At 32.6% G+C, this 72,089-nt stretch overlaps 4 protein-coding genes and 1 long non-coding RNA gene across 13 annotated transcripts in view; 2 read left to right on the forward strand and 3 right to left on the reverse strand.

Annotated features, from left to right (window-relative positions):
• Nucleotides 1-23,639: 23,639 nt before the first annotated feature.
• LOC25486615 (uncharacterized) lies at nt 23,640-26,907 on the reverse strand. 2 transcript variants are annotated; one of them, XM_039830524.1, is made up of 6 exons: nt 26,655-26,907; nt 26,478-26,546; nt 26,218-26,293; nt 26,072-26,136; nt 24,106-24,194; nt 23,640-24,068 (listed from the first exon to the last, which is right to left on the reverse strand). In XM_039830524.1, exons 1-5 carry the CDS (start codon nt 26,799-26,801, stop codon nt 24,114-24,116), a joined length of 438 nt encoding a protein of 145 aa, XP_039686458.1. In that variant the 5' UTR covers nt 26,802-26,907; the 3' UTR covers nt 23,640-24,068; nt 24,106-24,113. The 2 variants fall into 2 exon arrangements, with proteins under 2 accessions (XP_039686458.1, XP_013463686.1); XM_013608232.3 differs by having other exon boundaries at nt 23,640-24,194.
• Nucleotides 26,908-41,215: 14,308 nt separating this feature from the next.
• On the forward strand, nt 41,216-47,132 carry LOC25486616 (probable receptor-like protein kinase At5g18500). The gene is made up of 8 exons (XM_013608233.2): nt 41,216-41,741; nt 42,440-43,112; nt 43,263-43,367; nt 43,633-43,755; nt 43,873-44,043; nt 44,697-44,826; nt 45,483-45,695; nt 46,657-47,132. Exons 2-8 carry the CDS (start codon nt 42,460-42,462, stop codon nt 46,780-46,782), a joined length of 1,521 nt encoding a protein of 506 aa, XP_013463687.1. The 5' UTR covers nt 41,216-41,741; nt 42,440-42,459; the 3' UTR covers nt 46,783-47,132.
• A 12,526-nt stretch (nt 47,133-59,658) lies between these two features.
• LOC25486617 (uncharacterized) lies at nt 59,659-60,562 on the reverse strand. Its single transcript, XM_013608234.3, has one exon. It carries the CDS (start codon nt 60,353-60,355, stop codon nt 59,861-59,863), a length of 495 nt encoding a protein of 164 aa, XP_013463688.1. The 5' UTR covers nt 60,356-60,562; the 3' UTR covers nt 59,659-59,860.
• A 1,004-nt stretch (nt 60,563-61,566) lies between these two features.
• LOC25486618 (polyubiquitin 9) lies at nt 61,567-64,749 on the reverse strand. The gene is made up of 4 exons (XM_013608235.3): nt 64,582-64,749; nt 62,925-63,110; nt 62,677-62,716; nt 61,567-61,936 (listed from the first exon to the last, which is right to left on the reverse strand). Exons 1-4 carry the CDS (start codon nt 64,582-64,584, stop codon nt 61,854-61,856), a joined length of 312 nt encoding a protein of 103 aa, XP_013463689.1. The 5' UTR covers nt 64,585-64,749; the 3' UTR covers nt 61,567-61,853.
• A 3,717-nt stretch (nt 64,750-68,466) lies between these two features.
• The window catches only part of LOC120578182 (uncharacterized), an 11,155-nt gene continuing 7,532 nt past the window's right edge, over nt 68,467-72,089 (forward strand). For 3 of the 8 annotated variants that reach the window (XR_005644107.1, XR_005644106.1, XR_005644112.1), the window contains exons 1-2: nt 68,474-68,558; nt 68,686-68,752. This is a non-coding gene — a long non-coding RNA (uncharacterized lncRNA). Of the gene's footprint in view, nt 68,559-68,685; nt 68,753-72,089 lie in introns of all 8 variants that reach the window. The other 5 variants (XR_005644109.1, XR_005644113.1, XR_005644110.1 and 2 more) reach the window with 5 other exon arrangements.

The raw sequence follows: 72,089 nt of genomic DNA on the forward strand, positions 1-72,089 counted from the left end.
TTTATAGACTATGTTTTTGTCTTTTTGTATTTTGTCTTAGTTATCATGTGTAACAAGATATTTATAGGTTCTAAGATGAACCTCTATTTGTTGTTGGATAATTATTTAATTTAATGTGTTTATTTGAGTATATTTTATGTTCGCTGTTAAGTTTTATTAGGATTAGTTTATTCCGGCGAAGTGCAACCCTAGACTTCATACTTAGGTTGTGATAGGACCTAATATTGATGCTTATATCTTGATATTTATATCTACCGCTTTAGGAAGTAAGTAGTTAATAACTAGAGAAAAGATATCAAAAGCGAGTTGGCCCTAGTAGTAAGTACATAGAAGGTGACATTAGTAATATTGAGTAAAATCTACTAAACTTAGGATGTAACTAGTTATTAATTAGGGAAACAAGTATCAAGGGGAGTGAACCAATTAGTAAGACCATTCTCCTCGACCTGTTGGTAAGGTAGACGCTGATGACGGTTGTCCGTTTGTAGAACTACCAAGGGGAGAAGGATAGTGTGTTATGAATGTCCTCGGATTCATAGATGGGTCGACCTTCAGAAACATTGGCCTTCATTGCCTTTGGAAATCTAGGAACACAAATTTAATTCTATGTTTCAATTACCTTTGAATTAGCAAGACCCCACACGTAAGGCTCATTGTGCGATCGGCATGTGCAGATAGCCATCGGAGGGATAGACCTAGATCAACCGAGATAGTATAGACCTTACACGTAAGGATCACTGTGCAATCAGCAGGTACAACTTGACAACCGACTAGGTTAAAATGTCCCAAGGGCCTCATCACATGTATAGTCTACTTAAGATACTAATTGCGACATGAATGTTATTTAATTCCAAAAAAAAAAATAGAGGGATTCGAAGAGTGCTAACCGCTGCTTACTTTTCTTTTACCAAACAGGTAATTTGCTCTGTTGCAAACAGATAAAAATTCCAATCTCTAACCCTTAACTATTTTATTTTATATCATCAACTTAAAATAAGTAACATGAATTGTTTGGACGAAACGACAATCCATGTGGAAATGATACTCTACTTATCACTTTATTACTTGGTAAACGATTTGGTACACTTTCCTAATCTGACCATTAGAAGTTCATAGCACACTCTTCCTCTCGGTAGTTCTAGAAACAGGCATCCCTATCATCGTGTACCTTACAAGGGTTTAAGGATAATTGTTTTACTATGCTTGATTTATGTCTTGAAGTCACTTGTTTCCTTAATTGCTAACTAGTTAAATCCTAGGTTCAACATATTTTACATAAAATTAGTAATGTCACCTCTTAAGTACTTACTACTAGGGTCAACTAGCTTTCGATATCTTTCGTCTAGTTAATAACTAATTACTTCCTAGATAGACAGATATAAATATCAATATTAGGCTATGTCACTACCGAAGTGCCTAAAGTAATGTTGTGCTCCAAAGGAAATAAATCTAACATAATAAAACTAAATAGTGAACATAAAATAACTAAATAAACGACATTAAATTAAACAATTATCAAACAAAATAAATAGACGTTCATCTTAGAACCCTAGCCTAAAAAGATTTAGCTACACATGGTAACTAAAGACAAATTACAAAAAGAAATGAACATACCCTAGAAAAACAAGGAAGAGAGAGAAACTCCTCCTGAAGCTCCTATAATCGCTTTCATCTTGAACTGATCCAGTTTTGAATGAGAAGACCGTGAATGAGGAATGCGGTATTTATAGGGAAAATTTCCACTTGGAGTTGGGCCCAAAAATCGGGCTTTTACCCACATAAAGTAGGAAAAGTATGTTTTTTCCCCGTACTTTTTAAGTGTTGAGGGTAAACACTCCATGCCCTAAGCGAATGGCTCATGCCCTAGATGCATGTGAGTGCATTTCGTGGACCTTTTTCTTTGTTTCTTCGTCCTTTTGGGTGTTTGCTTCCATATAAGTTGTCTTAGGACCTAGGAACTGAATTCGTCCCTATGTAAAGTCTTATGAGGCCTCTTGAATCATCATTCTTGATCTTCCTAAGGTCTTTACTAATCTTCGGATGTTCTTACTTTCCCTTCATTCAGATTTCATATGATAAGGTCCTTTAGTTGATCCTTTTGAATACTAATATATGGACCTTTATTGACTTGTACTTCATTGGAGTCTGACTCAATGTTGGACTCAATGTCTGAGACATCTTCTGGAGAATCAAGTTGTTGAAAGGATGTTCCAGCTTCGTCTTCGACATCCTTAGCCTTTTCAACCGTAGAATCATCAACAACAACATTTATGGACTCCATCATAGTATTGGTTTTGGAATTGATCACCTTATAGGCTCTATTGTTCGTGGAGTAACCAGGAATATTCTTTCATCACTTTTGGGATCCATCTTTCTTCTTTGTTCACTATCTGCCTAGATGTAGCACTTACTCCCAAAAACATGAAAATATTTCACAGTTGGCTTTCTACCTTTCCATAGTTCATAGAGAGTATAAGAAGTACTAGACCTTAGAGTAACATGATTCTGAATGTAACAAGTAGTGTTCATGATGTCAGCCTAGAAATTATATGGTAACTTTTTAGCATGTAACATAACCCTTGCGGACTCTTGCAAAGTTCTATTTTTGCGTTCAACAACTTCATTTTGCTGAGGTGTAATGGGAGATGAGAACTCATGAGTAATTCCCTTGCCATGATCACTTCTAATTTTGACAATAACACTTTCTTTTTCCCTTTGGAGACGTTGACAGAAATTCTTGAAGACTTCGAAGGTTTATGATATTTCTTTAATGAAATTCACCCATGTAAACTTTGAGAAATCATCAACACACACAAATACATACTTCCTTACACCCAAACTTGCACAGGGCCTATGAGATCCGTGGTAGTAATTTGAGAACCTTGGTAGTGACCTGATGTTGAAGCTTCTTCTGGGACATCTTGGTTGGCTTTCGAATTTGGCACTCACCATAGATCTTACCTTCATCAATTTTTTGTTTAGGCAACCCCCTGATGGCTTCCTCATATATGACCTTCTACATGCCTTTGAGATTAAGATGCCAAAAATTTTGGTGTCATAGTTTGACTTCATCTTCTTTAGACATCAAACAAGTGGAAGAATAAACTTTATCTTGAGGAACCCACGTGTAACAATTATCTTTGGATCCCGCACCTTTCATCAGAACATCATCTTTGTCGTTTGTAACCAAGCATCCAAACTTAGTGAAGTTGACTTTCAGACCTTGATCACATAATTGACTAATGCTTATTAAATTAGCAGTTAGTTTTTTCACTAATAAGACATCATCAAGTCTAGGGACCCCATTGCAAACTAGCTTTCCTACTCCTTTGATTTCACCCATAGCTCCATCACCAAAAGTGACCAAATTGGTGGATTAAGATATAATGTCAACTAAATACTTCTTGACCCTTGTCAGATGTCTGGAATATCCACTATCAAAGTATCAGTCTTCACTTGAGGAAGCTCTAAGAGATGTATGAGCTATAAGACTAGTATTAACAACCTTAGGTTTCCATTCTATTTTAGTTTGAATCTTCACAATACATGGTTAGCTTCAGGTTAAGTTGGATGTTTAGGATAGCCATACAATCTATAACAATAAGGTTTTATATCACAGTAATGATATTTCCAAGGTACAAATTTGGCTTAAGTTTGGGTTTTCTGAAGTTGGACAGGATGTTGTGACATTTGGTTCGACATTACAAATTCAGTGTTACTTTCAGGAGACACAAATTTCGCCATGGAGATTCCACCTTATTTATTTATGTAGTAGTAATTAAAACCTACCCCTGTTAAATTTCCAGAACCCTTCCCAACTTGAACAATATCATCTAACATATCAGAACCAGTGTTCAGCATTATAACATATTTTATCATATTATCATCAACTTTGGAAGTTAACAAGGTTACCTCATCTTGTAAGCCTAAGATAGTGGATATAGGTTTTTCTTTTTCAATATGCATTCTTACTATGATTTTCTTCTGTTTTTCTCCTTGCAGACAAATCTCCTCATTGTAATCTTCATCAGATTCGCACCTACCAGTAAAAACAGTGACATGTTTATAAAATGAACCTATCATACCTCTATATTCTTTTTCAGAAATAGATTTTCCACTCTCATCCTTATCTAAACTTGAAGATGGAATCATCATCTGACCAAGAGACAGACATCCCCTTTTTCTGTTTCTTGAGATACGTAGGACATTCTGATTTGATGTGGCCAAAACCTTCACATCCATGACACATAATTCATTTCCCTTGGTTTTGCTTCTCATTAATCTTTTCTTTGCGTTGGAACCCACTGTTTTTACTGACGTCGAATGTAACACCCTAATCCCAACAAGTATTTTCTAAATTAAAATACAAATAATAATTCAACACACAGGGGTGTCACACATTCTCATCATTCAACAATCACTTCAAATTAATTTAAAATATCGCAGCGGAAAATAAGTTCGAACATCGTCACATTTTCTTAATAAAATAAACTGAGTTCTAATAATGAATTAACAAAGTATAATAATTGAAAATAACCTCAATCCCTAGTGTTGCAAAATCAGAGCTTGACCCAAAATAAAATAAAAGACTCCAAGCAGTGAAAGAAAATGACGAGGAAGGCTCCTTGTCGTCCTCCAAGACTCGCTGCTACTAAGTTTCTTCTTCCTATGTATATGTACCAAGCGAGGGCACAGTCCAAATATAAGGTGAGAATATATCCAACACAAGAGATGCATAAACACGTGTATATATTCAGATAAAAGAACTCGTCAATTGTATTTAGACATGTATACATCATAGTTAGAAAATATTCACATTTAAACATATACATTCATTTACTAAAATCAATAGGCATCAATCAACATCTTAAAATGACAGGTAAGCATCAACAACATTTAAGAATATTGAATAAACCTTTAGCAAAATACAAAACCTTTTTACATAACCATATAGAAGCACATCATTGAATAGCACATCTTTAAATAGTTACACATCTTTTAATCACACATCTTCAAATTGACATGCAATTATGTATGCAATGTCCCTAACTCGACTCTATATGCATGCCATTACTGTTTTCTAATCAACATTTGTATGTCAGATTTGTGTTGCCGGACATACATACATCCTAATCAATGTTTGTATGTCAACGTTGTGTTACTGAACATACATGCATCATTTGTCATTCAACATGGTCCTAAAGATGGTATGATGCATGAGATAAGACTCTCTAAATACAACATATTAGCACATCATTAATAACACACAGATACAACATAATTCATCTATCAGATCATGATTTACGTCATCATTAATCAACATTATACAACATCATCATTTCGTCATTAATCAACATCATATGGCAGTATTATCTTACTATTTTCATCGTTATATATATATATATATATATATATATATATATATATATATATCTTCGGTGTGTGTGTGTGTGTGTAACACCCAAGGTTGACGAGGACGGGGAGTGGTCATCGGTGCATAAGGCACGAAAATGAAAAGTCTCATGTTGGTTTGTAGGGTTAGTCGGCAACGCTTAAAGTCGTATGGTATGTTATAATATACATATCGTTTCATCATTATTCTGCATCATCATTAATTCATATACTCAACATTAGTTACTCTCATTTACGGCGTACTTTATTCTATTATCAATACTCCAGTCTTCTTTCATAGTTTAAAGTTTTACCTCACCATTATCGCCACTTATAATGTCTTCCAATATTACAACCAAGACTTTTTACATTTTAAGATACTTTCTTCCTATCATCAATCAACTTTAGTAATTCGTATCTTGCTTCACCACTGCTATTATCCTTAATATTATTTGGTACATAACACACACATCTTCCTATTTTTAATTACATTTCATCTCATCAATCCATTCACCATCGTGATTCATCCTATTCGACCACACTCTATTCTTTATTCATTTTTTAACCTTTTACATTCCTACCTAACAATTATTTTAGGCTCTTTTATTACCTTAAAGAAATTACTTTGTCTATCATCAACTACTTCATCCCACCACTCTATAAATCATCTTATACTTCTTTAATTAATCTGTGATTTTAGACTCATCATGTAATCACATTATTTGCTATATTATGGGCTTCTCTCATTAACCTCAAGTTACTTGATATTTTCCTTCACGGTTATTACTATCTCTAACTTTATCGCTTTTCTTTAAGTCACATCTTCAAATATCACATGCACATCTTTGTATAACACATTTTATATCAACACATATTTGTATAACACATCTTTATATCAACACATCTTCAAATAACATCTTTATATAACACATCTTCAAACAACACATCAATTCAATTCATCATCTAACACATAAGTAAAGTAAACTCGACACACAGGTCATATTTAAATAAAAGTAAAATAAAATTGTCGAACATGCTAAGGTCATATCTATAAACCTCTAATAAATTAATTAATTAAATTACTCGCGGAAATATAAGGAATTTATAGACCAACATATATATTTCATTTAAAATATCACACGTGTATATATTCCAATTAGAGCATGATACTTAGTTAATTTCCAAAACCAATAATAATAACTCTTTATCATTATTGTTTATTAAGATATTAGATTTATAAAACTAATCACATATAGTATACGATCATTTTACCGACAAGTAAGGCTTGTAAAATATTAATTTTAAAGCAATACAACCATACCAATATAACCAATTGATCTAATGTAAGGCATGTCGTCACGATGTACAAAGTAAATATGATCGAATCAAATCAAATCAAACATGTTTCAATTTTATTTTATTTTATTGTTGAGTGAATCACATTCAAAATAGTTTACAATTTGCCTATCATATTGTCGCATAGTGTAAAATCTTATGAACAATATAGAAAGTTTTTTTTTTTGCTGAATATTCAACATAACCACCATAGGTTGTGCAAAATTAACTATGCGAGAATTTTAAAATCAAATAAGCATGCTTCCACGAAGATCATACATCATATGCATCGAACTCCAAATTGAAACGATACCGAATACGAATCACATTAAGACATCAGTTATAACTCTTATTTTTATGGTTTTTTACTCACTTTTGCATATTTATTTCAAAACACAACATCACCATGTTTCAATCATGAATTTAGCACATAAAAATAATGAACTCAAAGACAAGAAAATACCCAAAATCACAACAGAAAAGTAGATCACGAATTTAACATGAATTCATTAAAAATCATGAAACCCAATAGAAAACAAAAGCTCTTCACTACCCATGTGTTCATACAGCCCTCATGGTGAACAGACACTCCCCTTACCTTAAAAATCAGCAAAACCAACAACTTATATGGGTTAGTCTCTCTCTAAGTTCCTCTCATTGCTTCCTTACATTTTCTCTTCTCAACCCTAGTTTCTCCTTTGCCTCTTCTTTCAATTTTGATATTTGTGTATTGTAACCTAATTCTCTTATGATCTTCCTCTATTTATAACCAATCATTGGACTTGGTTTTTTCATAACTTCTTAACAGTTTACTCTCCACACCCAAAGATTGGTTACTAATTCTATTATAACTATTCAGCTCCACTATTTACACCTCTTTCTATTTATTTAATTAAAATATTACTCAACTTACTTACTTAAACCTCTGTTTTACTAATAAGCCTTCATTCTCTCATATTTGCTAAAAATATCCATTTCCTCTTAATCTTTCATAATATCCTATTTTTCAACAATTAACTAATTCATCTATTTTCTCAATACCGGCAACTTTTATCAAAAAAAAAAAATCAAACAGACAATTACCTAATAATAATAATAATAATACTAATAAATTAATATTAAAAATCGGGGTGTTACATCGAACAACATGTTCTTGACATTAGGTCTAGACTTCCGTCCATTCTTTTCAAAACCTTCTTAAATTGCCATCCAAGAATCACAATTACATCTGAAAAACTTTCACTAGTATCCACATTAGATTGCACATCTTCCTCCAACCGCGTTGAATAAAGCATTGAAAGTTTCAGAGTTTCCAATAGCTAGTTCATCTTCATCTTTGGACCAGTCTTCTTCTGGCTTTAAAGCAGTTGTGGTTTTTCCATCGTTGTCTATAACAACAGGATGTTCTCAACCTTTAATGATCGCCTTCCAAGTTTTGATATCCATAGATTTAAGGAAAGCCACCATATGAGTCTTTTAATAGTCATAGTTGGTACCATCTAAAACAGGTGGTCTATTAATGAATCCTCCTTCCTTAGCGTTGTTCATATGACAAGAATTTATCTTCCCTGGAGCTTACCCAAAAACAGAACAGGGTGCCTGCTCTAATGCCAATTGAAATTCTGGCACGTAGGGGACAGATGTTGTAACGCCCCAAATTTCTAGTTATTTTATATTAGTGATGTGTTGAAAAATTATTAGACTTTGTTTGCTATGGAATGATAGTTTTTTTTAAGCGTTTGCCTCTTTTTTTTTACATTGGTAATTAATTTTAGACAGTTTCTACTTGAAGCCTAATATTTTATTGCTATTACTATCTTAATTACTCCTTTGACGAATGAACTTATTTTCAATTTATTTAAATACTAGTTAATTTAATTGTTAAAAATAATAGGGTTAATAGGTTTTTATCCCCTGTAATATAGGTCATTTTCGATTTTCCCCCTGTAAATTTTTTTTTATTTACCCCTATAAAAAAAAATTGTTTTGATTTACCCCCCTAATAGGCCAAACAAAAACGAAAATTTCTTGAAAAAAAAATAAAATTGGTTTTTGTTTGGCCTATTAGAGGGGTAAATCAAAACTTTTTTTTTTTACAGGGGGTTAAATTAAAAAAAAAAAATTTACAGGAGGGAAACCCGGAAATGACCTATATTACGGGGGGTAAAGACCTATTAACCCAAAATATTATAATAGTAATTAGTTTAAATTATAGATAAAGTAAAAGAGTAAGGAGGATGTAAGCATATGTAGTGTGTGTGTATATATATTTATATGTGTGGCCCAATTACTTTTGGTGACAAAAACATGATCAAAACCTAATTAGCCTAGTCTATAATATTTATTCAATAACATAATACACATACACCATACAGAAGCAAGAAACTGGTGTCGTCACTTCATAAGAGAAGAAAGGTGATATAGATTAAGAAGTCGAGTCATCGCGTATAGAAAATCATGATAGGTTTTAGTTATTGATCATTAGTCTATAGAAAACAATAAGAAAAGCCACTGTAACCCTAAAAGTAAAAAAGCCACGAGAAAGAAGAAGAAACGGCAATCAGTACTTTGAAGAGAAACAAAACTCGGTCAATGTATCAATCAGCTGTGCAATAAACTTTCTCCAACTTTAACTAGATTTTAGTATGATGCTTCTAGTTTTGAGTCATTATTGGAAACAAGGAGTTAATGGAACGGAAGCTTGGACTTGGATTAGATTCTAAAAGCCTCTAAATAAGGTATGGGGTGAGAGAGAAGAGTTCAAGATCATGAGTGTAATTTAAATGGGATGAACGGGAAAATTGTATTTCCCACAAGTGATAGTTGTAGCCCTTGAGAGAAGAATAAACTAATGTGCAAATATAGAAGTGTGAGGTTAATATATATCTCAATATATTAGAATGAGACTATGTTTAAAGTCTCTTAAGCTATGTCATATTTTATAGTGTGCACAAGAGTATATGGCAATGACGAGAATAATATTGTGTACACATTTCTCTTGATCTCACATATATATAAACAAGAGTGAGATTTCTCATTTGAGCTCATAATATATAGTGTTGTGTACACACTCCCACTGATCCCACATATATATAAACAATAGTAAGTGGGATTCTCATTAGTGATCACTGATATAAAATATTATAATATTGTAATATTCAACGGTGAGATATACTTAATTGCTAGTGCAAAATTATTAATATAAGTGGTTATATATAATTTTAACTAAGAGAGTTTCATGAACTCAACCACATATTTTGCACATGAGCATAGCAAAATTATTAACACAAGTGGTAACTCAAGGATAGTATGAAACTTCCATAAATACATATTTTATTAATTGCAGATATTATCAAGAATTGGGTTTCGTAGTTAACCACATATTCTGCATTTAGAATTAAGGAGAATGTAAATTTTCATTTAAAAATTTTATAACACAAGACTCCTTTTCACAATTAAAATTCCAAAGAATTTTATAAATATAGTAAACTTTATATGACAAATTATGATGATTATTTAAAAGGTTTATCATCATAAGAGTGAGATAAGTCTCTATTATTATAAAATAGGATATGAGACTCTATTCTCAATTTTAATAACTCGCTCAAAACTCAAATGCTACAATTATACTTTCAAACATTTGAGAAAATATCAGGTTACATGCAATAGAAATATACGAGACTTATAATTTATTACTATTGAGGATATAAGAGAAAATTGTCATAAACTTCCATAAGTATTAAAGAATAGCAATAATATAAAATATGTCAAAATATAGTGAAAATGGTAAAATTAAATATCTCAAATATCCCATTTTTAATTATTTAAAATAATGGTATAAACAATTTTATTTTTTTTCAATAGAGTTGTTAAGAACTTTGAGATTTCAACATATTGCTATTACAAAATAAGTTTACAATAATATAAAAGGATATGGAAGTGTATAATAATTTATGAGAATAATAATTTATGAGAAAAGACTATAATTAATATCCTCAATATAAGTCTCTACAATAATTTTATATCTGGAGTTTATGAAACAAATAATATATTTGTTTATAAGATATACTTAATTGACATGTAGAATTTTCCTCGCTTATTGAAGAATTATATGATCTCCACTTGATGAGAATAATAGTTAAACTAATAAGGTATTTTTCTTACCCATAAAAGGATGATTATGTTACATAATACATAGCAAGGATTCTCCCACTTGATAGAGAATAGATAATGATAGTTGATTAAAAAGTTTGAAAGATATTTTAAATAAAATATTCAACTATTTCTCTATCATATAATGATATGTTAAGTAACGTCACACCGATAGGGTATGTCCGTCACTCACATAACAAAGGGATAATAGCAATCCGAAATATTTATATATATACACGAATAACATTTAAGTAGAAATTTAATTCAAAAAATTAGAATAATATTAGATTCCAAAATTTATATAGTTTGCTACATGTCTTTTAATAGAGTAACTTACTTATTGTAATCTCATTCGAGATCTTAAGAATAATAAGTAAGAACTATATCATCACAATGTACAATTCTTATGTCTTAAAAAATTTAAATATTGATATGGTACTCTAATTATATTTGACATAAGTATAAAAATTAAGGTATAGAATAAATCAAATCTTCAAAAGGAATTATAAAATATTCAACTATTTCTCTATCACATAATTATTCCAACAAGTTGTTGTGCTGATATTGAAATGTGTGCTTATTTGGCTCGTTGGACTCTTGTTGATTGAAAATTATGTGTGTTGTTGTGTATTTTATAATGGTTGTATACTTATGTGAAATTTAGTCAATATGTTGAATATGTGGTGTTGTAAGATGAAATATTGTATTGCGATTAATATGTGAGATTGAAATTATGTCGTATTAATTCGAAAGTGTTAAGAATCATATTGAGACGAAAATTTGGAACGAAAGACAATTGATATATTTGAAATTGATATTACCGAAAAGATTGGAATAACAATAGCTTCGACCCGGCTTAAGATGGGACCCCGAAGGGGTGTCCTAGGCCAACGAGGGGAGGAACTAGTTGTCAAATGTTTAAAAGTGAAAATCATTTTGGCATAAGTGTCTTGGATTGAGGAGAGGGTCTATGAGGTCAAACTTCACCTTGCTTATCAATAATGATAAGACCACCACGATTTCCCCCGACTTATCAAGAATGATATGACCACCATGATATTCCCCCTCCCGAGCTTATCGATGATAAGACCACCATGATATCCCCTCTTCCGGCTTATCAATAAAGATAAGACCAACATGATATGGTGAATTGTTTGTCCGTTCACGTGATGGCATTGTATTATCGATCTCCTAACCAAGTACTTCAACATATAATGGTACAATAGAAAATGAAGATTCTATAGTTTGAGAGAATGCATATTAAAGTTTGAATTGTGGCTGAACTGGTTGAGTTAGATTGTTGTTTTAAATATCTTTATAATTTGTTAAAGATGATTGATGTAACATTGTTTCTATTTGGTGATTTGATATGGTGACGTTTATACTTGATGATTGGATTGTGTTGATGTTTGATGATTTGTTCTAAATGTGATTTGGTTTGATACGATATTTAAACTTGATTTTTTGCATGTTCTTTTCATTTATTTTATACTATTACATGTTCTTGAAACTCACTCATTCATTGTTTGTGTTTGCTGACTTGGCCCTGCGATAGCAAAATCGTAGTTTTATAGGTTACAAGTCTTGGAGTCAAGTACATGTCTTCCATGAAGACTTATCTTGTGTGTCCCTGTTATTTTAGGGAAAAGTACCGCTCTGATAGTGACACGGGAAAAGGGATATGCTTACTTATTTAGTTTTGTACCGTCTATGATGCAAAAGAATTATTTTCAAAAGCAAAATACTTGATGTTAATATTATTATAATTTTCAAGGAAGTGAAATCTGAATTATATTTGTTATGATTCAATGTGATATCCTACATCTTGTGGAAGAATTTTTATATTATTAAGAAATTTTTTATTTAACACTTTCCGCTGCGAATCAAACTCCATTTTTAATTAAATAATAGTAATAATTATTTTTGGATTTAGGGTGTCACAGATGTCGTATATGATGTCCAGGACATCAGGAATGTTGAATTCAATGTCCAAGACACTTATAAACAAATACTTCAAAAAGATAAACAATACACAACTATAAAATAAAGTGCAGGAAGGAAATAACACAGGATAATTGTTAACCTGGTTCGGTGCAGCGTCACCTACATCTGGGGGCATTAAAGTCAGGAATGAAATCCACTATAATAGTATTATTTTGATTACCTCCGGTTCACAACCTTCTCACTTAATCACTACGCGTGATATTTCTATCTAAGTTTCTCATAGATATGAGATCACATCTCACTTCCTCTCAATAACACAACCTGTGATTACAATGATTACAATCAAGAAGGAGACATACTCCAATAAACAAAACATACTCTTTGCTTAAAATCTTTAGAGAGATTGACAAATACAACTCAACTTTCAGTCTAGCTCAATGCATCAAATTGACACAAGAGTGGATCACAAATAACAAGGACAGTCTAAAACCCTAAATGACACATTTCTCACTTGCGGCTTCAATAGTCTTATTTAGGTTTGAGTCTTCCTTTATAGAGCCAGAGAATGCATGAGCTTGATGGACAATCGGGATAAATAATATAGTTGATCCAATAGCGCCTTCAGCTACAATCTTCTAGAAGCATATATAATGTTTCCTAAAATGTTTAGCACATATAATACAAATAACACGGCATAGACAAATCTTCATAAGCAGCTTCTAGAAACACACGCCTCTTGGAGCACAAGCTATGTAAATCATATCTTCAATCAAATCTTCCGTGATCTCACGCATAAACCAAATCTTCCAAGATTGTGAAACAAAATGCTTCACCTTAGGCTAAGATGTCATATTAACATGTCTAAGACATTTGGTCTTACAACTTGCTAGAACATTTTGTTTTAACAAATGCGGCCAACACAATATAAAAACCCAACAAAAAATTTATTTTGACCTATAAAAACCACATATACTGATATATTATCTGTTTTTCTATAATGTTAAACGATTTTGGTTTTTACATTAAAATTTATTTATAAAAATAAAAATAAAATCATGGTTGTCTTAAAATAACTAAATACAATAATTTAAATTAAAAAATTTATTCTTGAGGGGGTAATTTATACAATTTATTGTTTCCCACAAAAAACACGATATGATATGGCAAATTTGACATAAATGTTTATCCGTTTTGAAAAATTTATTCAAACTATTATTTTTCTTTGGTACATTGTATCAAACTATTATTTTTTTGGGTACATTGATTCAAATTATTAAAAAAATTACTCTATTATATATGTAAAAGAAACTATTATATTTAACTTTTGTATATATAAGTAATATTTTAAAAAAAAAATTGTACATGCACATACTGAATTTTAAGTAATTGCAATATATCTTTAAAATATAACTTATACTTTTTTTGACCAAAAAAATTAATTTATACTTAAACAATTGTAATACATCTTTGAATCATTAAAACATTATTTTAACTAATACTATATAGTTTTAATAAATTAATAACGAGATTACAGTTGTACGGTTTATTGGTTATTTGCATGTCTCTCAAAGCTCAACTTTAAAGGATAGATCCTACTTGTGACCATATTGTCTAACAAGTGTAAGTTTAATGGTAACGAGTTTGTAAACTCATGAGATAAAATTTAACTCTCACTTAAGATAGTTGTGAAAAATAATCTCTAGTGTTACCGTTATTGACAATAATTTTTCTATCTTAAATTTATTATATATATATATATATATATATCTATAGTGTCAAAAATTAAATTTTTTAATTAGCTATTGAACAGATAAGCAATACCATACTTCTAAAAAAAACAAGGCTAAAATGCACTTTTTGCCCCCTAAATTTGGCCCCGTAGCAATTTTGGCCCCCTATTAAAAAAAAATAACTTTCCAGCCCCCCAACTTCACCCCCTTTTGCAACTCAGTGGCCCCCTTCTATTTTGACTAGGTCAATGCCCATGTGGCGTCCATATGAGATAAGTGAGAGGCCGCGTGGATTATAATTAATTAATAATAAAATAAAAAAACAAAAAAAAATGAATTAAAAAAGAAAATGGCACATGAGGAGAGAGGAGAGGGATAACAGTATGATTTTAGGGTTTTTAAACCCCAAAATCCATCGTTCTTCTCCAATCCACCCTTCTTCTCCAAATCGCTGCTCCTCCATCATTCTTGTTCCTTCATCTTCTTCATTGATCAGTTTCGTTTTCCTTCACCATACTTTCCTTCTTCCTTAATCGTGTCCAGAAAAACGAAAATGGATAGTGAATATGAATATTCTTCTTCGTCTGGTACCATAACTCCATTGAAACGCAGAGCAAGGTTGGTATGCCACTGTGGTTGTGAAGCTCCATTAGTAACTGCTTGGACTTATGATAACCCAGGTAGAAGATTCTATGGTTGTGGGAGGTATTTTCAGAGAAGAAAATGTAACTTTTTCAGTGGTATGACTCTGAAAGACAAAAGAAGCTTATTCGAGCTTTGTTGAAGAAGAATGATGAATTGCAGGACAAAGAAAGAAGGCTTGCAATTGTGAAGGTTGCCATAGTTGTTTTAGGAGTTATGTTGTTGATCTCTGTTTGTTGTAATGTGTTTTAAGATGGTTTGATGTAGTGATGAACACAAAAAAGTGTAATGCCAGAAGTTATGTTGTGGATCTCTGTTTGTTGTGATGTGTTTTAAGCCTTATTTTAATGTGTAAGGATCTACCATATGTAATAATCTGTGTGTTGAAAAATGAATGGATTAATTTTGGTTTAATTGTGTTGTTTGACCTTTGTTTTTCGGTTGTAAATCTATACCAGAAGAATATCATAGCATAATGTCCAAGAGTTCATATAAAGCAAGCAAAATAATATAGCACCATAATATAAGTCACTAAAGTGGGCTTAATCATAACATAATAAGTCACCATAACAGGTTAAGAAGTAACCATAGTGTACTTAAGCATGCATGATTATAACCAAAACAAAAGATGTAGCAATAGTGTACTTAATGATACAAACTTAATACCAAACCAAAAGAAGTAACCAAATCGTATTATTAAAGGTTACAATCCAAAATCAAAAAATGCATAAGAATACTTCTTCATCACACTTTGTTAACTGACTGCTGAGTCCCAATTGATTCCACATCATCAAGCTTCCTCTTCACACCATCTGTCCTAACTTTCCTAGGCACAAGAAGTGTAGCATCTCCCACAATGTGTTTTGCAGCCTCTATTGATATGCTTGCAGAAGGTACAGAAAATGCAGAAATGTGAGCAAGAGCATGTGCAGGAATGTGAGCATTTACAGGTGCAGGAATGTGAACATTTGCAGGTGCAGGTGCTTGCTGAGATGTTTGTGCAGTTGTTGTTGATGCAGGTTGAGATGTATGTCCATTAGCAGCTTGTGAGGTTGAAGCAGCCTTGAATTTTTTCTTTGCAACTGGCTTCTTTTTGGGCCTCTGAATATTGTTAACTCCAGCATGTGCATCAGGTTGCTCAAACTGGGTATTGTCCTATAAACATACAAACATATATTTATACCTATACAACCAATATCAGATAACAAATATACACCATAAACATGTAGTTGATATTTTTACCTTATTTCTCCCTGGTGGTATCATCCTCTCAGCAGCAGTTTTCGCTTTGCAAGTTCTCTGATTATGCCCAAGCTCTTTACATCTTTTACATCTAAAAGTATCCTGGTTCCTCTTTGCCAACCTAGTACCTAAAGCTGATGGCACCTCATCAGTGTTCTTCCTCCTCAGTTTTTTGGGTCTGCCAGCAGACCTTCTCACACAAGGGGGTAAAATAGGCTCACTGTCAACTATTGGCCATAATTTTGGACCATTTGAATGAAGGATGAGATTGTCATAGGTATCTAAGAAAGTTGATTTTATGTTCCAACAATGAGAAATATTAGATAAACAACATAACATAATCAAAAAAGAATTGCTAACATATAACATAACATAACATTATACTTACTTATACTAGTGTGCAACATAGTCATCAGGATTTTGATTGTTATACCACATACAAGCAATGGCATGAGGGCATGGTATCCCTTGCTAAGCTCAACTACAAGCACATGCCTTCTTGTAGTTGAGCACAGGCATTCTTGCTAAGCTCAACTACATAACTATCAATACCATTGGACACAGTGAAATGTGAATAATCTCTATCTCCACACCAATGTAGGGACTATCCATCAGCCTTTTTTTTCAACACATCCAGTCTCTTCAGTATCATTGGACAAATAACACCCTGATACCTAAGCATATAGTCTCTATGTTTGACTATCCTATTACTAGGTAGAACTTCAGACCCTCAACTAAAGAAATGATGGGCATCTCTCTATACTCTAAGATTGAACTATTGAAAGCCTCACACATGTTGTTAACTTGTAAGTCACAAAATGCATATTTACTATACCCTGCCCTTGACCACATACCTGGAGCATACTGATTCATTTCTGCCCAAGCAGGTTCACTAAGCTTCTTCAAATTTTCCATAGCTCTCTTGAACTCAGTCATAGTTGTTGACCTAGCACATTTCCATAATGCTTCCTTTAATTGCTCACCAGCATGTCTTTTCTTAAAATTCCAATACAAGTGTTTAACACAAACCCTGTGCTCCACATGTTCAAAAAATCCAGCAATTGTATTCACCAACCCCTTCAACATTAATAAACAACAATCAATCTATAACTAAAAGTAAACAACATATAACTTAAGCATAAAACTTAATTAACATTGCAACATAAAACACATACCTTTTGCTGATCAGAAATGAAAGACCATCTCTTGTACTCAATTCTATTCAAGTCAGAAAGTAGCAGATCAAGGAACCAGTCCCAAGAGTCTTTTGTTTCAGCTTCAACAATAGCAAAGGCAATTGGCATCATCTGATTATTACCATCCTTCCCAACAGCTGTTAGAAACTGACCCCCATATCTTCCCTTTAGGAAACATCCATCAAGGCCTATCAGAGGCCTACAACTTGTCACAAAAGCCTTCTTGCAAGCATTAAAACACACATACATTCTTTCAAAGACATGCCCTTTGGCTCCAGGTTTGCACTTAATTGAGACTGTTCTATTTGGGTTACTTCTTAGCAACTCTTCAGCATAGCTCCTCAAATGAGCATATTGCTCTTCAATTGCACCTTGTATCATCTCTAAAGCCTTAACCTTTGCTCTATATATCTTAAACCTTGTCAAGATTACCCCCCACTGGTTTTTACAAATTGTACCAAGACTCTTAAGGGTTGCATTTGGTGTGTGCTTCAAAATTGGAACAAACTTCTCAGCCAATAACTTAGTTTTGAATAGCCTAATCTTAGAATTCCTACAACACTTGTGAGCAGATTTGAAACTAGAAAGCATAAAATATGCCTTTGTGTCTGACCTACTAAATCTCATATGAAATGGACAAGTAGGAGTACACTTCACAATAATCCTTTTCTTCTCATTTTTTTCAGGTATATGTTTTTCCTAACTTGGAGAGCATGCTCTTTAATAGATTTCCTAATTATCTCAGCATTAGCAAAAGTCTGACCTAATTGGTACTTCACAACATCACCTTCAGAATACTTAAAATTCCTAGATCTATTCTTACCTCTTTCACTGTCAGATGAGTTTAGGCTATCAAGATCTGATGAATCTCCATTTTCATCTTCAAAGTCAGAAATAGTTGTTTCAGCAGGGTTCCTTGATGACTCAACAACAATCAATATATTATCTGCACACACTTCAGAAACAGTTTGTTCAGGCAAGACATTGGTCCATTCCCAACCTTCATCATACTCACTCATTGATGAAACTAACAATATCTCTATTTGTCTTCAGTACCCTAAGACCATCCTTCAACTCTGCACCAGGACTGATATACCACAACTGATATGAACCCTTCAAACCTATCTCTCTAACAAGCTTATCCAAATCTACTATATTGACTTCATCTAGGCACCATTCACCCCCAAACTCGTATATCTCACCTTTCTTATAGGCAACAACAGGATCAGATATAAAATAACATTTGCGGTGAAACCTTATCTTCAATGAGTGGTTCTCAGCAACCCTAGCAGAAATGAAATTCAATTTTCATTAAAAATGGCACATGCAATATTGTTGTATTCAATACACTACACCAACCCCTTTTTTGAGACATAAATAGGAACAAATGTATAAAAGATAAAAAATTACCCCATTTAACCTAGCAAACATAAACAAACAAAAATATACATAAACAAACAAAAATAAACTTACTGAGACATTGTTGTCAGGAATCTTGTCTTTTCCGGACCCAGATGCCTTTTCACCAACCTTTTTCTGCGAACCACCTTTCTTCTTCTTCGAACCGTCATTCGAACCAGCTTTCTTCTTTGAACCATAATGAGAACCACCATTTTCTTGCGAATCTTCGAACCACTTCATCGTTCTCACCAAACTTCGCAAAACCCTAACTGCAAATGCTCTTCGTTTGAGAGAGAGAGGAAGACTGGAAGATAAGATGAAGATAGGGGGGAAATGTGTAACCCTAACTTTCCACCTTCTATTTTTATCTCTCTTCACTCACATGCCATCTTATTTTTTTAATTTCTGCTTTTTTTATTTTAATTAATTAATTGCCACGTAGGACAAGTAAGTGATCACATGGGAATTGACCAAGTCAAAATAGAAGGGGGGCGCTGAGTTGCAAAAGGGGGTGAAGTTGGGGGCTGGAAAGTTTTTTTTTTTAATAGGGGGCCAAAATTGCTACGGGGCCAAACTTAGGGGACCAAAAGTGCATTTTAGCCAAAAAAAAACAAAGTATCAATGCTACTCTAAAAAAAACAGTCATTCATAAATATATATTTTTTAATGTATTTAATCTTAGGGGTATTAATGATCATATAACAAATGTCCGATCTGAGATTCAAACTACGTCTCTTAATGTTACAAAGTCAATCTCTAACCTCTAAGTCAACACCTTTTAGACTTATATTTAGAAGTATGTTCATCTCAAAATCTCATATTTGAATCCTCCATGAGATAACACTTTTTATGTTGGGACGGTCCGTACAAGACTTTGTTCAAACTTTAATTCAACATTCACGAGTGGAAGGTGATATTGATCCCCCTGATTAGTCGGTTCTTAAGCCGAACACCGAATTTAAAACAGTATATATATTATTATGAGTAAATTTATGAAATTAATACAATTACCTTTTTTTTGCATGACTTTTCCCTTAAGCGAGTCCTTCTAGAAATTCTAGAAGTCTGAGTTGACCATATTCTATTCTAACAATTTTTAATATATTTATTAAATTTACTATAATTATTTATATATTAAATACAAGCAAACCTGCTTTAAAGGGACATTGAGAAAATACGACATATCAAAATAAATTGCTCGGTAATAATAGTTGTCATTCGTGAGAATCTCGTCTGAAATAGGGCGTGGTTATGATGCATAAGGATTTCCAGCATTTTGCATAAAATTATGTCAAAACCATTTTACTGTGAAAATGATTTCTGTGAGTTGTACTCCAAAACCATTTCTAGATTTATGTAGGGTGCATAAGAATTTCCTTATGCACCATAACCGCACCCGTCTGAAACATACTGGGCAAAGTAAAAATTTGGTATCTCGCGGGCAACGATGGCTACTTCAAAGAACGCGACAATATCTTCAAAGATACAACCACCAGTAACACGATCTGCGTAAGTTCTTTCATAATTATTTGTTATAAATTTAAGAGTTATACATATTTTACCGGTAATGGAATAAACGTGATGAGTTTAAATCATTGTTCATTATTATAATATTTTTTTAGGGGTATTATAAACCAAACCAAAATAAAACCATATATAAATTCATCCAAAAAAATCAAAAACTTCACAAAACCAAATATTATTAAATTTGTTTGTATGTTGTGAAAACAGGTTAGATCGGATTTCAGATCACTTTTATAATTGCATAAGTATATTTTTATTTTTTATTAGTATAATATGTTACATTAATGTATTGTTTTGTGGTTTTAAATTTTATTTTTAATATGTGATTAATTTTGATGGATTTTTGTTTAAATTACCGACAATTATTCAAAGTAGCACATGTCTAAAAATATTAATCTCAAAGCGGTACTAGACAATTAAAAGTTTGTGATGAATTGCTCCAACATCTATGGCTACACACATCCAAATTAAATTCATTCGGAATGAACAATTCCTACTTACAAGGCATAATTATTCTTAAAAAAAAAAAAAAAAAAAAAAAAAAAAGGCATAGTTATAATTTACTTATAGTAGTATCATGTTGCAATATATTTTTGTTAAATTTCTTTTGAGTTTTATAATGTTTCAAATGGTATCTTACGAATCCATTTTGCATTGATACATGTATTAAAATATTCTCCATTACAATTGAAGAGATATCATGCCCAAAAAAATAACAATGAGAATGAATAAAATAAAATATGAAAAATTGCAAGAAAGGGAAAAAGAAAACAAGAAATTTGTTTACATGGTTGATTAAAAAATGTAAAGAAAAAAAAAACACTCACAGTTCCTCTAATGTTTTCATAGATGATTTTCTTTTTGCACTGATGGAGGTTTGTGCCAAGAAAAATCCATTCATGAAGGCATTAGAAGAACTATGAATGTTGTTATCTTTTTTTGCATTTTCCAATCAACCATGTAAACAAACTTCTTGTCTTCTTTTTCCCTTTCTTGCAATTTTTCATATTTTATTGTATTCATTCTTATTGTTATTTTCTCGGACATGCTATCTCTTCAATTTTAATGGAGAATCTTTAAATATACTTCCTCCGTTTTAAAATATAAGTAAATTTTACTTTTTAGATTCATTCAATTAATGATGTATGTGATTCATAATATGGACCACATACATCATTAATTGAATGAACCTAAAAACTAAAATTTGCTTATATTTTAAAATGGATGGAGTATGTATCAATGCAAAATTGATTCGTAAGATACCATCTGAAACATTATAAAACTCAAAAGAAGTTTAACAAAAATATATTGCAACATGATACTACATAAAGTAAATGATAACTATGTCTTATTTTATTTTTTTGGAAAGAATAATTATAAATAAGGATTGTTCATTTCGAATGAATTTAATTTGGATGTGTGTAGCCATAGGTGTTGGAGCAATTCGTCACAAACTTTTAATTGTCTAGTACCTCTTTGAGATTAATATTTTTAGACATTGGTTACTTTGAATAATTGTCGGTAATTTAAACAAAAATCCATCAAAATTAATCACAGAAGTTAATTTTAAAGCGGTTTTCTCAAACTAACTTTCACTTTACCTGCAAAATTGCTTAGGTGACTAATTTTGATTGGATGATAGGTAAATTATCTACACAATTCTTGAAAGTAATCTATAAAAAATCCAAAAACAATAGGTCAAATCAATCCGAAATCATTTATTTTAATAAAAATCAATTGGTCAAATCAAGCCAAACCATTTTCTTTTAGATATAACTTTTCTCCAAAAACAATTTTTTTTGACACATTAAAAACTCAATAGTGAAAAATTGTAAGAAAAAAATAATCTTTTAAAAATTTGAATACCTAGCAATATTAAAAGAAAACTGTCTCTTACAATTTATTAAAAGAAAACTACAAACTATATTTCAACAAACTCAAACTGAAACATGATTTTTCGTAAATAGAAAATAAAAGTTAAAAAATTTCACTTACGCTATTCTTGAATCGTAATTTTTTTTGTCTATCTGAATGTGTAGTAAAATGTTGTGTACTTTTATTTACTGTATAGGGCAAGGAGAAAGAACAATGTTGTATTTGGAGATAATTTAGAATCTGGTGCTGCTGCTGCAGGTACTTTTTCAACTATCATATACCATTGTACTTATTAATTCTATAATGCACTATGAAATTGTTGTACTTTTTCAAAATCAAAGTTTATGTTATTTATTTTATTTAAAAACCAATAGCATATAGCCATGTTTGCGTTCTTCCATTTCACGTTGCTCGTTGTTTCGACGGTATATATTTATTCCATATAAGTCTGTAACTTTCCGCGTTGGAACTGTCCACCATCCCGCGTGTTTCTTCACTTTGATGATTTGCAGCTTCATAATTATTCGCGTGGAACGAGTGTTATGATGCTAGAAAAATGTTGCAAATTCGTTACTAAACGAGCACTTAATGTGTATATGTTTGGTAAACACATGAGAAACTTTAACCTTATGTTTGGATCGAAGCGTATGTTGTTGTATATGCTGAATAGCTGAGTCCAACCCTTTCATTTCGCGACACTTTTGATGAAACTCTCATTTTCGCGGTAGTTATCCATCAAATATCAAATGGATGAGAATTAGTCTTATAGTCATTTACCACAAGTTACATTCATATAATGAATGTCAAATATGTCTCATCATTCAGAGTTGATAGATTTTGAATTGTGTATGATGTGAGCAAGGAGAAAGACTTGAACAAACATCTGGCACAAAGATTTGTATAATAATGTATCATTTGTTGATTGGTTTAGTTCACTCATGTAAACAAGAGCTAGCTTTGGTAAGACATACACGGATTTCCCTTTATACGATAAAGTGAACTTGTTTCTTTGAGCTTTGTTTTCGAGTTTGGAGGAAAACGAAGGGGATGGCTTTGGAAAAAAAGGAATATGTTATTGTTCTATAATTTACAGTTAAGATTAGAGCGTTATTCCAGTGTTTATAGACCTTCAAACACTGCCAATGATATCATATATAATTAATAGCAGTTACCATGTTTTCCATAATGAATTAGAATAAAAGCATAATTTCTCAGCTTCAAAGAAAGCAGCATCGATATCGTCATGTGTTTTTGCAACAAAAAATATAAAATAGCTTATCATGGTCAAACCGCACGTTCCTATTGAAGCTCCAATTTCTAGCTTCTAAAGTTCACAATTAAATTTATGGGGAAGCGAGAAAATGGAGATGAACACGTAACAAAAAATGAAAATTACTATCAAAAGGTTCAAAAAGCAAGCAGGAACTCCGAAAAATCAAGCATACAAGAAAATTTCTATTTCTCTGTGAACCTTGAACATTTGGAACATCAATGGTGATCTCGTTCGCATGCACCAGATATCGACAAGGGATTCACGCGTCAAAGGACTTTGTAATTGTTGTGTACAATAACAAAGCTAAATGTCTTCAATAGCTACCAATAGCTACCATGATTTCAAAATTAGGTAACGACAATGGGATATACATTTCCGCATGCATAAAAAGTCCCCTCAGCCAAAATGCTATAAAGACGTTCCTTCCAATCTTGACTTGGTATAGCCCAAACTAATAAGTTTTTGTATCAGTATTTTCTCGGCTTCTATCTGCAATCCATAAAAGTTGGAAATCAATATTGAAATTAAAAATGATGCTGAAAACCAATATTGAATTTAAAAATCAACATGTGTGAATACTGATGTAAAATAAGGCAGTTCGGCGAGCAAAGCTCTCTAATGTGATATTTGGGTAGGAAGTCAAATCAACTTTACAACTATTAATTAAAAGAGGTAATTTAAAAATTACATTAACTGGAAAAATTAAGAATTAACCATCAATTATAGGTGGCTAATTGCAGTTTTCTGCCATATTATCTAATTCTAGTGCCTGATACTAAGTAACTGCAGGTGCCGAGCTACTATGAGGTGATTCTCGCAACTATGGTAGTGATGAGTAGGGCAAATGCTATCTGAAAGAATCATGGTGAAATTTCTATACAGAGCAATGCTAGCAACACTCACTTGTAATACTTTCTCTCCAATTTCAAAAGCCAGTTTTAGCATGGAACACAATTTCAAATTTGAAAACTGGTTTTCAGCATAGAATCTCAGGCTTAGAAAAAAAAAACTATACTCCACATTAACCCTGACTTGTTTATTAAACAAATTTAGCCAAGATCTTTATAAAATAAGTGATTAAAAAGATCATTCCTTATATAAATTATACAAACGGAAAAGCTCTGTAAAGAGAATGTTCAAGTCAGATAGTGAGAATTATACAAACTGAAAGTTTAAATTTTGTAATTTTATATCCAAAGAACAATGTTTGTGTCAAGTAATATCATAGTAATAATAAAACCAATGCAGTAGAATGAGAAATCAACTCAGAGTAATGAAATGTCACTACAAATTCAGAATAGAGTATAACTACTTGGGATAAAAGAGATATCATATCATAATATCAAAAAGTTATAAGAAACCAAGCATGATTCGAAGCAATATGCCAATGATTTACTACTTGTAGAGGTAGAAAAACAGAGGCAGAGTTCCAATTCTGAAGCCACCTGACCCGAGCTGTTGCATGAACAGCAGAGAGAGCACAGAAGAGGTTGGCCGACCAAACGTGCCTCATACAACCAGAATCATGTAAAGTGGAAAAGGATAGATGGGTGGCCACAGTGCCAGAGGTTGACCTCTAGGGCCCGGCCCAAATGTAAGGAACAGTTTCAGGAAATTAAAAGATAATATCATGGAGTCAGAATCACAACTCCCGAGGGGCTGTTTCAAACAGTGGGCCGAGTTGTGACATTAATCAGTAAGACCCATATCACTGTGAAGGTGCACAAGCTGGAAAACTTGGTGTTGGCTTATTTCTACTTAATTGACGGCTCTGTTGAACTATTATAAAGGAACAACATGTTCATCAAGTTTCAAGGGAATGCCATTGCCATCAAATGCCACCGCAAAATAGGTCCAATTTGTTTGGCTCCTTATTCTTTGAAAAATGGGACCCACGGGATCCAACATTAGTAAGAGGAGGTAAGGTAACTCTGCAGCAAGTGAAATTTAAATTTTGGAATAAAAATATTGCCAATGTTTTGTCATAGTACTTCACTAGTATTTGTATATTCATTTAGATAGCTGGTTACGGGGTTAATTGGGTAGTTAGGGAAAATAAGGCATATTGCCTATAAATAAGAAGCTGAGGAGAAGGGAGTTCATTTGGTGAATCAGTCTTGGATAAGGGAGAGATCGAGTTCTCTCAAATAACCTGAAAGTGTAACATTCATTCATTCATTTCATTGCAGAATTATTTCTTTCCTTCTTCGATACCAGCTGGTTCCTATCAGTATCACAGAACATATAATGTCTACACGCACGAAAAACCTAGAACATAAAGCAGCGAGAAAACCACTCACAAGGAGCAGAGACACCTTCCTTAAACTATATGCAGAAAATGAGTGAATGAGAGTGAGAGAACACACCTCAACCATAGGACTATTTTTTGGAATATTGCAAGCCATAATTATATTGAGACCAGTCTTCAACACTACGAAAAACAAACAAAGAATCTTAAACCATGACCCAAAGTAATAATTTTTCAAAACACCTAACAACGTAACAAAGTTACCTAATCGACGAGCAATGCCAGAACCTGTATTATCAGAATTCCCACCAAGTATAGAAGTTACAGAAACCACATTATTCTGCAAGTTTTAACACAAATCAAATCAATAACCATCTATGTAATTACACTTCTGATTGAAGCGTGTCCGGTGTCCGTGTCAGTGTCAACGTGTCAGTGTTGTTGGTACTTCATATATAACCATACATAATCTTCAATCATATTAATCAATGAATAACTAGCTCAAAAAGAATATGAAAACTTACAGGACGAGTTGAAGCTGCTGCATAAAGTTGTCCCAATTTTGCAGAGTTGTAACCAATCCACACATATATCTATCTATCACAAAAACTCATATTTTTAAATGGAATGATTAAAAAGATAATAACTTTGATTAAAAATCCTAATTTGCAAGTGACCCAATTGAAGAAACAAGGGAAAACCTGTTTGGGAAAGCGAATAATCTGAAAATGGAGGTTAACATCGTTGACAAGTTCAGTGAAGCATGTGAATTGCAATTGAGTCTGTTCGTTATCTTTATGATTCAGTTTCAATTCTTGAATCCCTTTTCCTAATTCTTCAGAATTCATTGAACCCTAAACCCTAAATTCTTCAGCTCAAGCGAGAAAAAATAAGGTTTTGACTCTCTCGACGTAGGTTGTTTTGTTTGTGCTTCGGAGGTGTCAGGTGGGTCGGGTTTACCCGGTCTATAGACCAATGCGCCAGATTACATAAGCTACTAAGCTGCAAATCATCAAAGCTTAATTAATTTGATCAAAAAAATCAAAGCTTAATTAAGAAAATTATTATTTTAATTCTCTCATTAACAAAAGTAGTTTCATTTGTCCCCGTGAGCTTACTCAATTAGTATGAACAATGCATAATATATGCAAGGTCCAGGGTTCAAACCCCGGCCACCACAAAAAAAAAAAAAAAAGTAGTTTCCTTTTTCGCATTAATAATTCGCTTTAGCTGCTACTGATCTGAAGTTCGGCGGTAAGGTAAGTAAAATGTAATTGAGAATTATTTTATTTATGAATCGAATTCTCTCGAATGATTTGATTAACAAAAATTGCAATAGCGTTCTTTTTTTTTATCATGATATTGGTACGAATACGAAGTTTCTTTCGACGCTTAACAGCAATTAATCTTCGTTGTAGAACATATGGGATATTCAAGGTGGATTCTCCCCTCCCAACTATATTTTCTTTCGAATGCAATAGTCATAAATCGAATCTTTGACCATGTGCTAGCTTAAAGGGTACAAGTCCCTTACTTTTTTTATTTAGAAAACAAAATGAAAGCATGTAATAACTACGCAGTTTCCCAGGCATAAAGAGTGCTCAAATAGAAAACAAAAATTCGAATACAATGTACAATCCAAAACACACCAAAACTGAAACTAAGCGCATATTATCCTTTACAAGACAATAGGTTAATCCATTGATTATGAATATCAAAATCAAAACCTGGTTTTTCGGCTTTCATTCACCCAAAAGTAATAACCTTAATGGGATTACAAAGCTTAGGCAAAAGTTCTTCCTTTTGATGGAAACAACGGTGATTACACTCACCCCAAATTATCCAAATTGTAGCTAGCCAAATCATATACATAAACAATCTCATTTTTCTTGGAAAGCTGTAAAGCGAGTTGAAACTAATAACATGATCAACCAAAAGTGTGGGCTTCATGGATTAAACATCAAGCCATTGTAAAACAAGCTCCCACAACCCTCCAAAATGCGAGCATCCCAAAAACAAATGGTCAATTGTTTCTTCTTTACTACATCTAGAAACACAAATGTTTAGGTTGGATTGTAAAACTCTATGTCTCACCAAATTATTTTTAACAGCAAGACAATTTTGAAACAGTCGTTAAGCAAAGATAAACACTATAAAAGGAACAAATTTATTTCAGATGATTACCTAGTACACGTTCTAATGAATAGGTTCTGCAGTCGTCAACAAATGATACACCTCTTTGACATTGTATATTTTACCAACAGACAACCGCCAACTCCAAAAATCATATTCATGTGTTTGCAAAACAACATTATTTATCACCGTACAACAATCCCCCCACATTTCCTCCTTCCATGCAAACAGACTATGACGCCACCTCCACCTACCACTCCCAAAATCCACCCTAAAGAATGCATTTCAACCACCATTACTTCCTTATTTAAACCAACTCCTAACCGCCAAACCATCCCCACGCCTGACTGCACCCATATGCTTCCCCCAAACAGATGCAAGTCGTCCACCATCACCCACCGTACTTCCTACAATCCCATATGTAGCTGTCAAAACTCTAAACTACATTCTATCCTACTCCACATGCATTCTCCAACACCATTTTCCTAAAAGTGTCAGATTAAACTCACTTACACTGTGCACCCCCAACCCTCCATTCTTCTTAGTCAAGCAAATGGTATCCCAAAAAATCCAAGGTATTTTTCTAATTTCCTCACTCCCCCGCCCTCCAAAAGAAAAACATTCAAATAAAGATTTATCAGAGAAGACGATACATGTGGGAGCCTTGAAGAATGAGAGAAAGTGAATCGGAAGAGAAGACAAAACATATTTCAACAAAACCAGTCAAGGACCACCCACGTTAAAGTGTCCCAAATTTTCATCTAGACCAATAGGTAATCGTCTAAAAAAGTCATGTCCTAAACTAAAGTGTTCGTCCCAATTTTCATCCAACGTTTGATGAAAAAAATCAATATATTTTTAGATGGATTTCAAACCGTTCTCATACGAACTCTGAAATATAATTTTATACATTATATATGGGATAGGATCAAATGACACCGTGGTGTCAAATTAAATTTGACACCAAATCATAACCATTAATTCAACTTTAATCCGACGTCTCTCATCAATTCATTAAATGCTCACATGCTTATCAAATTATCTAATTTTTAATTTTAGAAACAATTTATTCTTTCTTTTTTTGATTAATTATTTACCATTTGATTTCTCCCTACAATTTCTTTTTTTTACTAATCTTTGTTCAATCATCTTTGTATTGACTACTCTTTCATTTGTTGGATAGTAGTATTCTTGAGTTCATGCTGCTAATATTCTTGTATCGGATGTTCTAACATTTGTGTTTTGCTTTCGTTTAGTAGCATAAGTTCTTTTTTATTTTTTGGTGCAATGTGCTCTTTATAAATCAATTTCCTTTGGTTCTTCTAGGAAAAAAAAAAAAAAGGTTAATAGGAATAAAAAAAATAAGGATGATAAGCCCTAAAAAAAAGAATGACAGTGAATAATTTTTGGCAAACAAACTATAATAATACCAATAGAGAATTTTTGGTAAATAATTAATCAAAAAAAGAAAGAATAAATTGTTTCTAAAATTAAAATTTATATAATTTGTTAAGCATGTGAGCATTCAATGAATTGATGAAAAACGTCGGATTAAAGTTGAATTAATGGTTATGATTTGGTGTCAAATTTAAATTTGACACCATGGTGTCATTTGATCCTATCCCATTATATATATATATATATATAGTGTACGAGATTAATAATCAAATATATTTTTAATCCCTTTTCACATGTTTGAAATAATAATTTTTGAGAAGAAAAAAAGTATAAATACAATTAATTTACGACAAATTAAATTGAGATTCCTAAAAAAGCAAATTAAATTGAGATGAATTTACAATTTTGTTTGGTGATATAAGGTGCATAAAATGTGGGCACAAGTTTAGAAGTCAAATGTAGGAATAATGTATTGGAATGCGTACATTAAATTTAATCTTTAATGTTTTAATGAATTGAATACAGAAAGTTTAAAATAATATTTCTTTTTTTGGATTTCTTAACACGTGTCCTAAGAGCACAAGTAGGGCTAGCAATTAACCGAACCAACTCGATTAAAGTTCGTAATTCGATTCAACAATTGATTCGTTGAACTTGGTTCATGAACCAAATGAGTCAAACCTGAGCTGAAAATTATCGTCAACTAATTGAGCTGAATGTAGTTCGACTCGTTTGGTTCACGAGTTGACTCGATTATATATATATATATATATATATATATATATATATAACACTTAAAAAAATATTTTAAAATTTATAGATAATTGATCATATATATAATACTTAAAAAACTAAGACAAACACTTAGCAATAATAGGATAAAAATATGCTACATAAAAATTGATAGACAACGTCATGCACAATGTTGTCGTAGTTTTTAAGTATTTCAAAACTAAAATAGTCCTGCATAGGAATATGCAAGAAATATGAAGGATATGATTATCTATAATAAGATAAACATATGACACAAGAAGGCAAAATTGAATTTGGTGGTTGCATACCACTGTTAATTACTATGTGCAATAATAGCTTCGTCCAGTTCATTAAAAATTGGTATAAATTTCAATATATTTTATGGGTCAAAAATTTAAATTATTTGACTTTTGTGTTACGTGGTTCAAGTGGCTTTACTTATTTCCATACCTAAAGTTATGTGCGAACAAACGAATTGAATCTAATGAGTCGAACCAAACTGTTCGTGAACTTTAAACGAGCCGAACTCGAACTGAAAAAAAAATTTGTGTAAAGCTCGAACCGAGGTTCGGACCAAGCCAATTCTTAACGAGACGAATCGGGCTCAGACATGTTTGATTCGACTCGACTCATTTACAGCCCTAAACACAAGTTAACACTACCCATAAAACATTAAAACATAAATAAACTTGAACAAGAGACAAATCTTTGGATAGTAACTGTTGCAAAAATGAATCTAGACTACTATTTTAGGACTAACATTTCTATACAAAGAATCACACACACGTTTACATTTAAAATTACAATCATACTTAAAAAAATGGATGAATTGAAGCTACCTTGATGCTACCAAACTAACTACCTTATGTAAGTATCACCTCAATAGACAAAGCAATTTCAACAACTAGCAGCACAAATGGACAATTCCCAGAATGTTACACATATAATAAAAAATGCAAGTGTCATTAAAACTGTAAAGTCAAATTCAGATTTTGATATCCCACCATCCAGAAAATTTCAGCCTATAATTTGGTTTTAGAACTGAGATTTGTTTTGGTGATACAACAAAAAAAAGTTGAGTAAAAACCTTATCAGTTTCTATTAAAACTTCTTTTGGACCTCACTTCCAAGACCTAATAAGATTCTTGTCCATTTACTAAGAACAAATCTTTTGAATGAGTCCTAAGATGGAGACTTTTTAATTGGTATAAAATCTATGGTGGTAGACCATGTAATCCAATTATAGTTGTTCTTTCTACAATATTTTAGTCTCATTTTGAATTTTGTTCTGTTGGATATAATTAATTAAGGATTTTGCTTTTGTGACCAGGTCTAAAGCAATGTTTTTTTTAAGGAAGGTCTAACGCAATGTTGGAAACCTTCCCTTAATTTTATTAACATTTTTTATTATTATTTTAAAGCTTTTGTTTTTTTTATTCTTTTGGCATCAAATATTCACTATTATTCATTACTGTGGTAATTAATATTTGTCTAGAAGACCCTTCAAAAAAAAATATTTGTCTAGAAGATAAAACCATTTGCTATACAAAGCCATAGATTTTGATTAGTGGGTCCAGAATGATTAAAGTTCAAAATTGTTATATCGGATACAATGATTAAAGTTCGAAATCTGACACCTCTATTTATGTGTGTGAGAGTTTATAATGAATTTATCATCTTTCGTCTATACACAAAAAAAAAAATGATTAGTGGAGTAACATCATATACTATATAATCCATATTAAAAAAATATATTAATGTTTGTACCAAATATATATATATATATATATATATATATATATATATATATATATATATATATTAATGCATACAGGAGAAAATAATTTCATAGTTATTGCTAAGAAAAAAAAATTAGAGATTGCAAAAACTATGTGTATTCATATTTTAAAATTGTTATATTTATTTTAAACATTGTTAAATTAATATTTAATTTTCTGTATATGATAAAACAATTATTCAGCAATTGATCTATCCTAATTAGGGGTGGAAAAACGGGTCCGGTCCATCGGACCAGCTCCTTAACCTGCCATTTTAGGCGGGTTGGGTGAGATTTTGAGCTCATCTCTCAAGTTGGCTTGCCCCTGTTAAGCACGCTGAAAAAGCGGGTCATAGCGGTGTGGGGCGAGCTGGCCCGCGAGCTTATTAAACTTTTTTTTTTACTACTAGTGACCGAATTTTTAATTCACACACCCCCGTAAACAATTGGGCTAAATGATACCCAACCCAACCTCAATTTGCACACTCTCTCTAATAAGTGATAAATGATTCACCACTAGTCCCCTACCTCTAGAACAAAAACTGATTCACCACTACATTATAAAACTTTCATCCCGGAGCATCATATGTCTATGACCTAGACAATGATTAACTTAGGGACGTTGAAAAAATTATGTAAACTTTTTATGGTTGATATTTGTTAATAACAATCGACAAAGAAATATTTTAAAATTTAGTCGGGCCAACCCTCTAGTCTGCCTTTAGGCGGGGGTAGGTTGTGAGTTTGAGTCCACCCCATCAAGTTGGCCCGCCCCGCCCCCACCCCGTTTTTAGCGGGCTAATAGAGGGTTGAGCCTAAACGGGACGGACTGGCCCGTATTGCCATCCCTAATCATAGTGTGTATTTGATTTTTGACAAATAAATTTTTTTGACAAAAATAAATTGTCCAATATATTTTTTATGGTATATCATTTAATTTTTAGTAGAAACAAAAATAAATTATTTAATAACTTTCAGTAAGATAAATAAGTAGTGGGGCAGCAGGCAGCAGCTCCCAATGAATCAATATGTGGATTTTTCCATGTTAGACACACAAGATAAAATTTTCTCTTCCAATCAAGATTTCTCCATGTACAAAAATCAGATGTGAAACTTATAACTAAATTATTCAAAGGGTTAAAATCTTTTACCATTTACACAAACTAAATGTTGCACCACTCAAAAAAAAAAACTAAATGCTAAGCTTTAGTTTTGTTGTGGGGAAACTTTGTTAACCATCAAATCAAATAAAACATATATTAATTTTAGAATGGGTCCAAATAACTGTGGTGCAATGAATATTTAGGACATGAAGGACCCTTTAAGAGGGTCAAGTAGTACTCGAGATAAGCCAAGAGACGTAATTGAATGGTACTTTTTTCCTTTTTGGGTGAAAATTGAGTAAATAGGTAATTATCTTTTGAAATTGTAAGTTTTACCAATTACTCTCTGATGTTAACAAAACTTCAATTCTCTCTTGAAATTGCACAACGTTAATCAATTTACCCTCTCTGTCAAATTCTTATGTTAGTCAACATCACGTTTTGCAAATATTCTCCTGAAGTTTTGCACTTACGTGCAAAATGTCCCTCAAACTTAAAAATTTATATTTTTTTCTTATACTTGACTCAAAAGATATTAAAGTATAAGAAAAAATTATCGGTTCGAAGGTAATTGAACTATTAGTATCTTAGCCTCTTGTAAAAAAGTAATATTAAAGCCTCTTTGACACAAAATTTGTCCATAGCATAGCATATATCTATAACTAAAACATAAGGGTCTCATTAAAATTCTCCCAGGCACGTATAGAAGAGAATTTTGTTTTAAGCTTCAAAATTGAAAACTACAACAATGTTAATGAAATTTGTTTCGTCTATTATAAATACCACAAAATTCTTGAGTATAAGCACCACTCATCTATCTCACATTTTAACTGCTTACTCCTCAAAGTAGTTATTTGTTCTCATTGTTGTCACATTTCACTAGCTACCATGGCTACTAATAATCAATTATATCATATATCATTGGCATTGATTTTTTTAGTCAAGTATAAGAAAAAAAATATAAATTTTCAAGTTCAGGGGTATTTTGCACATAAGTGCAAAATTTTAGGGGGTATTTTTAAAACGTGATGTTGACTAACAGAAGAATTTGACAGAGGGGATAAATTGATTAACGTTGTGCAATTTCAGAGGGGTAATTGAAATTTTGTTAACGTTAGGAGGTAATTGATGAAACTTACAATTTCAGATGATAATTGCATATTTACTAGGTGAAAATTATTGTGCATTGTATTAAAGAAGAGAACAAATCCTTACGTAAACCATTTATTGGTTTATCAAAGTACAAATTAAGCTCACATTGTTTATTAATTGTAATTTTTTTTCTTTTTTTGGCAGCATGTCAGATTTTGGCTTGGTTTTTCAAGTGTTGATCACAACGTCCCAAACACCCACTTCTCTCAGTTTATAAATTACTTGGGTGGTAGGAGGAGTGGTAGATCATTTCTTTAGCTTTTGTGACTTCTTTGTGTGTGGCTCGTATGGAAATAACGTAATAATAGAATTTTTAATAATGTTAATTCTTCCATTATGGAGCTTTCGGAAAAAGTTAAGTTCCACGCTTATTGGTGGTTAAAGGTGAATAATACCTCTTTTGTGTACGGATGCAGGCAGTGGCGGTTGAACCCGTTGTGTTGTTTGGGTATCGACCATTGCTAATCCTTATAAATATTTGTCAGACATCTTGTTATTGTTGAACGTCTTTTAAATACACCTTATATTTAAAAGGCGTTTCAGTTATTATTAATATATTCCATTTTACTTTCTTAAAAAAAAAATCTAACCATAGAAGGCAAATGAGATTGTCAGGTTGACTCTAATTTACTTTCTTGTGTAAAAATGTACTTGAAAATTGTCGGCAGAAGACAAGCCTTAACTTTGTTTTTTTATCTGTTAAAATATATGATGTGGGTGGCATGCACCTCCCTTTTTGGTCAACCATAATAAGGTATAGAATATAAAAGATAGAAAAAGTTTTATTTAAATTTAACTAAATGACTTTGAAAAAGTTGTATCAACTATCATTTGTTGCATTTCAAAACGTGGAAAATCAAATTTCCTATGTTTTAGAAAGAAGAGGTGTGACAAATTTTTGTAAAAAATATAAATTGACTAATTAAATTAGAGTTTGATTCTCCCTGTAAGCATAGTAAAATACTATATTTAGTGTCTTGACATAGCTCAGTTGGTAAGACAATGCATTATTATATACAGAGGTTGAGGTTCGAACCCCAGACCCCCACTTATTCACCTTATAATGTGAATTTTAGCTACTAGGCTACCTGATCCAAAAAAAATATTATATTTAGTAGAGACGTTGCAATGTTCAAAAATTGAGGTTCAAATACAAAATTTCACACTTGGGTTTGATTAGTCCGACAAATTTGTGGTCTAAAATTGTGTTTTCAAACGCAAGTTAAAACGAATAGTTGTCCATAAAATTTAGCACAATATTTATATTGTTAGATTAGATTTCTTCATTTGGGTTTGAATACAACACTTCACAATTATTCGTGTGAGTTTTAACGGACATTTATCACTATCTCCGAAAAGACAAAAATGAATAGTTAAATTCTTTTCAAGGAAAAAAAAACTAGCTGTAACATTGTGATGATGACTATAGGTATAACAATTATCAGGATATATACATGCATTTTCTTGAATTTGAGTTAGCAAAACAAAACATGCTGCCAATCATATATTAGATTGTATATTATTGGAATACAAATGCAATTGCAACATATATAGGATGAGAACAACATAGTCGTGCGACCAAGTAACACAAATAATCGAATATTGTTCCATAATAGGATTGTTGGATTTGGATGTAGTTCTTATTCTTGTTAATTAAGTAAATTAAAACGGCTGTGGTCCAGCCAGCTAGTCTATCTACATGGAATTTGTCTAGTCAAATAAGACAATTTCTTAATTATTTTTTCATCTTATTATATATATTAGGTTTATGCTTAATCATTCACACATAGATGTAACAACAAAAAAAAATTCACACATATGTTGGAACTCATGTATGGAATTGGGTGAAAAGTTGGAAGACTAAACTCCAAGTCTCGAGACTTAGAACTAGTGTTATGTGAATTAAAAAATATGGTAGTCCCATGTCGAAAAGAGCACACATATTGATTGTATTTATACAAAAGAAGAGGGACTTCGAAGGATCTATCTTAAGAGTAACCACCTTGTGAATGGACTAAGCACTCACGAAAATATATATACATTTTGACTATTTTGATTTATGAGCTCACAAAAATCATTTACAAGTTAATAGAACACATACATTATATAAAATAAATACACAAAATTAGAGCTAGAGTAACAAATAGATAGATGCTACAAGAAAAGTCATGAGATTATTAATTAGGGAACTGCACAATTTCATAAAGGGACATAAGTCCATATTCTTAAACATACTATAGCTTTATAATGACTAAGACCAAAGAATAATATCCTCTTGTAGCTGATACGTGAAGCAATACATATGCACCCTTTTATGCCTTTGAAAATTTGCAATTGAATATCTAGGGTACCCTCCAAATGCTGAGTCACTAAGATGTCTACTTTAGGTGGATCTATGGAAGTAAAAACAAAAAAGGGTTTTGCTTGATAAAGCATTTAGTTTGGACCACAATAATTTTACCTAAAGTAGAATTATGGGACCATAGAAACAAATCACAAACCTTGCTCATGTGTCATATGAATGTATGCAAACTTAGGCCTTTCAAACCAATCATTGCTTTCCATAGTGTAGTGTAGCCTTCTGCTAAAATTGTCTAATGGATGACACACATTTAATTATTTGATAGCAAATGTGGGACTTTCTTTCCCTTTCTCTATTCACATACTTCTATAGTGACATCAATATAGTGGAGGGCCTTCTTCATATCTCTTATTGGCTAATTAGTTAAGTGATGCCTTCAACAAACAGTTTTGTTACCTCAAGGGTTCTAGCATTCATAGTGTTTTTCCCTTTCCTTTCCCTTTCTTTTGTGTGTTTGGAATTGATGTAGAAGGGTTTGGGATGTTACTTCCTTTGATTTATATTGACAATTGTCTAACCAAGTGGTTGGAGCGTTGGACTTACGTGATTAATGACGAATCGTTGTAAGAACTCAATTCTAAATTCTAATAAACGGAAATGTTGTTTACAGCGAATTTTTTCTTCGAGAAAGCATCACGACCATTATACCATTTATCTCTCTCTGTCTCCTGATTGCAGTCTCACTCCTCCTTTTATTCTGCCAAAGCAAGAATTTAATTGGCTAATTTTCAGTCGGGATCATTTCGGGATGATTTCTTTTCCTTAAAATAGCACTGCTCTTCTAACAAATACAATCATTGATCAAGTTTATTTGCCTCAAACACTGAATTATCATAACATTTTTTATCTTCAAAATCGAAAGGTTAAAATTAAAACATAACAAAAAAATTGAAAAATTGTTTAAAACTTTGCACATCAATTAAGAAATTAAAAATTTCAAATCAACTCTATGTTAAAGTGCCCCCTAAACGTGAGAGCAAAACAAATTATCAGTTTTCCTCCACTTTGGATGAGGATTGATGCATTCACACAAAAAAAAAAAAAAAAAGGAGATTTTTTGACAGAAAAAATGATATGATTCTAGAAAACTTTTTTTTTTTGACAAATGGTTTTAGGAAGGTTAAAAAGTGAACTAGAATTGAATTTTTGTATCACTGGTTCTATGGTTTTGGCCAGCATCTTCCATATATATGATTATGATTAGGGAAATGTTCCTAGGGCACTCTTTAAAAATCATTAATAATATATTTTCATAAAAAATTGTGTAATTAATGTATTGAAATTTGTAACATTTGATTTATTTAAAGAATATTTTTTAAATTTGGAATTCTTAAAAAATAACCCGTAGGCATTCGTTAAGAAGACCCTAGAAGGAACATAGTTTAATAATCAATATCTGCAGGGATATTATGAACTATGAGATACATCCTGTCCATTTCTTTAACTATATCTAGTATATGGATGTCAATGGATATCAAGAGGCATAAATATTTCTACACGTGTAATCAATCAAAATGGTCATATTAATCATATACTTTTTTTTTTAGAACATTTGATTTAATAATAAGTTTTTAAGTCACATATATAAAATTGGGATTCATTGATATTGTATTTTTTTATTACATTAAAAGTGAATCAAAATTAAACTTATTATCTATATAAATTTGATAATGTTGATTATTTTCTTTTTTAAATATCCACTTTAGAATTTCTTCATGATGACACATCACTTGTCTCTTGTAATGATTATTATCTCAATATATGTTTTGTTTATAATATTATAAAAAGTTGTTAGGATTTCATTTCTCGATATAGACCTATGATATGAATATAAACAAGAATTTATTTTTGAAAGGACAAACTTTGACAAAACTGAATTTGTGCAATATTTTTTTTTAAGGACCTCCTTAACTTCTACCGTACACCCGTAAACTAAGGTGTACCGGTACTCCTACTTCAAAAATCTTTAAATTAACTATTATTTTTATGGAATAAAGAGCTATTTGTTGATATTTATATTTTAGAAAACGTCATTTCATAAGAAAAAAACGTCATTTCATTGTTTATAAAAATCATACTATTTTTTTTTTTACATTTTATTGTAAAAGTAATCAAAATTCTCTATTATGAGTACTAAAAAGTCAGAAAAATTAAATTTTATTTCGTCGACGTTTTTGGTTAATAAGATTTAATTATTATAATTATAGGTGATGTAAAACAATTTTTCTCTTCAAAAAATAACACATTTAACTATTAATTTGTTGATTGGTGTACCAATACACTTAAATTTTTGAGTGTACCATAGAATTTGCCTTTTATAATAGAAATAATTTTTTTTCTCCTCTTTTTCATATATTTTATTTACTTTATAATAATAATAATGTCTTTTGTGCTTTTTCGATCATATGTCTCGGGAAAAATAAATATTTATCTGTGTTGTATGCAATCTTTACATTGTCTTTTATTAAAGATGTTCAAATTATATTTCTATAAAAGAAATGATCAAATTTTTATTTAATGGGCTCATAAATAAATTACCGAGTTATACTCTCTTCACTCCAAATTGTATGTAGCTTTGAAAAAAAATTATATATCGATTTATAATATCAATGAAACGTTTTTTTAACAAATTAAAATGAGATATATTACCCACTCTTTTTTTAATTCTTTTATTTATCTTTTTCATACCAATTATTAATGACAATTTTGTAAACAACTCATAATATCTCTTTCCCACATAATATTAATTACATTTTTTTTTTGAACAAATCAAAATGAGATTGACATTAAAAACGGTGACTCGCACCACACAAGGTGTGAAAGGGAGAAAACACCAAAGAATATTTACAATGTCAAGATGCTACAACAAAAGCATCAACCGAACAAATAAACTAAATTACAAAATAATGCCCATACAAGGGAGCGGATATTTCCCCCAGTCATGATAGTTGTAACCGAAGGAAACATGCTTGGATTTTAACCATAAAAACGAATGTAACTTAACCTTTTCAATAAGCGTAAAAGGGGTAGCAACAGTGTGTTGGAAGACATGATTGTTCATTTCCCTTCAGATAACCCAAACATCAGCACACCAAATAATTTTTAGAAACATATTAGAGGTTCGTGGCATGCCGGCCATTTTGGTGAATTGATGAAAATGATTTCGAAGGTCACCTGGGGTGACGTCGTAAATACCGAGCCACAACCACACATCAGTCCACAACCTGCTAGAAAAATCATAATTTATAAATAAATGCCTAGCTGTTTCAAAAACATCACACCCAGTTACAAATGTCGCTGCATCATAATGAATTACACCCCGTCGTAACAAATTATCTCTAGTCAGTAGTCTATTGCGAAGGAGTCTCCACACCATTAGAGAAACCTTTAAAGGAATATGCTTTAGCCACACATCATCCACGAGATCCCTATCCAAAGTGATGCCGTAGAGTGTTAGATAACGGTAAGATTCCCGCACTATATAGCCCCGTGAAGGATCTAATAACCATCTCCAAGCATCCTAAATATTAACCTGCAACACAATGTTATGTAACAAAGCAGAACACTCCCTCAGACTCTCCTCCTCCCAAGCTAACAAATGGCGTCTCCACACCCACGCCGACCCTCCTCCTCCCACCCTAACCTCGACATATCCTCTACCGTCCTCTCCTTGCTCTCCGCTAAATCAAACAACCTGAAAAATATTAATTACATTTCTTAATATGTGTGGAATGTCCAAAACGTCATACAAATAAGGACGGAGGGAGTATTAGGTAAGTTTAACTCCGTTGGTAGTTCCACATACATTGATATGCATGGGCGGAGAATTTGATATTACACTAGTTGTAAGATTTAATTTAATCCTTCGTAATTTTCTCACGATTTGATTTAGTTTTTGATCAACATAATATAAAAACAATCTCAAACATCTTCATTCAAAGAACAAACTGGTCTCTCTATTATAATGAGTCATGGACAATTTTTATATTATTTTTTGTCACGAATTAAGTTGGAATATAGGAAAATTATGTGATTATATTAGGATTTCATTTTGTATCTCTACTATTATTTTGAATGAAATGCAATAAGTTTCTTCTTGTAAAAAAAATAAAAAAATTATGTGACATCAAATTGAATCTTCAATATCTTTTAAATAAGGCTTCATAATTTTCAACAAAGAATAATGTGATTTCGAAAGAGTTTCATAAGTTGTTAAAAATATGCAAAAACATTTGATATGTTTAAAACCATAATAAAAATAAAAAAGTTATATTATAAGGATAAAAAATACAATTTATGCAACAACAATTATATGAAAAATTAAAGAATATTATGCAAAATAAAAATGTGATATGTTGGAACATTCTTTTTCTCAAAAAAGAAAGAAAGAATGATGCTAATTTCTCTTAGAAAAATATATAAAAGAATTGAAAATTCCAGCATTTTTTTTTTTTGAGGTAATTGAAAATTCCAGCATACTAACTGCTAAGCAACAAACATTAATGAATAATAAAAAGAATTAAAAATACAAAGTACAAGTAGAATGAAACATAGAAAAAAGTAGAGAGAGAGAGAGATAGAGACATTGATGAGAGAGAAGAAGAAGAAAGAGATTGAAGACTAACCAAAACAACAAAACCAAACAAAGAGATTAGTATTATGTAAATGTAATGTAATGTGAAGATTTGAAGAAACAAAAGAAAAATTAGTATTTTAGTATTGTTTTTGAAACCTTCTCTTTTACTGTATGTAATGTGAGTCATGTCACTGCCCATCACCTACCACTGATAATTCAATACCTTCTTCTTCTTCTTAGCCCCACCACCCCATTTGCTTCTCCTCAGATTTTCATGTGCTTCTTGTGTTCTTCTCCATTTCCCTCCAACTACTTACATAAGGGTCAAATAACTGCTTTTTTGTTGGGTTTTTAGAATTTTCATTTTTTGAGATTGGAATTAGATACCCTTTTGAGCATTTTAGAAAACCCAGATAGCAAAATTTGATTTTTTTGAGGTTTTTTATGATGGGTCTGAATTTGGGTTGTTACATGAATGAGGTTTTTGGGAGGTGATTAGATCTAGTTTTGTGGAGGATTTTGTGTTGTGGAAAGGTATTCATTCAACATTTTATGTTTCAAATAATTGTTGTTGTCTTTGGTTTTTTCTTGGTCAAATTAACATGTCTATGTAATTTTAAGTCTTTGCTTTACATTGTTGTTAAAAACAAATGTTTGTTCTTTGTGTTTTGTTTTGTTGCATTGGTTGTTTAGTCACTTGGCTCAGTTTGTTGCTTAATTTTGAAACTTTACTAGGATGTTTTTTTTCCTATGTTAGTCTTTGTTGCTTATTTGTTTTTCAATTGTTACATGAAAACCAATTTTCTTTGTTATTAAGTTTCCTAATTTTGTATTTTTCAATGTCTTTGGTTGTTAGACATTTCCTTTCATTTGTTTTGTAATTTTATATGATTCATTTATGCTTAATTAGTTGGAATGTGAATTTCTGACCATAATGCAGTTTTTGTTCAAACCATTTATCTTCTGTTGGTATGTAACCATCATATTTTACATACTTTTTATATAGCATCATTGATAATATATTTTGTTACTGAGATTTTGAATGGCCAGATGTATGATTAAGTTTCTCAAACCTCCGCGTGTGCAAAATCGCAAAAATCTTAATGTATACTTATAAATTGTATTTTGATCTGATCTTTTGCGTAAATTTGCCTGGTTTAGAAGTTTGGTGTCATAACTTTTTGTTGTATGTATCAAAGTGCCTTCTAATATTTCAACTCTGATATTTGCAGGTTTATTTGACAAGAACAAAATGGCATCTGATCTAAATTCAGGGTTGTCAAAGAAAACAAATGTTTTTGGATTGAAAGCATGGGTATTAATGGGAATAGTGGTTGGTTTGTTCATTATAATCATTCTTGTGGTGCTATCGATATGTCTTACTTTAAGAAAGAAGTCTAGAAGAGGCAAGAGTGGCATGCTTCCTCTTGGCCATATTCTATCTATTTCAGAAGAGATCAAAGAAATTAGTGTCGATCAAGTTTCATCCAATAATCACCCGCATAATGGTTCTTTTATGAGCTTGAATGATAAGTTTAGTGACGGCGATTCTGGAAAGGTTTTGATCCAAACCAAGAATGGAGATAATAGTAGTCAATCAGGCTCATTTAATCGTTTAGAGAAAGATCTGAATGGCTCTCAGTCAGGTGAAGATAGCGGCGGTTTTAGGAGCATTTCGGCTTATAGGTCATCGTCGCATCCTATATCCGCGCCATCGCCGTGTTCTGGTCTGCCTGAATTCTCTCACCTTGGTTGGGGCCACTGGTTTACGTTAAGGGACCTTGAACTTGCAACAAATAGGTTTGCAAAAGACAATATTATTGGTGAAGGTGGTTATGGAGTTGTCTATCGAGGTCAACTTATCAACGGGAATCCTGTGGCCGTTAAGAAACTCCTCAATAATTTGTAAGTTATTTCCTTAATAGTTTCTCTGTAGCCTTTAAGTTTTTAGTTTTGAAATATGAACAAGGTTTTATAATGTTGTGATTTTGTGTTTTATTAGCATGTCTCGAATGCTGTTACTTTATCAAATAACTGTTAATGTTCGTCATGCAGAGGACAAGCTGAAAAGGAATTTAGGGTGGAAGTTGAGGCTATTGGTCATGTGCGGCATAAGAACTTGGTTCGGCTTTTGGGTTTTTGCATCGAAGGCACTCACAGGTAGCAAATTGTTTATTGTCTGGGTTATGCATGTGTTTGACTATAATTTAGCGTCCATAAAAGCTTATAATGTGTTTAATGGTTGCATCATCATTGTCTTCATCTTAAAAATCTATTAAATGCTTGAAAAATCAAGTATCTATGTCTTTCTAGCATCGGTGAATAACATGGATTTATGTCACAATTGCATTTTCTTACTAATCTATCAGTACTGGTTTATATTATTTGTAGATTTCATTTTTATTGAACTTGCTATTAATTTCAGGTTATTGATTTACGAGTATGTTAACAATGGAAATTTAGAGCAATGGCTTCATGGAGCCATGCGGCAGCATGGCTATCTTACTTGGGAAGCTCGGATGAAAATTCTTCTTGGAACAGCCAAAGCGTATGCTCATTACTTATTGAATAAAAAACAGCCGATCCACTAGTTTCCAGAGTTTATTTTGTTGAATGAGTTTCCTTTTTATCTATGATTAATTTGATTGATTATTGTATCTTGTAGGCTGGCTTACTTGCACGAGGCAATTGAGCCAAAAGTTGTACATCGAGATATTAAGTCGAGCAATATTCTAATTGACGATAGCTTTAATGCTAAAATATCTGACTTTGGGCTTGCTAAATTACTTGGTGCTGGAAAAAGTCACATTACAACTAGAGTAATGGGTACTTTTGGGTAAGCTTCATTTCTCATATTTAGAACTTGTTTGTTTTATAGTTTCTTTATTAATACTTATTTTATTAGACATGGTGACATATGCACTTTTAATACTACAAATTAAGAAATTATATTTAGACAATTTTTATTTTCCTTAGTGATGTCATTCCTATAGTCTAGTCGTAATTACAATATATTCATATTAAGTGGTCTACTTTACCATGCTCCTCCTCAAGGTCTTAGGTTCGATTCTTCCATGTGCCAATTTGAGTGGGCTATTTAGCTTCTTAAAAAAAAAGTAGTATACTTTACCTTAACAATCTGTAATGTTTTAGCCAAAACATGGCAGATATTCATTTGAACTAAAAAATTAACATAATCAAACTTTTTTTTGCTTAAATTAATTATATATGCGAAGTAATAGCTGTCTGTAATTAGCTAATTCTTTTCATGTTTGTGTTGCATTTGTTAAGATATGAAGCTCTAGAGTATGTCCATTCTGTTTTACTAATGAAAGCAATGACTGCGTCAAAAATTAACGATTAATTAGTCGGCATTCGTTAAAATCACAATGTTGGCTTTTTTGTTCTTTACTTGTAATGTTATAGAAATTAAATCTGCTTCTATAGTTAGCTCATTCTTTTTTGCATTCTTGTGCTGCATTTGTACAGATATGTAGCTCCAGAATATGCCAATTCTGGCTTGTTAAATGAGAAGAGTGATGTTTATAGCTTTGGTGTATTGCTTCTTGAAGCAATTACAGGAAGAGATCCGGTCGATTATAGCCGACCAGCAGCCGAGGTGTGTGTCATTGGTTTTCTGTAGAAAATCATAAATACTTTAATATTCTTATATTAACGTATACTTCATACTCTTAGTTCTTTACTATTCTCTAGTTTCTACTCCCTCCAGTCACTATTATAAGCAAAAAAACACTTTTTAGTTTCATTGAATAACCGATGTATGCAGTCAGTATTATAGACTGGATACATCAATTATTCAATGAATCTAAAAAGTGATTTCTTGCTTATAATAGTGACAGGAGGGAGTATCTTAAAATGACATAAAAATTTGAAGAATGAAACATATTGGTGTGTAATGGCAACTTAAGGGCCCATTTACTTTCTAACAGCACTTTCAATTTTTACTTTGTATGTAGCTTTCTGGTATGACATGTGGTTATATAGATTTTCATTTTAAATTGTATTAGAGAGAAGTTGGAAGGTAACTAAAGTGAATGCATTTTTGGAAACACCGGAGAATATTTTGAAATTTTTCAGAATTTTCAAAAATATTCAATCTATTTTCAAAATGCATTTTCCAAAATTACCATAATGTTGGCTTTAAGTTATTTCCAGAAGTACACGAGTTCTTTTTATTCATAATTTTCTTCCTATTATTACTACAGTATTGACTCGTTAGACTTTCCTTGATACAATTTTGGTTGTTTCTTAAAGGTAAATTTGGTTGATTGGCTCAAGATGATGGTTGGGTGTAGGCGCTCAGAAGAGGTGGTGGACCCCATGATTGAGACTAGGCCATCAACAAGTGCTCTAAAGCGATCCCTCTTAACTGCTTTGAGATGTGTTGATCCAGATTCTGAAAAAAGACCAAAGATGACCCAAGTTGTTCGCATGCTTGAATCGGAGGAATATCCCATACCTCGAGAGGTTTGACATTTTATTGTTATATTTTCCAATGCAGTATGCCTATCTGTGCTTTGTGAAATTACGTTTGTCTCTTTATAACATTTAGAAAAGAATGCAAAACAAAAGGGCAGGGGGCACGGAAGAAAAAGGGAATGAGAAAAACTACAAAATTGTTCTGTTTTTTACTTTTAATTACAAAATTGTCCCGTGTTTTTCTTAAAATTTGGGTTGAGCCAAACTCAACTTTACAAAAATGGCTTGTAAGTTAGAGATGCCTCCCACTTCTAAACACATTTTTAGCCATATTCCGTACAATCCGTTGTAGCACTCTCAATACATCCCCTCAAATTAAGGATTGGACATCCGGTGCGTGGGTGGCTCAACAGGTCTTAGATAAGCTCTAATACCAGTTGGTAGGTATCTAAGAACTTGGAGAACCCTCGCTAAAAGCTAGCTATCGACAGGGAAGAACCAAACCACTTAGGTACTTTACCGAGCATCCCATACTACTACTCAATATGGGATTTCGGCACCTCATAATACCAAAGTTCCTATCATAGGACTGCCCTTGATAGTCAACGTCCCAATGGCTTCACTCTACAACATTTTACTCATCCTTTCCTGTCAGCCCCTCCATAGGTAGCCGTGGCCCTTTCTGAGCTATCAACAACTAGCTCTGATACCTTCTTAAAATTTGGGTTGACTTAACCCTACAAGAAGGGTTGACTTAACCCTTCTCCAACTTACAACACACATTTTCATGTCATATCTCATTTGATGCAGGACTCTCAATAATTTTCCCTTCGTTTCAAATTTTCATAAATTTGTATCGAAAACAATGAAAACGACTTCTAAGCAACATTTTTTGAGATAAACGCTATGACACATCTATTTTGAGACCACCTTTCTAAGAAACTTAATTGATTTTAGGTTTGTATATTTGTAACGTGTTGTTTCTCAAATATTTTGGCCGACATTTCAGGACCGAAGACGGAGAAGGAGTCAAGCAGGAAACACGGAGGTAGAGAGCCAGAGGGAGACTTCTGATACCGACAAAAGTGACAATCCAGATCATAAATCAAATGGAAGAAGGAACCAAAACCTTTAGAGATGGTGATCTCAAAAGTATTTCCAAGAAAAGGAACACAAGTGAACTTGCAAGTTTTGCATTCTTTTGAGATTCTGTAAGTTCGTATGCCGAGCACGAACCAGCTACTTTTGAATGAATGGTTTATAATATATTCCTATTATTTGTTGTTATAGCTTTAGGTGTAGATGTTAGAATGTAGATTGTTGTGTATGAATATGGACTGTGCTCTTTTACACTAATTGTGGTGTGTGTACAGTTGATTACTATTCTTTCCTATTGTATTTTCATTTATATCATCTTCCAGAAGGAACTGGCCTTACTCTCTGGAAGACCAGAAGAAAAAAAAATTACTTTATTTTTGCTGTGAAGAATTTGTTTTCTTCATTCTTGGACATGCTCTAAAGGTAGTAGAGAGTAAAATGAATCAATGAGTAATGTTTTGAACACACTAATATTTTTGAGATAAAATGCTCTAAAAGAAATGCTCATTTCTCAAATTTCTGGAATCAGTTTTGTTAAACCTTTATCTAAAAACTGAAAATTTTAGGCATGTATAGCATTTTAATCTGGTATTAAAACAGACTATATGGTGTCCCTAGCAATAATTATAAATGAACACTTTGAAGGTGAAAAACACAAGAAGGGGGGGGGGTTGAATTGTGTTTTTTTTTTCTCTTAAAAAATACTTCTTCTGATAAAACTTCAGAAGCAGTTTGAGTGCTTCTGATGAAATGATCAGAGTCAGATTGCAGCGGAAAAGAACAGAGCAGAGAAAAGAAAGACAAAGACACAAGCAGTTATCCTGGTTCCTTCCACAACACGGAAGTAGTCTAGTCCCCCTTGCACTTCCAAGGAGATTTCACTATAATCACAAAGATTACAACTGCTCAATACTTTCTAAGTATGAGACTTCACAAAAATGCTCAAGCACACACGCAAGAGTCTTCCAATGCTCAAGCACTAAGCAAGAGACTTCTAATGCTCAAGCACGCAGGCAAGAGACTTCTGATCAAACAAAAATACAGAGAATTGAGTTTGACTTGAACACTTGATATACAATCAGTGGTGTTCACAATACAATACAATAAAGATTCTAGACTTTGAATTTCTAAGATGTATCAAATCGGTGCAGAAATTCAGTGTGCTTTGTAGAATCAATTTGACAGAGTTTTGGCGCTTTTGAATTTGTGTATCTCTATCTTTTATCTTCAAGTCTTCACTCCTTTATATAGAGGTGTGAAAGAGACGTTGAGATAATCAGCACGTCTAAAGAGTCGTTTGAAATCCTTTGATCATCCACCAGTAATCCTTTGCCTGATTTGGGTGTAGTCCTTTGAAGAATAAGCTTCAAATTCATTCCCATCTTGAACGTACAACTTCTGCAGGCATGGCTGTTGTCTTGTCTTGTAGCGTAGACAGAAAACAGAGTAGTGGAGGTAGTGGTTGTACACTTGTACTTTGTCAACTCTTTTAACGAGAGACAAGTGCTCAGTGCTATCCATATATCCGTTGATACCTCCCTTTCAATTCTTCGTTCTTCTTGGATAAGACTGAATTGAGAATCAGCTACTTTGAATCTTCAGTTTGATTAAAGGATCAAACGTAGCTTCTGGTGAAGATATTGCTTCTGATGAAAACTTTTGCTTCTGATGACCTTCTGCTTCTGATGACGTCATCACTTCAGAAGCACTTCAGCTTCAGGAGCAGTTTTCTTCAGATGCTCAGAATTTCTTTTTCTTTCCATTGTTCTTCCAAGACCTATTGAAATAACTTGAGTAGCCTTTGGTCCTGTACACTTGAACAATTATTAGTAATAACCAATTGACAATTTTTAATACCTTGTTATCATCAAAACTCAATAAGGTTCATTGTGAAACACATTTTGTTCCAACAATCTCCCCCTTTTTGATGATGACAAACAATAGTATTTAAAATGTTCAATTGTTGTTGATCTAATTAATAAGTTGACCACTGGGATAGAGGTTTGTAAGCTCCCCCTGAGTCTAATAGATCTCTAAGGTGAGGTTTGTAAGCTCCCCCTGAGTTCTATTCTTATTAATTAAATTTCAATAAAATACTCATAAAAATAAATAATATCAGAAGTATTTAAAAAAATTTAGAAGTGGTTATAGTGGGGCTCGGTGCCTTAAAATACTATACATTTACTTCCCCTTTTGTCATCAACAAAAAGAATAAAAACAAAAGAAAGAGTATCAGAGCAATAAACATATAACCCTTAAAATACAGAATATCAGAACAAACAGCATTAAAAACAGTAAATATCATCAGAGTTAAAGCTCGTAAAACATATGATCCAGAAACAATGATAATATTTATATATAGAAAAGTTAAGATACAAATGCAAGGCAACTAAAGTACTTAGAACAAAGATTAAAACAAGCAAAGAAAATTGGGTGTGCAACTAAGGTTGGGCTTGCTTATACATCTGTTTCAAGAGATACTTAATTTGCTCATCCTTCTTCTTAAGTAGCTCATCCTTTTCTCTCATTCTTCTTTTAAACCCAGCATGAATTCTTGCAGCCCTTGCAATGTACTCTTCTTCTGGATAGAAAGGAGTGATGTCCAGCAGAGGCACATAATTTAGCTCTTTCACTTTAGCTGCTTCATGCATATCATCCAACATCTTTTTCAGCATGGCAGAGTGAGATGAGACACACTTAGTGCTTAGCTGATCCAGCAGCTCATCAAAACTCTTCTTCAGATCCATCCACTGATCAAGATAGTGAATAAGAGGTGCAAGAACTGTTCTGCGAAGAATCAGTGTCTGAATCTCATCACTAAGCCTGATTAGCTGTTCATCTATATACTCAGATTCTAGGATGGTGTCTGGGATTGGTGTTTGAGATGTAGAAGGTTTATTTGAGGCTGTTTGATGGTCAGAAGAGGTTAGGTCAATTATTTGTGGTTCTGGTTGTTGTTGTTGTTCTGTTGTTTGATGGTCAGAAGCAACTTGTTCAGAAGCAGCTTGTTCAGGAACAGTTTGCTCAGGGATGGTTGCTGTTTGTTGGTTTTTCTAAAACAGTCTTTTCAGGGACTGTCTTAGAGGCCTTTGTAGGTGTAGGTTGCATTTCACCACCTAAATGTTTTTCTAGATTGTGAAGGGTTGATGATTCTTGTTGTTGGAGGATTTCTGAAGTAGTTGCTTCTGAAACTACTTCAGAGGCTCTTTGTGGAGTTTGGTCATTTTGTGGGTTTGTTTGGTTTGATTCTTGGTTGGGTTCAGGGTGTTGTACACTAACAGGTTCTGGAATTTCTGGATAAAGAGGACGAGTAGCAGGCAAATTGAATTTCTCACAGAGTTTAATCCTATTCTTAGAAAATTCTATTTGAGTTTGCTCATAGTCAAATGTTCCAAAGTCTGTTAGTTTGGTAGGTTTGGTTTTTAGAAGTTTGTCTATGTGTTGACTAAGGGGTTGGTCATCTGATTCAGTTGATGATGATGAGGGTGAAGAGGGTAGAGTAGGAATCTGAGTATAGATATTAGTTTTTGATGAAATACCTGAAGATTGAGCTTCTGGATGAACTGCTTCTGGAGCTTTTGAAACAGGTTCTGAAGAAGTGGCTCCTGAAGCTTGCTTATTCTTCAAGGCTTGTGATAGCAGAGTTGCTCCATACTGAACAGTTTCTTGCTTTAACTCAGATGCTAAAGCAGCAATGTCAGGAGTAGGCACATACCCTGCAGCCTTGAGACGCTCATCCCTTTGCTTCTCATACAGTTCCTTCATCCGTTTCCTCTCTGCTATCTTGGATGCAGAATACTCCCTAGCATATTGCTTTTGTTCCTCAGAAGCTTCAAAACTGGGCATGACTATAGTCTCAGTATGAATAGTTCTCTTTGCTTTCTTAGGACTTGACTCTTCTTCCCAGTTATCTTGAAGCTCTTCCATCATTTCCTCCCTGCGTCATTCAGCTGTCTTCAGATTTCTTGAAATTGAAGATCTCTTCCTTTTAATGGTTTGAAGAGCAGCTTCTCTTTTCTTCTTAGGACTCTGAGGTTTTTCAGAATCAGCTTGTTCAGAAGCAGGCTGTTCTGCTGTTTCTTGAGCACTCCTTGTCCTTTTCTTGATCAGTGGGACTTCATCCAAGTCCTCCACTTCCTCTTGAATAGTGGACAATGCTGATTTTTCCTTCTTAGCTTTCTGATGCTTCTGAGCACCCTTCTCAGTAGCATCATCAGCAAGATACTATTCCTTGGTGATTTGCTTCTTCTTTGACTTTCTGCCTTTGGCCACAGGCAAATCACCACCATACATCTCCTCAGGAACATCTTTCAAGCTTATCTTCTTCTTGTAAGTTTTGTAGAAGTCCAAGATGTAAGCCCTTTGCACATCCAGGGGATCCTTCTTGCAGATAGGGATGTGATGAGTGACTAGATCAGATATGGCATCAGATTCATGCATATCAGAATCTAGTTTCTTGTAAGCATTTGTTGGAATCAATTTCATCTTCACAAGAGTTGATCCATTGATTATCTTACTAGTGACTGCTCCCAGCTTCTGGTTATCATAAATGCCAACATCCTTCAAGGCACTTAGTATTCCTCCTTCTTGAAAAATTACAGAGAGCAGCCTTCCATAAGGAACAAACTTCCTGTTCTCCATCTGACTCTTCTTTAGTTCCTTGATCATGTACTTGAACATGTACTTAGGAACATTCATCGTGGTCTCTTGAGTGATGGTGTGATGCAGGAAAACCTTGTGTCCAAGTGAAGGTTGATCACTTCCTCCACCTTTGGGAAAGATGTTCTCATTTTGGATCTTCAGAAGCATCTTCTTCTCCATGCTTAAGGTGCTGTATGATTGAGCAACCTTAGACCCATAAATGGTTTCATTAACAATTTCCTTCCAAGAGCTGGTTCTTGGATTAAGAATCTCTTCTCCAAAGTACTTGCCAGAGGTATCCCTTCCCATGGCTTGAGCAATAACCTGCTCATTTATGGTTACAGGAATACCCATGACATTTGATCTTATCTCTGTACTAGTGAAGGAGAGTAGACCCATTTCTTCTCTGGTTTTTCCCTTCAGAGTAGGATCAACCAGAATCAGTTGAGCTTCTTCCTGTCTAGCAGCATCAATGTCAAAGATTGAAGCCCTTACCCAGAATTGTCTGACCAGAACTTCATACGTTGGACCATTGAGAAGACTGAAGTAACCCATTAGCTTTTGTTTCTTGTAGAACCTTACTAGGTCGCATCCATGGTGTGTTAAGGAGGCGAAATCCACTGGATTTTCTGCTTGAATGATTAACTCCCATTCTTCAATAGACATGGTTCTTCCTTTTATCTCATACGCAGGAGTATCTATTTCCATATTTGAAGATGAACCACCAGCAGAACTTGAGCTTTCCATTGATTTGAAGGAGTTTTAGGGTTCTAAGGTGTTTTGAGAGGGAGAGAGAATGCGCTTACTTCGCAGAGGGTTGAGAAGAAAATAGAAAGTGTTTGTTGTGAAGTGAGTAGTGTGTGAATTGACTTAGTGTTTTTAAGTAAAACGTTATCAATTCAGAAGAGACAAACAAACATAGCATTAATGACAAATTGGGGGCGCGTGTTAGTATGTTTAAAAGCAAATAAAACATCATTGCCCTTTTTGTTATACTCCAATACAAATAGACCAAGTCAGAGACTCTTCAGAAAACTACCTTTTGGGTAATGGGACAGCTGTTACAAAAAGTAACTGCCAACGTTCCCACTAACCTTGCTATTCAGAAGCAAAGAATACCGCTTCTGAAGTCTTAGCGCTGACGTCATCTTCAGAAGCATATTTTCCTCAGAACCTCAGTTAAGAGCTTCTGATGGACCAGATGCTTCTGAATAGACTTCAGAACCAAACTTCTTATTCAGAGGCAAGCAATTTTTCAATCAGACACAAAATGCATGTTCAAATTTTTCTTAATAAAATCAAATCTTTCAACAGATAAAAGTTTTGTAAATATATCAGCCCATTGATGTTCAGTATCAATGAATTGTATATCTAAAATCCCTTTTTGAACATAGTCTCTGATAAAATGGTGTTTGATTTCAATATGCTTGGCTCTTGAATGTAGAATTGGATTCTTTGACAAACAAATAGCAGCAGTATTATCACAAAAGATGGGAATACTGTTAGCATTAATCTGATAGTCTTCCAACTGATGTTTCATCCAAAGTAGTTGTGTGCAACAACTTGCAGCTGAAATGTATTCTGCTTCTACTGTAGACATAACAATAGTTGCTTGTCTTTTGCTTGCCCAGGATATCAGATTCTCTCCCAGGAATTGACAATTTCCACTGGTTGATTTTCTTTCAATCCTGTCACCAGCATAATCAGCATCACAGAATCCAATCAACTTATAATCTAGGGATTTCCTATACAGGAGTCCAAGATTAGTTGTTCCTTTCAGATACCTGAAGATTCTCTTAACTGCAGTTAAATGAGATTCTCTAGGATCTGATTGAAATCTTGCACACAAGCATACACTGAATAAAATATCAGGTCTAGATGCAGTGAGGTATAACAGAGAACCAATCATACCTCTGTATAGCTTCTGGTCTACTACTGTTCCAGTATCTTCTTTGCTTAAGGTGCAGGTTGGATGCATTGGAGTGTTCATCACTTTACAATCTTCTAGTTTGAACTTCTTCAGAAGCTCTTTTGTATATTTTGTTTGATGAACATATACTCCTTCTTTACTTTGGTTGATTTGAATTCCAAGAAAGAACTTCAATTCTCCCATCATACTCATTTCAAATTCATCCTGCATTAACTTAGAAAATTCTTTGCAAAGAGATGCATTAGTAGAACCAAATATTATATCATCAACATATATTTGTACAATCAAAATGTCTTTCTTAAGAGTCCTTCTGAAGAGTGTTGTGTCAACTTGTCCTCTTTCAAAATCATTTTTAATTAAGAAATTACTTAGTCTATCATACCAAGCTCTGGGAGCTTGTTTCAAGCCATATAGTGATTTCTTAAGTTTATAGACATGGTCAGGATGCTTAAGATCCTCAAACCCAGGAGGTTGTTTGACATATACTTCTTCTTCAATGACACCATTAAGAAAAGCACTTTTGACATCCATTTGATACAATATTATGCCATGATTAATTGCATAGGATAGAAGTAACCTGATTGCTTCCAATCTTGCAACTGGAGCAAATGTTTCAGTGTAATCAATGCATTCTTGTTGACTGTAGCCTTGAGCAACAAGTATGGCTTTGTTTCTGGTTACTTCTCCTTGTTCATTCAGCTTGTTTCTGAATACCCATTTTGTTCCAATAATGTTCTTCTGAAAAGGTTTGGGTACCAGATCCCACACATCATTCCTTTGAAACTGATTTAGCTCTTCTTGCATAGCTAATATCCATCCATCATCTGAGAGAGCTTCTTCAACAGTTTTAGGCTCAATTATTGAAAGCAATCCTATTAATGACTCTTCTTGTCTGAAATGTGATCTTGTTCTTCTAGGACTATCTTTGCTTCCAATGATTAGCTCCCCAGGATGTGAAGATTTGTGCTTGAATTTAGGTTGAATAACCTGCTGAGTGTTATCTTGAATATCCTCAGAAGCATTTTCATTATGTACTACTGGACTAGGTTCTGCTTCTGAATTAGACTCAGCTTCTGGAGTGATTTCAGCTTCTGGACTAGATTCAACTTCTGAATACTTTTCAAAATCAGAAGGTTGATCAGATTCTGATGCATCTTCAGAATCAGTTGTACCTGCATTACTTTCACTTTGCTATGGAGTTTTACTTCCAGGCTCTCTATCATCAAATTTTACGTGCATAGATTCTTCAACACAATGTGTTTCTGAATTATACACTCTGTACGCCTTTGACCTTTCAGAGTAACCTAAAAAGATTCCTCTTTGAGCCTTGGCATCAAATTTCTTCAGATAGTCTTTAGTGTTTAAGATGTAACAAGTACATCCAAACTGATGAAAGTAAGAGATATTGGGTCTTCTTCCTTTAAAGAGTTCATATGCTGTTTTCTCCAACATAGGTCTGATATAGATCCTATTTTGAATATAACATGAAGTATTAACTGCTTCTGCCCAGAAATGTTTAGCTAAGTTGTTTTCATGGATCATGGTTCTGGCCATTTCTTGTAAGGTTCTGTTCTTTCTCTCTACAACCCCATTTTGTTGTGGAGTTCTAGGAGAAGAAAATTCATGGAGAATCCCATGTTTTTTCACAAAAAAGTTCAAATGACTCATTTTCAAATTCTCCACCATGATCACTTCTGACTTTCAAAATTTTCAATTCTTTTTCAGATTGTATTTGAGTGCAGAAGCTGCTAAACACTTCACATGCATAGTCTTTACTTTTAATGAATTTTACCCAAGTCCATCTGCTGTAATCATCAACAATGACTAATCCATATTTACTTCCATATAAAGATGCAGTATTAACTGGACCAAAAAGATCAATATGGAGTAATTCTAAGGATCTGGAGGTTGATACAATATCTTTAGATTTGAAAGTACTTTTCACAATTTTCCCTTTCTGACATGCACCACAAAGTGCATCTGAATGATAATCAATGTTAGGCAATCCTTTGACCAGTTGTAACTTGCTAATTTTAGAAATTAATCTCCAATTAGCATGTCCCAACCTTTTATGCCATATCCATTTTTTATCATTCATTGACAAAAGGCAAACTACCTTCTGATCAGCCAGATCAGAGAAATTTATTTTATAGACATTCTCAACTCTCTTTCCCTTGAATGTAATGGATTTGTCATCCTTGTTGACTAGTGTGCAGTTGGTCTTACTGAACATTACATCATACCCATTGTCACAAAATTGACTAATGCTCAATAGGTTATGCTTCAGACCATCTACTAGCCACACATTATTAATTGAGATGGAGGAATTACCAATAGTACCTGTACCAATGATTTTTCCAGTTTGGTTGCCACCAAACTTCACTTCTCTTCCATCTTTCATTGTAAGGGTAAGGAACAAAGCTTTCTCTCCAGTCATGTGCCTTGAACATCCGCTGTCTAGGTACCATGACCTTTGTTTCTCTCTTGCCCTTAGGCACACCTCATTTTCATCTTCTGAATCTGATTCAGCTTCTGATACTGCTTCTGATGATACTGTTGCCACTAACCCCATGGCTGCCTTAGCATCATCATCAGCTTCTTCTTTATCAGAACCAGATTCACTATCCAAATCTTCCTAGGTCGCCATCAAGCTCTTTTTGATTTGCTTTCTGAATTTACTGGAGCTGAAGCTTGATTTCTTGGATTTGCCTTTATACTTCTCCTTCTGAAGATCAGGGCAATCAGCAATGAAATGACCAGGCTTCTTACAATTGAAGCATCCCTTCTGATCTTCTTTCTTGGAGTTCTTGTAGCTACCTCTCTTGCTCAAAAATTTCTTCTGCTTCCTTGCCAGATACTCAAGCTTGTTGGACAACATAGCCATCTTTACAGATTGATCTTCATCAGAATCTCCATCAGGTGATTCTTCTTCAGATTCACTGGCTTTGTAGGCTTTGGAAGATTTTGAAGTCTTTCCTTTAGATGGTAAAGCAATGGATTTACTCTTCTTAGAGGTTTCATGCTCATTTAAACTCATTTCATGCACTTTGAGTGAGCTAACAAGATCTTCAACACTTAAAGTATTTAGATCCTTAGCTTCCTCAATAGCAGTTACTTTGGGTCTCCATCTTGAAGGCAAGCTTCTCAAAATCTTACTAACATGATCAGAAGCAACATAGCTTTTCTTCAGTATTTGCAATCCAGAAACTAAAGTTTGAAATCTTGAGTACATTTCTTCTATACTCTCATCATCCTTCATTCTGAAAAGTTCATACTGATGAACTAGCATCAAAGCTTTAGCCTCTTTCACCTTCTTGCTGCCTTCAAAGTTTGCACATAGAGAAGCAAACATAGCCTTCGCAGTAGATTTGTCACTCATCTTCATGAATTCGGCGCGAGGTATAGAAGCCACAATGATTCCTCTTATCTTGTGGTGTTTCTTATAAAGCTTCTTTTGAGCAGGAGTATGTATTCTTCTGTCTATAGCAGCTCCTTCTTCATCTAAATCCAGATCATCAACTCCATCTTCCAGTATGTCCCATAGCTCTTCATCCAATCCCATGATAAAGCTGTACATATTTGTTTTCCACCATGAAAACTCTTCTGGATCTCCATTAAACTTTGGAGCTTTTCCAGAGTCTGTTTTCTTGTCAGCAGTATTATAGTCATGCTTGACACTTGTGTATTTTGTAGTAACTGATTCCTCATCTCCAGACATGTTTTTCTAATAGATCTTGAACTGTAACACGGTTAAGTGCTGTGATAACAGTGCAAGCTCTGATACCAATTGAAGGTGAAAAACACAAGAAGGGGGGGGGGGGGTTGAATTGTGTTTTCTTTTTCTCTTAAAAAATACTTCTTCTGATAAAACTTCAGAAGCAGTTTGAGTGCTTCTGATGAAATGATCAGAGTCAGATTGCAGCGGAAAAGAACAGAGCAGAGAAAAGAAAGACAAAGACACAAGCAGTTATCCTGGTTCCTTCCACAACACGGAAGTAGTCCAGTCCCCCTTGCACTTCCAAGGAGATTTCACTATAATCACAAAGATTACAACTGCTCAATACTTTCTAAGTATGAGACTTCACAAAAATGCTCAAGCACACACGCAAGAGTCTTCCAATGCTCAAGCACTAAGCAAGAGACTTCTAATGCTCAAGCACGCAGGCAAGAGACTTCTGATCAAACAAAAATACAGAGAATTGAGTTTGACTTGAACACTTGATATACAATCAGTGGTGTTCACAATACAATACAATAAAGACTCTAGACTTTGAATTTCTAAGATGTATCAAATCGGTGCAGAAATTCAGTGTGCTTTGTAGAATCAATTTGACAGAGTTTTGGCGCTTTTGATCTTGTGTATCTCTATCTTTTATCTTCAAGTCTTCACTCCTTTATATAGAGGTGTGAAAGAGACGTTGAGATAATCAGCACGTCTAAAGAGTCGTTTGAAATCCTTTGATCATCCACCAGTAATCCTTTGCCTGATTTGGGTGTAGTCCTTTGAAGAATAAGCTTCAAATTCATTCCCATCTTGAACGTACAACTTCTGCAGGCATGGCTGTTGTCTTGTCTTGTAGCGTAGACAGAAAACAGAGTAGTGGAGGTAGTGGTTGTACACTTGTACTTTGTCAACTCTTTTAACGAGAGACAAGTGCTCAGTGCTATCCATATATCCGTTGATACCTCCCTTTCAATTCTTCGTTCTTCTTGGATAAGACTGAATTGAGAATCAGCTACTTTGAATCTTCAGTTTGATTAAAGGATCAAACGTAGCTTCTGGTGAAGATATTGCTTCTGATGAAAACTTTTGCTTCTGATGACCTTCTGCTTCTGATGACGTCATCACTTCAGAAGCACTTCAGCTTCAGGAGCAGTTTTCTTCAGATGCTCAGAATTTCTTTTTCTTTCCATTGTTCTTCCAAGACCTATTGAAATAACTTGAGTAGCCTTTGGTCATGTACACTTGAACAATTATTAGTAATAACCAATTGACAATTTTTAATACCTTATTATCATCAAAACTCAATAAGATTCATTGTGAAACACATTTTGTTCCAACACACTTTAGTCCCTATATATGATTAATGTATTTTACCACAAAACAGAAGCTTCCCCATCAAAGAATCTTATACAGTTTTTTTTTTTTTTTTGAGTAAAATTACACGGTTGTTGTCACCATCGGATTTTAAAGTTAGAGTATTCATGATAAAAGGGTTATCTCTCCTTATAAAAAGTAGAATAAAGTTCATTTTGTACATAGAAAACACATGCAAGAATCTTAACAAATCATTTCTCTTGGTGCTTAGTTGTTAATATTTAGTGTGGACACGTGTCACCTTGTCATTGGCTCTGAGATTTTTTTTTTTATAAAAAAAATAATATTTTTTTATAAAAAAATTAATATATAAAAAACGTTAATAATATTTATGTAAAAAAAAAATTTTTAGTATATATATTTTTAAGGTGACACGTGTCACTTTGTCATTGGCTTTGGAATTTTTTTTGAAAAAAAATTATAGTTTTTTGTAAAAAAAAATCTCAGAACCAATGACAAGGTGACACGTATCTAGGAGTTAATTTTTTTTTTTTTTAAATTTTAACGGAAACCTAACATAAGGGACCAAAGCGATACTAAAAAAAACTTAAATACTCAAATAATCTTTTTTTTAGTTAAGGGACCAAAGTGATATCAATTAAATACTTAAGGGACCAGAAGAACATTTAAGCCAAAAAATATAGTTCTTCTCACACGTAGTTTCGAAGACTTAAATAAACAGGTTTAATAGAGTTCTTAGTAATAATGAAAGATCTTAGTAACTCTTAGTTTCAAGGAGATCTTAGAGTGTATGAGATGAAATCCATCTCCTTATAAGTTACTAAGATCTTCTTAGTAATATAAATTGAAATCCATCTTTTATTAGTAATAAAGTTTTAAGGAGATCTTTCCTTAAAAAAAGTTTCAAGGAGATCTTAGTAAGATCTTATTTAAGTTTCAAGGAGTTACTAAGATTTCCTTGTCAATTAAATCTTATTCGAAGAGTTTATGAGATGAAATCCACCTTTTATTAAACCTGTTTATTTAAGTTAAATAATAATTTTTACTATTGCTTGAAAACATAAGAGACAAGTTATTTTTATATATTCCAATTTAAATATTTCATATAATTAAAGATTTTTGTAAAAAAAAAAAAAAAACAGGACCGATCTAGTTTTTCACCAAATTGAAACTCAAAGTGATAAATATAAAGGTTTCTCCAAATTCTTGTGATGAACTAATACTCAAACAAAGCAATAAACTATTTTATGTAAACAAAACCAATAATTCAATAAACCAAAATGTAACAAGTGATAAATCAATATCATCAAAAAATAACAACACATATATTTAGTATACATCATAAACTATCCACTTACTTGATCATATTTTTCAACAATCAAGATTTCATTATGCTTATCTATTATTATTCATAATAGCCAAATTCTCAAATAACATAGATGAACCAAAAAACAAACACATGCAATATAATAAATTTGTCACCAATTAATTTTCTTTGATCTCAACCTCCTTATCCTTCAATTGCAACTTCTCATACTTTTCCTTTTCCTCAACACTCATAAATGAAGTAACATGAAAAGACTTACCAATCCCCATAGGAGTCTTAAAATACATCTTCTTTCCATTAAAACCATCAATACTCATTTCAACTATAGGCACCCAAACAAACAATTGCTTACTCTTAATTCCACTCATTTTCTTCATCTTGAATTTCTCCACATAAGCAGTAACTTCAATTCCATAGCTCACAAGAGTCTTTGTACCTTCAAAATAATGTTCACTTGGTGCCTTTTGTTTCATCCAAACAAAACCAGTTTCTCTAACTCTTCCACATTCAACAAGATCTTTTAAGGGAAGAACACCTTTGGGAAATCCAAGCTCTTCTAAGAGTTGTATGGAATGGTTGAAACATTCTTCAGAACCATACACTATTTCTGCACCTGCACGTTCATTTGTTACCACTGTGCTGTTGCTAGCCATTGCAAAAAAATGAAGAGAAGAGAAATTTAGTATTTTTAACTATTGGGATAAAGTATCAATTATATAATATGTATAAATATAGCTTTTGGAAATGAAGGGTGTTTGAATAGGAAATGAATTTTTTGTTGCTTAATTGGAAGTTGAGCTGAATTTTCTTGTTTGTTTGTGGTTGTTCTAACAAACTTTTTTCTACCATTTTTTGGTTAGTTAGGTCAGCTATAATATGTTTTCTATACAGCACATTCATGCATATCGTATGATCAATCTAACTATTACGTTTTAGAACTATTTTCTATACGGCACGACACATATATGCATCCGCGTGAGCTTAACTCAATTGATAGGGATAATGCATAATATATGCAAGGTCTAAGGTTCGAATCCCGGACACTTATTGTGTAAAAAAATTTTACACAATAAGTCTTATAGTATTTTTATATAGACACTTATGTCATGATTGTAGAATTTCATTTTTATTTAGAAAGAAGCAAATGAAATTCTGAGCCAATGTTGTAAAACTGGTACAGTTAGGTGGTTTTGTTAGTTGAAAAAATATGTAAATTTCATGTGTTTTGGTAGTGGGGTACGTAAGGGTAGGTATGGATTTTGGAGTGTGACAAATTTGAATCCTGTTTATATATGTTATCTTATTCTTAATCAACATGGTTTGCTGTTTGATTGAACTCATTGGAAAATCAAGACTTTATTCAATGACAAATTACAGGGTAAGAAATTTCTTTCATTTTGGGAGCATATCAAAGTTTCCGAATAAAAACAAAAACTACAATTGCGTAAGGGCAAAGAGTAAGTAATAATTAAAATTATATGGTGGTAATAATTCAACCAAACAATATATGTTGGACACAAACGATGTCCTCTTGCTTATTATTAAAAAAAAAAAAACGATTTCTTGCTTAAATTGTCTCGCCTATATATGAAGTAAAATGGCATTATTTCATTTTAAGAGTAAGAAATCGTTAGATGGTGGTCGAGCCCTCTTTTGTGTATGAGCATCGACTAGCTTTTTGATAATCTTGACAGGATTGTGTTTCTTTCCGTAATTGTTTTGGTACGCCTTATGCTAAAGCAATTACGCTGTCAGTGTTAATATAATTCATTTTTGCTTGTTAAAAAAAAAAAAAAGAGTAAGATGAATAAGGGGAAATTATATGTATTTTCTTTCTATCTTTCTTTTTGATGTAATGAAGAGCTATATGAATGTATCTGCGTGTCATTAATATATCTACAAAGTGGCAATGAAAGTAGTTGTGATTCAAACATTATAAATAGATTCACATAACTTCTTTAAATGGTTATGTGATTCGCATAACTTCTTTACGGAACTATATCCACATACCATTTAAAAACTATTTTGACAGCGTTGTGTAAGTCGTTATACAACGATGAACACAAAGTAGAGAGAATAACAGAAGGATGACCAACTAAATCAATGATCCAATGAACAACATACTAGTTTGGTGGAGTATGGCTTTACCAATTACCAACTGGCACCCTCTGCATCCCTCGTCTGATAGAAATCACTTGGTCGAACAATGTTGACCTCCTCAAACTCATTATCATCTGGAAGCAAAAGGAAAACATCTTTTCATTATGTTGTTTCTGAAAAAGATATGGCAGTACACTAACGGTGCATGTACATCAAAAACGATCCTCTAGAGGAAATGATGTTGTCAAAATGAAAGATATAAACAAGTAAATGCAGGTATGTAAGTGCTTGTAAATATCAGTTCCTAAAAGTTAAAGATATCAATATAACAGCCATCTAGAAGACCTTCATGAATTTCTCCAATTATCATTTTTTCAATGAATAAGTTATCACTTAAAAGTATTTAAGACGTTTTTAATTCCATGAAGAACATCGGTCCAATCCATCACCTAACAACTGCAGCTGAACAAAACATGTCATGTGTGCTTTTATAACAATAGACATCGTGTATATTGTCAAAAACAAATTTGTTTTAAAAGTTAACTTTTGGATTGAAAAGATTTGTTCAATAAATTTGTTTTATCTTGGCAACTTGGGTTTCCGTAACCTCACAGTAATGCCATACAATCTAAAGGCTAAAAATATTTAAGAATAAAGATAAACATGCTCAGATGATACAAAAGTGAACGAGTAAGCACTTTTCAGATGATACAAAAATGAACAAGGAAGCACTTTTTTTGTTCAAGTGAATAAACAGGGCTAGTTACCAATATCCCCCAATGTGAATAAACTACGTGTATTTGCCAAAACAAGTTAGAGCGTGTTTTATATCCCTAATATAAATTCATAAATTTCTAAGGCACCCCAAGTTTACCTTTCCTCAAGGTCAGTGCAACAACAGCATCTGTATCAATCTGAAATGTAAAAAAAACGGATATCTTTAGCATCTATAGCATGTATGTCATATGAGAAGCAATCAGAATTATTTCAGGCTAGTTAGAAACTAAGAATCAATGGAAAAAAACACAGATAGAATCAAAGCTGGATTTTTGCTAAATTCTAACATTTTAAAAAAGAAATATACACATAGTAAATGACATGAAAAGTTACGTAGTAGCGTACCTTTTGATCGGCCAGAGTCTTAGAGTCATCTAATACTTCCCCTGTACCAGGTAGAATCAACCGTTGGTCCTTAGCAGGTTTGTCAACAAGCTCTTGTAACTTCTCCTTTATGTCAAGAATTTTATCAGATGCCTTGCACCGGATGAAATATGTTGTCTTGTCACGCTTAATGCGAATGTACATATCCTGTCAAGCAATGATAGTTACGATTAAAGACCATCCCAAATTTTACAGGATGCATAACAGATACATAAAACTAAATTAGCTGCAAGGAAGAATTTCAATAGAAAATAAGGCTACAAACTCCATCTATATTATCGATAAAATTAGCATTCACATCTCATAGATTATTGACCACAGCCTCTTCAAAAAATAAAAATAGAACACCTTTCACTCACTCGCCACTGAAGCAGAACACTCATTATCTTTTGATTCTTTAAGGTTTTGGGAAAAGGTATTCTTCTGAATATTGAGCACAATGTAATGTTGTTCATCACATACGTTCATCCCATATTGCAATAAAGTTAATAAAGTTACCATTGTTCTTCAACCTTTCTTCCAACTAGACTATTTCAAAAGCATAAAGAATGCACTAGACACAACTTTTGCATACATTCATTAAACAAGTCTAAAACCAAGTTAAAAAGATTGGGACTTCAGCAATCTACCAAACCAAGGTTGTTGATCGCATGAAATAGTGATTCGTTCAAATTTTGCTATGCCTATAGCGCTATAGAACCTTATTTATAGCATCAGTATAATCCTCCTTTTGACAACAAACACTTTGTACTAAATTGCTTATCGCATAACATAATTGTTTCTTCAAATTCTGCTACGCTAGTAAATATTAATCTAACCCCTAATAACTAACATTTGTCATTCAAAAAATAAAAAATAAAAATTTAACTTTCAAATTTGTTCCGGTCTGGGCCAAGACCCAAACCTGGGGTAAGTCTGGACTTCCATCCTCATAGTTCCAGAAGCACCATGATATGGACACGTCCCTTGACCACACTGGAACAATGACCCCTTGGAACCATCTTCTAGGCCGTACGAGCCGGATCAAACAATATCTTCCTATGAAGCACAGACACTCTTCGGATAAGGCGTGTCCTCGTGTCAGACACGTGTTGTGTCCGACACCGACACATATAATTACACTGAATTATGTGATTTTCTAAAAAAATTAGTTGTGTCGGCGTGTCAGTGTCCATGTCGTGTCTGTGCCCGTATCCGTGCTTCATATCATCTCATGTTTTGCTGACAGCTGTCCCTCAAGGACAGAGGACAGCTGAACAGGTAAAGATTCAAGGACCAAAACCCTAAAACCTACACTATAAATACTAACCCAGGGGCATTGGTCGAGGTATGCGCGCACGGTGCGCACATATCACCTCACCATTCAAGAAAAGATTGTAATTCAACAACATCACACAGAGTTCTTAGTCCAGCATGATCAAAATTGAAACCATATTTTGCCTCAAAATAAAAATTGAAACCATATTTCATTGATAAATTGCGTGATCCTTTGAAAGTAAACCTAATTAACTAATACTGAGAGATAATGATAAACAAAATTAGTTTAATATGAATTGAATTTAAATAGTACGCATAAATGAAAACAAGGATTGAAGAGAGTGATAGAAAGAACACATACCATTTGTTATACCAACCAAATTCAAAGAGTTGTGCAATTTGCGTAATTGATTAATCAAAACCGAATTTCAATTCCAAAGAGAGGTAGGAACTCAAGTGCTGTTCTGTTCGGTGTGTGATTTCAAAGCACTGCGTTTCTCGCTCACAAAAGTACTATTGTTTTTATTTTTTTTATATATACAAACATATATGAGATTTGATATGATAATTAGATACATCAAAATTAGTGTTTTATAAACTTTAAAAAATAAATTTATTTTGATGTGTTTTTTTTTTTTTACAAAATATTTTGATGTATCTTATTAACCTATCAAATGAGGTGTGTGTTCACATATCCTTTCCCACCATGGGAAAGTTGGATTCAATGATTAGATTAAGTGAAGAATATATTCTTAACATGTTCTCTCAACATTAGATTTTTCTTCACACTATCTTCCAACAATTTAAAAATTCTGAAAATTAATTTTCAGAAATTAAAAAAAATATAAAAAAATTCAGATAATTTTTTGTTAAATTCTTCAATTCATTTATTGAATGTTAGAATTTTTTTTTTTGATTTTTTTTTGATTTCAATAAAAATAAAATTTTGGAAACTAAGATAAGTTTTTATTTTTCTAAAAAGAATATATTTTTTAATTTCATAATAAAATAAGATATTCTGAAAAATAAAATAAAAATATTTTGAAATTAAAGTTTTTTATTTTTCTAAGAAAATAAAATTCTCGAAAATAAGGTTTTTGAAATAAAATTCTGGAATTTTTTTTTTCAAAAAAAAATTCTAACATTCAAGAAATGAATTACATAATTTTAAAAAAAAATTATCTGAATTTTTTTCGATTTTTTTAATTTCTGAAAATTAATTTTCAGAATTTTTAAATTGTTGGAAGATAGTGTGAAGAAAAATTTAGTGTTGAGAGAGCATGTTAAGAATATGTTCTTCACTTAATCTAATCATTGAATCCAACTTTTCCATGGTGGGAAAGGATTAACCTTTCCCATGTGAAATGCCACCATCAAATGATTATTGATTAATATCAAATCATGTAGATGTGATATATGTTATAATATCTTTCAGTTTAATCTTCAATTTTTCCATACCTATAATATACACCTCCATGTTGAAGGGGCATTTTAGTAAGTTCACCTCACCACCTCTCTCTCTCACTCTCTCTCCCATTTTAAGATACACGTACCATTATTTGCTTGTTTGTGTATTTGATTTGGGATTAATGGATTTCTAGCTTAGAAGGGTATTTTAGTCATTTTAAGACTAAGGCATTTTGGTCATTTTGCGAGTGAGAGTAAATTAGTAAATTTGAGGATAGTTATTTTTACTAAGGAAAAAAAAAATGGTGTAGGCAGTCCATGATAAAATTAATTCTCCTCTTTAATCTAATGGTTGAAAAAAAAATTCCTATAGTGGAAAACAACTCTCCTTTTCCATACTAAATCCCACCATTTTTTTTATTCTTCATGGTCTATTATTAATAACAAAATGGATTTTTCCAATGTATAAAATAAAAATTTCAATGGCTTTTGTTGCTATAACCTTTCTGATGGGATAAAACCGCAAGTGTACGGTTCTACCGAAGTAGTAAAAATAACCACAACGAAAAAGGGGAAAACGGATTCAACGAAGACGACAAACACGAACACGAAACCAACATACCTGAAACGAATCGATTGTGTTAGATTTCAGTTTGGATGAGTTTGATTTGAATGGATGATGAAAAGGAACAAATGAAGATGGAACAATTCAGAAGAAAAGGGGGAAATGAGAAACCCTAGAATTTTCCCCCTAATTCTTCAATTATATATATTTTCAATTAATAAAAATTATTTGTTTTAATTTTTATTAAGTAAATATATTTTTTGCTTTTTAAAAATTGATTTTAAATGATTAAAATGAAATCAGTTTACACATGGCTGCCACATGAGCAAAATTGAACAGTCAGCAGGTGACACATATGCAAAAATCAGACACATAGACAAGAAAGTGGGGCCAAGGACCTTTTTAAAAAACAAAAAATTTTGCAGGGATTGATTTCGTTTTTTTTTTTTACCAGGGACTAAAACCCAAATTCGCTATATTTGCAGGAATCAAAAACCATATTTTAGCCTATTTTTTAACACACGTTTTCGTTTTCTTGTTTGAGAGGGGATTAGGAACTAGCGATACTCATAGATGAATGGAAGAAGGGGAAATTGTCTACTATTTAATTGGGTTGGTTCTTTTAACTTATTACTAATGTCATGGTATTAAATTTAAAAAAGAAGGTGAATAGACGAAGGAATAGGAAGAATGATGAAGGGAGGATGTTTTAGATGTGACCAAACTTAAAAAGGACTTATACGTGACTAAAGTAATTTAAACGATTAATATGTTATAAACCTCAAATTTAAAGAACTTATGTGTGATCAATATAATTTAAAAGACTTTACAAACCACAAACTTAAAGGACTTATGATATAATTTAACCTATTAGTTAACTCAAAAGGCCTTATGAAGCTAGCATTAAAGGAAGTACCAGCCAACCAAGGGTTCAGCCAAAAGAGAGTTTTGTCATTTAAAAAAACTCATTAACACAGTAAGATTAATCAAAACATTCTTATTTATTGGACTCTCTTATTTTACGTGTCTCTATCATATCGAAACCACTAAATAGACCTTAATTCAGCTGAATCATTTATTTTATTTATCTTTTGAATTTGAGATATATTTTAAACATTTAAAAATTTCAACTGACTCCTTAATATATATTTTTCAATATAGTTGATCGACCCATTTGTATTTTATAATATAATCCTTTAATATTTTACCAAAAGGTGTACCAATTTATCTCTTTTCTAACATAATTTAAAAATAACAACTCATAAATTAAAAAAATTAAAGGAAAAATTCAAAACTTTTTTTACGACAAGTTAATAAAAGCATCACTAATAGGGAGTCCTTTACTTAACAAGGACCTCAACATATTAAGGACCCTCATTGGAGGAAAAAGAAAAAATAGGTATCTATTAGTTATCGGCAACTATACATTGACTCTCTCTCCTCAACAATTAACGGGTCCCACAATCAAAAAATGAAAAAAAAAATCTGTATAAGTTGGTCACACCTTTCAAATTCATGTTATTTTAGCTATCTTTAATTTCTTTTTATTTTTTTTAAATGCACACATAAATGGTACAATACATATGCATATAGTGAGACCTATTTAAAAACTCTTAATTGGAGTCCCAATTAGTGTAATATCATTAGAGTCATTCAATCATCAATAAGTATTTATTTATTAAAAATTATAAATAAATTATGTGTACATATATAGTTCATTTAAGGAGTGCTTATTTATTCGTTTAGGACCTTTGTGATGCTCTAAACTATATTAGTAGTTGGAGCTTGTGCTCAAAATCTCTAGGGTCCGAGTTTCAACCAGTTTTTTTTTTTTTTTTTTGAGGGAAGTTTCAACCTTGTAAACAACTTAAATTTGAAACTTAAATAAAAATCTACAAGACCAATTTAAATTCAAAAAATAGAGTAAAAGTAAGAAATGTAATTTAACCAATTTTATTTATTTTTCCATTAGGAAAGAATTTTATGGAATTCCCCACACGTCATTCTATACTAACGCTTTCACGTAAATATATTGGATTATTTCTAAAAGAGAAAAATCATAATTTTTAATCAAAAACCTAATCTATTTGTTTTTTAGAAAAGTCTGGGTAATAGATTTAATCACTCATTTTTAACACACGTATTCGTTTTCTTGTTTGAAATGAAATTTGCACAAGTCTTTATTTTTTGGATAATTGATAAAAATGATTTTTTTTTGGATATAGTGGACAAAAGTGACTTGGAGATCACATTTTAGCAAGAAATCATTCAATCAAAATCCCTCTATATAAAATCAAGCATGCACTCATCGTCTTTGCCAACAGAAAGTGATACTAAAACCTTGTTGGCTTTGCACCATTTGAAAGGTACAAAGTGCTATTCCCTCTTCCATTCGATGCATGTTCCTCAACTTTTTTTTAAATCGTTCCATAACTCTGCATGGTTTTTTTAATGTTGCACTCATAACTTTTCTGTTTTTATCTTTGTTCGCAGCTCCATTGGATCGAAATCTAATCACCGACTTGAACAAGTTCCTTATACCTTCAGCATTATTCAATAGGTATACCTCTCTTTCTCTGGTTTATTGATACCCAAAATGATTCTGAAGTTGGAAGGTTATACCCAAAATGATTTGTGTTTCCTAATTTTTTTTCATTTTCAAGAGTGATGAATGCCCAAAATCATTTAGCAATTGTGGCTTAACAAGACATAGACAACGTTATGTGTCTCACGTTACATGTGTGTGTATGAAATTGATGAATACTATACGAGTTCGACCCATGTCTTTATTAATCCTTGACCAGATTTTTCCGACGACTGAATTAGTACTGACCAAACTGTTATTTCTTTTACCGCAGAAAATTGGCTATAACCAAAAGTTTTCTCCATACGAAGATGAGTAATGATATTTGAACAATTCTTTTGTTAAAACTTTTTGGACAATCTTGATGTTCTTCCTTCTTATTGGTCAAACACAATGGAGAGAGAAAAAGTAAGAGAGAGAATAAAAACATAATGTGAGTATGAGAGAGAAAGTTGTACAAAAGTCGTACCAAAATAGTTATACAAATATTATTTCTCTAGGAATATATGGATAAAAGCCCGGTATATGTGATTGTTTTTGCTGTTCTAGTAGGTGTTTGTCTATTAGGAGTTCTTATTTGGCTTTTATACGTGTGTATAAAAAAATGTAAGTCTAGTCAACCAAATTGATGGTTGTATGTTAATTTTTAGGTCAAATGCATCTAAAAGTCCTTTAAGTTGTGGTCCATTGGTATTATACGGTACTCATATGTAATTTTATATAAGTATTAACAGTGTATCACGATGTGGTAATTAATGAAGTTGTATTAATTTTTTATATAATTTTTACGTTTTTAATGGTATAAACTATGGTTTCACAACAGTAGAAAAAATACCATATAAAAATTAAGTCATCATTATTTAATAGTTGTTATCGGAAATTGAATCATTAAAATTTAATAGCAAATTATCATGATTTAGAATTAACTAAATTTTTATAAAAACAGAGTTGCTTGCTTTATTAGCAAACTATCTTGATATTGTGTGCAACAGATTGTTTTACAAATAGTTGGTACTACTCTTATTACAAGAAAAACGTAGCAGTATCAAAAAATTAATGGATACTCTTATTTCTAGAAGAAAGTAGTGGCTACATAATCTTTTCTTATGCAAATAAACAATGGTGTCTAAAGCTCAATAGCTATTGTTATTGCAAAAAATAAAAAATAGTTGCTGCAGATTAGTTCCACCCAAATGTCTTCTTCCAATCAATGTGACTTGTTGAAAATGGTGTCTACCTTTTCCTCTGGATACACCATCCTTCTTTTTTATACCCATAACTTCAGATGCATTGAAGTTTTCATTCAAAGCAATTGTTCTGTCATCAGAGTTAACATAATTTGTTTGACAAGTTATATCACCATGATATGCACTCTGTATGGAAGACCTTTTACTCAAAATGTTTTCAACTTCAAGTCCAATTTCCACCAATTTTTTAGCTAAATATGACGAAGCATCTTCAGAATTAGCAGCCTTACATGATATTGCTACCGCAGTGCGACACAAATCCTTAGAGCGATTAAAGACAACTAACTTAGGATCTTCTTTGATGATTTGTATCCTTTATTGTCAAGAACACATCCACTTTGAGCATTCTTAGTCCATCTCTTAAGGATGTAATTTGGAGGAATAACAATTATATTCCAATGATTAAGTACTCGAATAGCATGGCAGCAAAGGATACCAACAAATTGAAAAAGTTGACAGCTACACTCAACACTTTGATCTTCAGAGTTGAAGGTAACTTTATGCTTCCTCATAGCCTCAAACAAGCACACATCATATTCATATAACACTAAGTTCTGTGCGTATTACCAAAACAAGATTACATGATTTTTCATATTCCCCACGAACAAGAGAAAAAATTGTCGGTGTATAGACATCTCTTGCATTTCTCAATAACATGATGTTCATATTCAATGATGGCATCTTCTGGCTCATTTCATATTTAGACTCTACCTCCTTATATCGCATTAGCATATCATCCAGCAATCTCTCAAAATTTCTGAAAAATTCTAACACATTAAAGGTAGGCTTCATGTAAAGCCTTAAACGACCATTAAAGCTCTCACTTAATTGTGTTGTTGTAGCACCGGCTGAAAAAGTGTGTCGCCCATATACCGAAGCCCATTTTTCCTTTTAGTTAAAGAAATCTTGCATCCATTTATTTTGGCGAAGATTATGCTTGTCAAGTAATGACTCCCAAGCATTCAGAAAATCATCCTCATACTCAAAACCATAAATGCAACTTTGCAACTCGCTAGCAAAATAATTAGATCGCTGAAAGGCATGATTAACATTCTTTAGTGCATTTTGAAATAAATGCCACAAGCATAAACGATGATATGACTCAGGGAAAAACCTATGAAATTGCCTTTGCCATTGCAGGATCTTGATAGGTTAAAATTGTCATCGGCTTTTTACCACACATAGCTTTAAGAAAAGTCTTGAACAACCACTTAAATGATTCAGCTGTCTCATCATATAACAATGCTGCACCGAATAACACACTTTCTCGATGATGATTAAATCCAACAAACGGAGCAAATGGTTGTAAGTTCTTATTAGTGCGATAAGTGGAATCAAAACACACTACATCTCCAAAATAAGCATAATCCACGACCATTTTAGCATCAGCCCAAAAGATGTTTGTTATTAGATTATCAATGTCTAGTTGAATTTCATAAAAGAATGATGAATTCTCTGATTGCTTTGATTTAAAATAATGAAGAAGAGTATATGCCTCACCTTCCTTCATTTCCTTCATCCTTTTAGAATTTAAATGATTGCTAATATCTTTAGCAGTGCAACCAACATTTTCTCTCCCTCCAACTTGTCGACTAATGAACTCAAAAATTAGTTTCTGTCGTAACTTTTCAACTTCAGTAGCTTGAGCGACGGTAACTTTTCTTTGTGATGGTAACTTATGCCTACTCCTGGGGGTTGCAAGTTCATGGTTATGATCTTTGACAAAATTGGAACAACAATCTTCAGTTATCTAAAGTTGGCTGCTCTACTTTGTAGCAGTGTTGAGTCTGACGTGAATAATAATGAAGAGGTTAACAGAGTTAAGTGAATTTGAATCTGACGTGGATCATTTAATCCACTTGTAATGTTATTAGTGGATAACAGAATAAACAGTAGGTAAGGTACTGTTTATAAGTTTTCTCCCAAAATTAATAGCAAATTATCATGATTTAGAATTAACTAAATTTTTATAAAAACAGAGTTGCTTTATTAGCAAAATAACAGTAAATATTTTTTCCGAAAAATATAAATAATGAAAATGATTCAGAAAAATAGTTATATTGAAT

This window comes from Medicago truncatula, chromosome 2 (assembly GCF_003473485.1).
Source record: "Medicago truncatula cultivar Jemalong A17 chromosome 2, MtrunA17r5.0-ANR, whole genome shotgun sequence".
In the NCBI taxonomy this organism is placed as follows: domain Eukaryota; kingdom Viridiplantae; phylum Streptophyta; class Magnoliopsida; order Fabales; family Fabaceae; genus Medicago; species Medicago truncatula.

Coding starts and splice junctions, on each gene's coding strand:
- LOC25486615 (XM_039830524.1), bottom strand. CDS start 26,801: ATGAATTCTGAAGAATTAGGAAAAGGGATTCAAGAATTGAAACTGAAT. Junction 26,294..26,477: donor CAGCAGCTTCAACTCGTCCT/GTAAGTTTTCAT, acceptor TAAAACTTGCAG/AATAATGTGGTTTCTGTAAC. Junction 24,195..26,071: donor AAAATAGTCCTATGGTTGAG/GTGTGTTCTCTC, acceptor TATGGATTGCAG/ATAGAAGCCGAGAAAATACT.
- LOC25486616 (XM_013608233.2), top strand. CDS start 42,460: ATGGCATCTGATCTAAATTCAGGGTTGTCAAAGAAAACAAATGTTTTT. Junction 43,113..43,262: donor AAGAAACTCCTCAATAATTT/GTAAGTTATTTC, acceptor TTCGTCATGCAG/AGGACAAGCTGAAAAGGAAT. Junction 44,044..44,696: donor AGAGTAATGGGTACTTTTGG/GTAAGCTTCATT, acceptor GCATTTGTACAG/ATATGTAGCTCCAGAATATG.
- LOC25486617 (XM_013608234.3), bottom strand. CDS start 60,355: ATGGCTAGCAACAGCACAGTGGTAACAAATGAACGTGCAGGTGCAGAA.
- LOC25486618 (XM_013608235.3), bottom strand. Junction 62,717..62,924: donor AGACTCTGGCCGATCAAAAG/GTACGCTACTAC, acceptor TTTACATTTCAG/ATTGATACAGATGCTGTTGT. Junction 61,937..62,676: donor TGCACTGACCTTGAGGAAAG/GTAAACTTGGGG, acceptor TTTTGCTTCCAG/ATGATAATGAGTTTGAGGAG.